This window comes from Phoenix dactylifera, chromosome 18, assembly GCF_051530095.1.
Source record: "Phoenix dactylifera cultivar Ajwa chromosome 18, Ajwa_hap1_PhDact_Kaust_v1.1, whole genome shotgun sequence".
Lineage (NCBI taxonomy): Eukaryota > Viridiplantae > Streptophyta > Magnoliopsida > Arecales > Arecaceae > Phoenix > Phoenix dactylifera.
This window is the reverse complement of record NC_143207.1, coordinates 9,238,808-9,310,896: the sequence shown is the minus strand read 5'-3', so window position 1 is coordinate 9,310,896 and position 72,089 is coordinate 9,238,808. Positions and strand designations below refer to the sequence as shown.

The window sequence follows — 72,089 nt, the reverse complement described above, 5'->3', positions numbered from 1 at the left end:
CGGGGAGAACCTCCTTGTTGATCCCAGATGAAACGGCTAGTTGGCGGAAGTCGCGAAGGGCGCGCCTCCCGTTCCTTCGGTAGGGGTCTCTCAACCATGCGCCGGAGAGGAGGCCCACGATCCATGGCAACCTGTACAGCTCCGGCTTGGCAGGCTCCATCGCACCTGCACCTATATTTATAGCCAAACTGCGGCCCCCCGGTCGTTCCGATGCGGGTGGCTCCAATAAATGCGGGCGCATTGAATCCGGAGCCGATCCGGCTCTCGAGGCGTATCTTTCCGCGATTTCCTAAGCGTTATTCTCCTTAATCGCATTCTTTGTGCAGGACACTCCGGGTGGCCTGTACCCCTAGGTCCACATATCTCCGCTCGCGCCCAGGCCGCATCCGCCTCGAAGAACGCGCGTATCGCGGCCGCTTAACTGACACTCCTCGCAAGCAGCAACTGGCGATCCGATTTCCCAGGTAACCCCTCAATTAGCATTTAATGCCCATCTGGTGTTCCCCAGGCGACGCTTGGAGAGGAGGAGAAACACGATCGCAGCTGGCCACGGAGAAATTCCGTCGGGCGGCAAGCAACAGGCGCACGACCAGCGAGCGGAATTTCCCGAGGCTCGGCCCTCGGATGCCAGGCTAACCCGATTATCATCCCGGGAGCAGACTAGCCTGAAGCCCCGACCGGTCGCCTCGGCTTGCGCCAGCCTTGGCCGACCAACGAGCGGAATTTCCCGAGGCTCGGCCCTCGGATGCCAGGCTAACCCGATGATCATCCCGGGAGCAGACTAGCCTGAAGCCCCGACCGGTCGCCTCGGCTTGCGCCAGCCTTGGCCGACCAACGAGCGGAATTTCCTGAGGCTCGGCCCTCGGATGCCAGGCTAACCCGATGATCATCCCGGGAGCAGACTAGCCTGAAGCCCCGACCGGTCGCCTCGGCTTGCGCCAGCCTTGGCCGACCAACGAGCGGAATTTCCTGAGGCCTGACAACCCTCAGATGCCAGGCTAACCCGATGATCATCCCGGGAGCAGACTAGCCTGAAGCCCCGACCGGTCGCCTCGGCTTGCGCCAGCCTTGGCCGACCAACGAGCGGAATTTCCTGAGGCCTGACAACCCTCAGATGCCAGGCTAACCCGATGATCATCCCGGGAGCAGACTAGCCTGAAGCCCCGACCGGTCGCCTCGGCTTACGCCAGCCTTGGCCGACCAACGAGCGGAATTTCCCGAGGCTCGGCCCTCGGATGCCAGGCTAACCCGATGATCATCCCGAGAGCAGACTAGCCTGAAGCCCCGACCGGTCGCCTCGGCTTGCGCCAGCCTTGGCCGACCAACGAGCGGAATTTCCTGAGGCCTGACAACCCTCAGATGCCAGGCTAACCCGATGATCATCCCGGGAGCAGACTAGCCTGAAGCCCCGACCGGTCGTCTCGGCTTGCGCCAGCCTTGGCCGACCAACGAGCGGAATTTCCCGAGGCTCGGCCCTCGGATGCCAGGCTAACCCGATGATCATCCCGGGAGCAGACTAGCCTGAAGCCCCGACCGGTCGCCTCGGCTTGCGCCAGCCTTGGCCGACCAACGAGTGGAATCTCCCGAGGCTCGGCCCTCGGATGCCAGGCTAACCCGATGATCATCCCGGGAGCAGACTAGCCTGAAGCCCCGACCGGTCGCCTCGGCTTGCGCCAGCCTTGGCCGACCAACGAGCGGAATCTCCCGAGGCTCGGCCCTCGGATGCCAGGCTAACCCGATGATCATCCCGGGAGCAGACTAGCCTGAAGCCCCGACCGGTCGCCTCGGCTTGCGCCAGCCTTGGCCGACCAACGAGCGGAATCTTCCGAGGTTTGGCCCTCGGATGCCAGGCTAACCCGATGATCATCCCGGGAGCAAACTAGCCTGAAGCCCCGACCGGTCGCCTCGGCTTGCGCCAGCCTTGGCCGACCAACGAGCGGAATTTCCTGAGGCCTAACCCTCGGATGCCTGGCTTAGTGCCGGAAGAATTTTCTGAGGCCTAACCCTCGGATGCCCGGCTTAGCGCCGGAAGAAGTTCCTGAGGCCTAACCCTCGGATGCCTGGCTTAGCGCCGGAAGAAGTTCCTGAGGCCTAACCCTCGGATGCCTGGCCTAGCGCCGGAAGAAGTTCCTGAGGCCTAACCCTCGGATGCCCGGCCTAGCGCCGGAAGAAGTTCCTGAGGCCTAACCCTCGGATGCCTGGCCTAGCGCCGGAAGAAGTTCCTGAGGCCTAACCCTCGGATGCCTGGCTTAGCGCCGGAAGAAGTTCCTGAGGCCTAACCCTCGGATGCCTGGCTTAGCGCCGGAAGAATTTCCTGAGGCCTAACCCTCGGATGCCTGGCTTAGTGCCGGAAGAATTTCCTGAGGCCTAACCCTCGGATGCCCGGCTTAGCGCCGGAAGAAGTTCCTGAGGCCTAACCCTCGGATGCCTGGCTTAGCGCCGGAAGAATTCCCTGGGGCCTAACCCTCAGATACCTGGCCTAGCGCCAGAAGAATTTCAAGAGTCGGGAGTCAGCGAGACGCTACCAAGAGTTAAAAAGAAGAAGGACGAAAGTGAAATGAAGAAACTCTATTTGCATTAACTTTCATTGTTTCAGGGCCGAGACCCATACAACTTGGCAAAACGCCAACACACAAAGAAAAGAACAAAAATACAGAAGGTCAGCTTGGAGGAACCCCCGGGTCGGGAACGCCGGGCACGTCCGCAGGGGGTAGGGAGGCGGTTGGAGAATCAGCAGGCAATGGCGCCGGAGAGGAGTCTAGAAGAGAGATCCCACTCAGGTCAATTTCGGGGTACTTAGCCGACACCCTTGTCAGGCCTTCCTCGAAGCCTAAGATAAAGGAGTCGGACTCCGCGTCCGACATGTCACGGACGAACTCGTCAGACTGACGATAGGCCTGTACCGCCTCCGACATATCACGGGTGAACTCGGCGGACTGACGATAAGCCTGTACCGCCTGACGCCCGATTTCCGCACTCTTCTCGGCCAGCGCCGCCTCTGTCCGCTCCATAATCTGAGCTTTCGCCTCCAAGACCTTCGCCACAATCCGGTCGTCCGCCTCGGAGGAGATCCTCAGCAGATCAGCCTGAGCCTCCTTGTGCTTCGCCTCGGCAGCAATGCGAGCAGCCTCAGCCTCCTCCAGGCGCGAATGAAGCTCCTGGTCGCTCGCGCGGGACTTCTCCAAGGCCGACTCCAATTCGCCCAGCTTGGCTTCAAGAGACCGGGTTCAGTTGCGGGCGTTGTCGGCTGACCGCTGGGCCTTCTCCCACCTCTCCCGGTAATCGGCAGCCTTCCGGGACTGCTTCTCGGCCCGCTCCTCTGCCTTCTTGATCTCGCCCTCGAGACCCGAGGCAACCTTGAGTTGCTCCTGAGCCTCCAACAGTTGCTTCTCGAGGGTGACGAAGCCGAGTGCCCGCTCTTCGGCCACCTGGAGCCTCATCTCGAGGTCCCTGATCGTCCTCCCCGCCGCAGCCTGACCTCCCTCCTCTACTGCCTTCAGTCGGCTCTCGGCCCTCGTCAGAAGCCTCGCCTGTTCCTCGTAGCACTCCTCCAGGCGGATCATGTACTGGGCGAGCTAAGAGATAGGAAAAACGAGGGCGTCAGGCGGGGATCAACAGAGCCTATAAATGATGAAAGCGACCAAAAGAACACTCACCGACATGAGACAGACGCAGCTGGCAGCCCCAACGTCAGGGACCCTCATCTCCCGGACCTGCCTGCGGTCCTTCTCCAGCAGCACCGTCTCGATGAGGTTTCGGGCGCCGGCGAAAGTGAAGGCCGACCCCGACTTCTTCCCGGAGTCGGACGGTGGTTCTGCAGCCTTACCCTTACCCATCGCTTGGGGAAGAGTCATGCTGACCATGCTCGGGGTGGGGACCGCCCCTGGAATTGACAGGGTCCCGCTCGGCCGAGGCCTCGGCGCGTCCCTCCTCGTATCATGCGGAGCCGACCGAGTCGAAGGCTGGGCTGGGGACCGATCACGTCCGACCCGTCCATCTCGGGCGCGCCCGGGTGATGCCTCCGGAGAAACGGTAGTCTCGGCATCGGAGGGCTGATACAGCGTCAACTGCCGGTCCGCGCCCGCGGCGTCCCCCTGATCGGTGGGTCCGGACCCGTCTGTCGGCGTCGGAGTCGCCTGCCGGCGGGACTTCTTCGCCGGTGGGGCCCCGCTCGGAGGAGCTCGTTTCTTCCTCCGGACTGCTTCCAGTAGGGACGTCCTACCAACAGCCGTTGCCTTGTCCGACCGCATGACGTCGTCGATCTCTGCAAAAAGGACGAGGTGGTCGGAGGTTGAGAAACTGAAGGAAAGAACGAGACGAAAGAGGAGAAAAGAGCTAAAAAAGAAATGGTGGCGGGCTCACGGTCAGCGGGGACCGAGCTCAGACCTACGTTCACCAAGGTATCCTCGGAAATAAGGCGAGCCACCGGGGGGAGCCGGCCCTCGGCGACCAACCCCTTCAAGACGGCGACGCCATCGGATTCCTCCCTCGACAACCTCGATAGGCCAATCGGGGACTTCATCGGCGTCTCCCAGGTTGCCCTGATTCCCCAAGAGGGATCTGCGTCAACGAAAAAGAAGCGCCCCTTCTAGCCGTGAATGGAGGTAGGAGCCTCCTTGACGAGGCCGCACCCTCGCCGCGCCGCAAAGCACCACCACCCTTTGTCCTGGGGGTGGCCGCTCAGGCCGTAGCATTCCCAAAAGACATTCAGGGTGGCGGGAACCTCGTGCATGCGGCAGAGAACCTGAAAGGCCGTCAGGGCGCGCCATGAGTTCGGCACCAGTTGCGTCGGCGCCACTCTTAAACCCCGAAGCACCTGAACGACTAAGTCCGAGGGGGGAAAGCGGAACCCGGCCTGAAGAATGCCCTCATTGATGGCAACCTTCCCTGGAGGAGGATGGGACATCCTCTCCTCAGGCCCCGGGAGCGTAACATTGCAGGCCTCGGGAAGGTGGTATCGAGCCACGAACCTATCTAGGTCTTCGGCGACCAGCTCCGACTTAATGCGGTCTGCTCTCACTTCGCCCATCCCTAATGGCCAGTGAATCTACGGTCAGGACGGGGTCAAGAAGGGGGAAAGGACCGGAACGACTGGAGTACACTAATACAAAAGGAGAAAGTATGGAGAGCCTTAAATTGAAGAATGGGGCAACTCACCGGAAGAGAAGGAAGAACGGCTCCGAGAGCGTCAAAGGAGGAGCAAGCGAACAGTCCGACGGCAATGACGGCAGCGCAAAGGAGAAACTCGAAGATGTCTGTAAAGAGAAAGGCGGACGGAGGAGGGCCCCCGATTAAATAGGCGGAAAGGTGGGTGACGCCTCGGTGACGCCAGAGGACGCCTGGCTGCCGAAGGGTCGCTCGCGCCCCAAAGGCGAATCGACGCCATTAAGGAAGGATGTCCGCCGAAATCCTCAAACTGCCAGGTCAGCAACAACCGCCATACGCCATAAAGAAGGCGGGGAGCTCGAAGCGCGCGTGCCTCTCCGAGGGATGGCGGCAATCTCGAAGCATCACTCCCTTCACCCGTTCCCCTTCTGGTTCCAGGCTCGGAAGTGGGGGGCTACTGTTACGGGGGAACTTAGCCACTATGCCCCACGTGACCGGCACGCGCGCCCAGGAAGACTACGGCAGCCCCTTGATCCAGCAATCCGACCCCGAGTCGGACATCTTCGTCTCCGCAGCCCGACCCCGAGTCGGCTTCCCCTTGATCCAGCAATCCGACCCCGAGTCGGACATCTTCGGCTCCGCAGCCCGACCCCGAGTCGGCAGCCCCTTGATCCAGCAATCCGACCCCGAGTCGGACATCTTCGTCTCCGCAGCCCGACCCCGAGTCGGACATCTCTCGACAACGACAGGCTATTCCCCAGAGGCACGCCGCGGCCCTCTGCTCCACTACACCCAGCAACGGTCGTATCCGGCGCTGCTCCACGATCCCCTGTAACAGCCGTACAAAGCGGAGCTCCACTACGCCCTGTCATGGCCGTACCCAGCGCTGCCCCACGACGCCCTATAACGGCCATGTCAGTGGCAGCTCCATCGTGCTACACGATGACCAACCCCCCAAAAGGACCCCCCAGCCTGGTATATATGCGGCTGGGGGGAGAAGGGGGGGTAAGCAAGAACTTCCAGAGCATTCTCTTACTTGCTACTATTATCTCTCCTTCTCCTCCAATCTCCTCTGACTTGATCGTCGGAGGGCCCCCACTACCCCAGTGGTGGTGCGAGGCTTGCTTGCAGGTTTCCCGGTGGAAGGTGGAGCGCAATCAACACCAACCAAGGCAACTCAAACGGAACCCCGTTCACACCGCTGTGCCAATCGTCCTCGGTTTGGACCACCAGCAACAGAAACAATGTAGAAAAGATTGGGGAAAGTAGAATTTAGGTCTCGTTTTTTTTATTGATGATTAAAAAATCTTGGTATATCGCCTCTATTTACAATAATGAGATCCATTCTTGCACAATTCTAATCAGATTTCTCTCTTAATTTGAAAGAATAGACATAATTAGTATAAATAAACATGAAAAAGCTAACATTTTATGGAAGATAGACTTCGACTTTTGCTTCAACTTTGCTGTCTATCGTTGCACTTAATTCTTCTTAGATTGAAATTTTTTTTTCAAATTTCTTTTTATTTTGACTAGCCCATTTCGGAACCCAAATGTTGGAATTTGGGTCTGATTGCCAGTTGCACAACTCTCTTTAGGGGGTAGCACCATGTTATAAATCTCGAAAAGTTATTTGATTTTATAAAAAAAAAACGTTCATCTGAATCAGATATTGTTTGACCAAGTTATGGCCTCCAAAAGTTTGGTGCATGATTTGGCTTTGCGATGTGGAGGATCTTGCTTCTAACTTTGTCCAACCCTACCTATAGTGGCTAAAGTGGTCCATATCAAGTTTGGTGATTCTTCTAAATCATAGCTCTTCTGATTTAGGGGACTATCATCTACTAAATTAGAATTGTAGGTGGAAAAAATGTCTATTTTCTTGCCTCATGAATGAACCACTTGGCTTTGCTCGAGGATGAATTCTGGCATTGCTCTTCATTGCCCTTGGATCTCAGTGAACTGTTTGCCCTACTCCCATATCTAGACTCTATAGTAGGGCCACTTTTAGCCATACTTTCTCATTGATGATAACGACAATGACTTCTCCTCAATCTCAATCTTAGTCAAACCAAGAGGCGAGAGTTTGGCCTCTCATGAGTGATATCGGCTTTTTCTGATGATACTCTGTTTCACCTGAATATTTAAGTGGAAGAGTTCCTCTACCTTTGGCTCCACCTCAGTTGCTATCTCAAATTTTCTTGCCATTAAACTTAATTTCAAAATTTTTTTGCTCAAGGTCAGGCAGCTTCTTAACCTCTACCATATTAAGGACTGCCTTTCCTTTCTTCTTAGGATCCTCTCCCTTTGACTTCTTTCTCTTTAGCTTTAATTTGGAGTGAAGCTTCTAACACTTCTCCATAGTGTGTCCATGAATGTTACAGTGGCCGCAATAATTTTTATAAGCCGTGTTGGCTTGCTTCTTGCTCTACTCCTTCTAGATTTCTATATCTTTCTTAAGCTTATTGCCCTTATTGCTTTCCCTATGATGGTTCTTCTCCTCAATCTGTATGGCCTATGCGCTAGCTTCACCGATATCTTCAATTTTGAAGAGATTTAGCTCCTTTCAGATGCTTTTATAGAGACCTCTGACATATTGCATGAAGACCGCATGATCATTGATGGAGGTCCTGAGTCAAATAGCTTGCTTGTGGAACTCAATGACATAGTCTTGGATACATTGATCATGCTTCTCTCGCACATACTACCACTTGATCCACTAATAATTTTTGTAGTCGATTAGATAGAATTGCTCCCTGATTATTTCTTTGAATTTGCTTTATGTCAAGTTAGAGATGTTTGTTGTTCCTCGTATATGAATTCCACCAAATAAGGGCATGGGTGGAAAGCTTGAGGCAGCAAAATCTATCTTTTGGACACTAAATATCTATAAATATTGCAGTAGGTCTTTAATTAGTCTCGCTAGCTATCCAGCTTCTCTGCATCGATAACTCCATCATATATAGAGATCTTGATTTGAGCTTTCATTTTGAAGCATTGAATAGGAGAATTCTAAGTGCCTATAGGTTGCTGATCCTTTTCGCTAGAGGGTAGATTCTCATCTCTAGATGTGGAAGATAATTTTGGTACAAGAGTTGTTGTTGCTTGTACTAAAGACATCACCAATAAAGACACAATCTTAGTGAGTTAGGCAATCTTTTTCTCTAGTTGTATCAGACACCTCTTCAGTTCATTATTCATCAAGAAAGAATTAACAGTCATACTCGCCATTGTCCTACAATATACTTAATGCACCAATAAACCTTCCCCTATCTACTTGTACTGCTCACATGCTTAGACCATATACTAAGGCCCCCATAGATGTAAAGGACCAAAGCTTTGATACTAATTTGATCCGATCAGGAAGAAGGAAGAATTTCTCAACCCGCACAACTAGAATCTCTCCAATATTATTGAATAAAAGAAAAGATTGGTGAAAGCAGGGTTTAAGACTCATTTTATTTTATTAATGAATGAAAAACTGATGTACATTTAGGGGTGGCAAAATATGACCCGACCCGCCAACCCGACCCGTGTTCGACCCGCCATAAACAGGTTTGGATTTGGCCTAAACAGGTACGGATCGTAAATAGGTCGACCCGTTTAACCTGTTTATTAATTGAATCGGATACGGATTTTAGATGTCTGACCCGTTTAAACCGTTTAACCCGTTTAACTGTTGGGAGGTTAAACAGGTCTAAACAGGTTAAACGGATCTAAACAGGTCGAGTTGGGCAGGTTAAATAGGTTGGGTTGGGCAGGTTAAACAGGTCTAAACAGGTTAAATGGGTCAGGTTGGGCAAACAGGTTAAATAGGTCGGGTCGGGTTGGATAAACAGGTTACTTGTTTATTAAATAGGTTAAATGGGTCGGGTCGGGTTACCTATTTAATAAACAGGTTAGGTTCAGGTTGTAATTTCTGACCTGTTTAATAAACAAGTCGGGTTCAGGTTTATGATTTTCTGATCCGACCTGTATGTGACCCGACCCATTTATGACCCGATCTGATTGCCACCCCTATGTACATTAGCCTCTATTTATAATAATGGGATCCATCCTTGCACAATTCGAGTTAGATTTTTTTTTCTAGTTTGAATATGACTATCTTTCCAAAAATAAATATGACTAACAAAAATAAATATGAATAGCTAAATTCTATAAGAGGTAGTTCTTGACTCCTATATTAACTTAGTTTACCACCACTCCGTCTAATTTTTACTAGATTTAGAGATATGCTTGGTCAAAGTCTTTCTTGAAAAAAAAATGGTTTGATCGATCCATTTCAAAGCCTAAATGATGAAATTTAAATCCGATCACTACCCGCACATCATCTATTAAGAGGTGGCGCCATATTGTAAATCTTAAAAGTTATCCATTTAAAAAAAATGATTATTTCAATCGGGCATCATATGATCAAGTTGCGGCCTCCAAAAATTTGGAATGTGATATGGCTTTTCAATATGGTGGATCTCGCTCTTAGATCCTCTCCAGTCTATCTGTAGTGTCCAAAGTGGTCCGCATCGAGTTTGATAATTCTTCTAGATCAACCTCCCCTCTCCTCTATTACCTATGGAGGCTGAGATGATGGTGTACTTGCTGAATCCCATCACAAAAGCAATGGTCAATCTTGAGCTCGGGAGGACAACCCTATTTCAAGATAGGGCTCCCCATTTCTTTTCCTGTTTTGGAGATCGACACTGATAAGTCATTCTTCTTTGGTTACCTATCCTCCCTATTACAGCTAGTGCCTCCATCTTCCACATAGGACCTGATCATCTGCTAAGGGGCTGAGACCTTTTTCATTGCAATCCTATTTTACGGTGGAATCCCTATTTTGGCCACCATGTTCCACCCTTGTCTCCTTCCTTTCTCCTGATGTCTCCATCCCTATCGCTGCCTCCATAGCTGGTGGTCTCCCTCTCCTTCTCCCTTAGGTGCACGAGAGGCTCGTGAGATGGTTCTTCTACCTACAATGTGGGCGGACCACTGATCCTAAGATGGAGGACCCGACCTCACCACCCTCTCCATTTCTTTACTCAAGACTCTCTCCTTCCCCCGATGCTACCTGCACCGCTCGATCCCTTGTGATGACCCCCTATCGAATAATCCTCATCTAACCTCAATAGATTAGGCCATTAATGGCCTAGGCTATGTTGTCCTTGCTTAGAGCATACCCCTACTCTTGATATGGTTGGTCGCCACTTAGATTTGAATAGATTTGAGACTCTAGAAACCATCTTGTGGCTACTCTTGTCTCTTCTCCTTTTTTTTCATATCTTATTTCCTCCCTAATATAGTGATAATAATTTTGTAGGGATGCAATCATCATACAAAAAGCAATCTAATGTGGATCCTACACTCGAACCCTCGAACTTTGGTAAAATTTTGATTTTCTCCTTCAATTAATTTTCGTTAAATTAATTTGAATAAGGGAAGGTTAAGGTAATTGTATAGGCTAGGTTAATTTCATTAAATGGTTTGATACTTTAATTATATTAATTATTGTTATCAAATTTATTAGAAAATTGTTAGGGCGCCTTCGATTGGTAGGTGTATTATTGGATTTGTTGTCGGCTTATGTGAGAATTTCCTTGTATGTCCACTTGCTAATTATAATTATCATGCATGAACATATTCTGCATAATTATTTTTGGTATATGTATTGTAGAGAGATCAATTGTTTTGATAAATTATGATATGATTGTGTTTTGACAATAAAAAGTACAACTGATTAAGATGAATTAAAAACTAGCATGATCTAGTAATTAATAAAAAAGGGTATTTGACTAGCCACTATGTGAGTGGTCATCGCAACGAGGAATGTGACACTATGGATATATAGTCTTACCATAGGTAGAAATATGGTACTATGGTTTACTGATTATGGGTTGGAGTATGGTCGTGGCTAGTCTAAAATATATTATAAGACAATTAAAATTCTGGTTTTACAAACCTTGCTAACTGGATGCTAGCAAGATGTTATTTGAAACACTATTGAGATAAGTTGCTATTGATGGCAAATGATATATTGAGCCTAGTGATTGATAGATCCATATTTTGAATATTAATTCGTTTTGGAGTGTGCATGCCATGACAACTATATTATCCTAGATGTGATTTTAACTGTTATATTCATGATTATGTACTATTTCATTTTATATATTGATGTGCGCATGTAGTGATTTTTTACCGAGTTAGTTAGCTTATGCTAGTCTCTTGATTTTCTTTTTAGAGTCTCAAAATACTTAGCACTTGGCTAAAGTTAGGCCCACTAGTGAGAGATGGAAAAAGAAATAAATATTTTTGATATCACTAGATGTGCAAAATAAATCTATATTTGGATTGCTCATATTATTTAATAATATTGGAGCTATTATATTCTGGCAATCATAATTATTCATTCAACAAGTGTTGCATATTCCCTAAAGCTATGCTCTATAAAATGTATCATATATATATATCAACCCAAGTGGTTGGTTTAGGGCATGATATTTTATGGCTAATATAGTTTTCTGTAGCAGTGATCACACCTCACATATATAATAATCATTGTTTATATGATGTTACCTGCAATTGTATAATGGTGGGGAGAGAGAGGGAGAGAGAGAGAGAGAGAGAGAGAGAGAGAGTCACATGACATTGTTAGGTTAAGATGCCATCTTGTGAAACTCGGCACAAACTGAAGGGTCCATGCAAAATATATGGTCCCCCTTCTCTCTGTGGCTCGGAATGGGACGTGGAGAGGCATGAAAGGGCCCCTCCAAAAGCTTTTAAAAGCTCACAGCAAATATAGAAACCTTAGCCTGCCTGCATGGTGGTGGGGTGGGCATGACCATATCCAGTCCTCCTTTGTTTCTTTGGGACCACCTCCTTTAAATTATTCTGTCTTCTTTCTACCATGCCAACACCAAATGGCAAAAGACTACCAAAAGCTACGCTCCTTCCATTCCTCCCTCCTCCCTCCTCCCTCCCCCCTCCCTTCTATATATTTCTCCTCTCTTCACCCCCAAACCCCCTCTCAAAGCCTCTGCCTAATAAACAATATTAATTGCTTCCCTTCCATACGCCTCTCCTCTCCTCTCCTCTCCTTCTCCATACTAAGACCCTTTCTTTGAGTGCATGGCTTCTTTTGGTGCACCACAAGTTGCTGAAGCTGCCAGCATGATCTGATCCCTTCTCTATCCTCGGCTTCTTGATTTCCCGGAGGAAGCCCATCAGATCATCTGGCAGTTTCATCTACTGATGGGAGCATGAAGAAACCCTAACCCTGATGCCCACCTGCTCACTAGGATTTCATGAAGAACCCTAGGGGGATAAACTTAAAGGTTTGGTGGCTTTGATTGTTTTAAGCTTTTGGTTTCCCATAATCTCTAGTTTTTTCCCTCTTAATCTTGTCTTAGTTGATATTTGTTGTGAAATTTTGTTGTCTGCTACGAGGAAGACTAGGAAAATCTTATGAAACGAATATGGTTTCAGTGTTTTGGTGTGGAGGGCACGGCTTTGGGCTTGGGGAATGGAGCTACACGACCTTCTATGTAAGTTTTTGTTTTATCATCCTTTTGAGCTTTCTTTCGGCTATCTTTGTCATATTTATTAGCTTCTCGATTGTATTTCAAATTTGGAGACTGTTAATTTGAAGACAGGCTTGAACTCCACCTCAAGTAGCAAATTGTAACCTTATGTACAATATGGCATATAATTACCTTGTACTAGGAGGGGAGAATCCTCTCTCTTCTCTTCTGTTGTTGCTACTCTATCTGTTGGTTATGGACAAATGCCTTCATACATGAGCAAAGGATGAGAATTACATGCATACATGGGTACGGATGTCCTCGTGATGAGGTCCGATGTGTTTGTGGCAATACCCATATTTCATATATGGGTGAAGTCTCACTTGTAGAACAATCTCTCTCTCTCTCTCTCTCTCTCTCTCTCTCTCTCTCTCTCTCAACAAATCTTAATGGTTTTCAAAGCAGAATATGGGTTATAGTTGCTAAAACCTTTTTATATTTTTTGTTTGCATCATCCATATTAGGGATAAAGCAGAGAAAATAATTTTTAGTGCATGACAACATAATACTGTTATTCTCTCTCTCCCTCTTCTCTCTCTCTGCCACCCCCCTCCTCTCCTTTCTCTCTTTCCCCCTTCCCTGTATGCAATGCTTTTTGTATGCCACCATTAATTAAATGAAATTATCAACTCCTCTTGCTTTATTAAGCTACACATTTCTCCCTTATTCCTTCCCTTTCCTTTAAACTTTATGAACTAGTTTCTTCTTTCTCATTATCTGTAACTTGCTGCAGTTGTCATTAGTAGCCTGTCCCTCGCTACCTTTCCTTCCTTCCTTCCGTTCTCCCTTATCCCTCCCTTCACTTCACATTAGCATACCTAAATTTGGATTTCTCCCTTCTTAGTTACTCACTGAAGAGCCTTCATCATTATTGGAATTCCTCATGCGTGTTTGTCTGACTGACCCTCTAACAACTTTTTCCCCTTTCATTTCTTCTTTCTGGTTCCTTGCATTGCTTTGGTTGCTTTTGTATGCTTAGAATCAGACATTTGCCTAAAATTCCACATATCTTTTTGGTTTTGTAGGTACCAACACAACCGTAAATCCTCACCCACCTTGGCTCCTCTTTAGTCCTGCTCGTGGTTGAAGGACACATGAGGAACTGTCATATCACTCTAAATGTTTGTTTCCATGAAGTTTAGAGTTGATCTCATGAAGTCCCCAAGCCCAAGCCCTCTTCACTGACCTTAACATGAAATTGGCATACTTCCCTCATGTAGTCTTCTAAAGTTGCTCCTTATGAGGACACTTGTTCTCTACCAAGCCCTTGTGTGGTGGGGTTGACATGGGCAGCTAGGTTCATACGAGGAAAGTAAAAAGGAGACATGAGAGAAAGGGGATATGAGAGTTTTTATAATTTTGGGAGGGAATCTGCCTTGAAGCATGGTTTCTATTGATGGAATGATGGGAACTAGAGATGCTGGGATTTGTTATCGCTATAACCATTATATATGATGCCTTTGCATAAGCTTGCAAATATTGGATAAAAACATAAGAGAGCTGAATTTACTCAGGAAATTTTCATTTCCTAGGAAAAATAGGGGTGGTTTGCTTCTCTGTGTCTTGGATTGTCCCTGGACCCTGATAGCAGATACAAATGGTAGGATCTAATCTTATCAGAAAATAAGACTATACCCCTTGATAAATTGTTAGAACTTAGGTTTTTTTCTTTTTACACAACATTTCTATAGTTATGGATGACATTGTTCTACCTCCAAATTGCATCCTCCCTCTCAATTTGTTCTTTTCATATCATGGTATGTAAATTAGCTTGAAAAGCAAGATCCTTTTGTGAGAAAATGTGAATTCTAATCGCCTGCAATCACATTTAACTACAAATATCCAAATCTCATTATCTTACTATCAGAAGTGTTGGTCTTGTAAAGCAGATCTTGTAACTAAGCATGCCTTGGAAACATCAGATCATATATTCACAAATGCAATCACATTTAACTACAAATATCCAAATCTCATTATCTTACTATCAGAAGTGTTGGTCTTGTAAAGCAGATCTTGTAACTAAGCATGCCTTGGAAACCTCAGATCATATATTCACAAAACATATATCCAGGATCAACACTAACCTCCACATAGATTGTTTTATAGGAATTGACTAGAATAATATTATCAGTCTCATGTTAGTTTTAACCTGTAGTTCTATGTTTCTTAAGCTTATAGTCATAAGAAATTTGATTAGAAGCTTTGCTTTCTAGTCTTTTCATTATTAGCATGGCGTAGGACTAATGCAGCAAAACATAAGCAAAAATAGATTAACAGGCATATAAAATAGCATTTGTTGATGAAACATCTGTCTTGTGTTTAATGTCAAGGTTTTGTTTTTTCTTTTTTTTTTTTTCTTTTAGAGAGAGAGAGAGAGAGAGAGAGAATTTGGACCCCCCTTGAGATAAACTACGCAGGTCCAATTACTTGGAGATGTACCACAATACTCTGAAAATGGAACCTTTTGCAAGAAAGGGAGGGGTGCACCACCACTGGTGCATGTCCCAGGTCACCTGATGCCAAAAGAATTTTGATAACTGATGCAGTCTAATTTGGAGAGATGTGTTTTTTATTTAAATCTTCATGAGAAGGTGTTAACATATGAATCTTCAAAAAAAGACTTGGCAGCTAATGAAAGATCACATACTTTAATGATTTTGATCAAGAAAGAGAATTTCCTCTAAAAGGTCAAGAAGTAGACCACAGCCTTTTTATAATCAAAAAATGAGGACATATCATCGCCATTGACTAGTTGTCTTTTTATTATGAATTATGCAAACAAATAAATACCTGCATGCAATTTCACTAGTTTTCCTTCGAGAATTTGGATAGATGAAACCGTAGATAAATAAGGGAGTTTAACATGGCGGAACCCAGGTCTCTTGTATCAACATAGGAGACTATCAACTCAACTAGTTGGCACCCTCAAATACTAACGAGCGTAGGCATGAGAGGGAAAAAGAGGTCAGAGATATGTACCATTTTATTATGAATGTCGCAATATACTTGAATAAATAAGACATTATTAATTTTTTTTTGGCCTAATATGTACCATAGTTGAATATGATAATTAAACTCATAAATTCACAACAGACACTTGAACCAACCAAAAATTTATGGAAAAGCAAAAACTCTGAAACTGAGCAATGATTAATGCAAATTTTCTTAATAATATCTATTATGGTTCCTTAGCTTATATAAACTTTCGTATTAAAATTATTCAAGGATTTACATTTAAAACCATGATTTACCAAAATAAGTCTGATGTTTGATGCCTACTACATTGTAGAATTGGGTCAGTAAGGGCATGCCAGTGTTAATTGGCATGGTTTTGCATGTCAAGTTATTATATTTTATGAAGGAGTCTGTAGGTATCACATTGATGTTCTGATAAGAACATCATACAAAACTAAATGGATGTCCCAGCTACTGGTATACAATGATTTATGGACATTGGATCAAATTTGTGAGAAGACCTATATATTTGATTAAAAAGGATTTGGGAACAAAGTAGGGCGCATTGTTCAGTCTTGCTGAGGACTCTGGGTGTTCACCTACAATAGTTGTTTGCTTGTTTGGCCATAGGTACTATACAGTATCTAGTTGAGCTATCTTGTAATATGCAATTGGTTCAAAATTAAAAGAAAAAGGGGGAGATAAAGATGAAGATTATATGATAAAAAGCTATTATAAGTAATTGAGGTTTGATCTAATTTCTAGAGTATCAATAAGAATTGAGCTGCATTTGATTTCGATATCACTGGAAACATATCTATATCACTTACTAGAAAAATTGCAAGAAAATTTTCTTGGTGATTAATTTCTCAGCTCCCAAGTTAACTATTTATTTTGATCCATACTAGAAACCCTAAATTATATAAATTAAGCATATGCACCATATTTTTCTTGTCTTTTTATTTTTGATCTTTCCTTCCCTCCACATGGTGGGTGCGTAAGTATTGAGAGGAGAGAACCAATATCAGCTCTTATTGGTTTATTTTTATTTACTAAATCTCTACATTTTTTCAGAGTTTGTAATTTCTTCCGTGGCTTTGAATGCAAGAGTTTTGCCTTCTCAACTTCGTTAATTATATAGTTGTTGGTTTTTTTTGGAAGATCCATCATTTGGATAGACTTTTTGTCATTTGAAGAACCATAAGGCTCAATCGCTTGCCAATTATTCAAAAAAAATCGCAATGGAAAATTTAGTAAAAGGCATCTTCGCAAACAAATGCTTATATAAAATAAGTTGCTTGCATCTCATTTACATGAACCATGCCATCGTTGCTATGATTGCAAGCTGGGCCTATATTTCAGGGAAGTTGTGATTGTAGCCAATCACCACATGATTAAGGTTTCCATAAGTTAAAAAAGCAAACACATAGCTGTAGCTTTAGCGCGCACTTTACAACACAAACAAGACAAAGAAGCTAAGTGCGAACAGAAGGTAAAGGAAGCAGGTAACTTGATTTTGATCTGTTCTAGCCATAACCAAATTTGATCTTGCACTATCTAGTGACGTCAAAGTATTTTAGAATTAAACATCACATTCTGATGCAAACTAGCAAGTATGATTCCCCTCCAATGCTCAACCATTAGGACATTCTCAACAATTTTACTTTCAATGTTTTTTCTTTTTATTTTAGATTTTAAGAAATTCACTCTTCTTTTCTAAAACTTGCTCTTCTTGGAATCATTTGTCTTTAAACTATTTTTGTTAGACAGAGAGCAATAAGAATGCACCTTTAAAAGAGGATGATGAATTTATTTCTTCACTCAACCTTAAATTACAATATTTTCAAGTAAATGTTAAATACCTCAGTCTAGTTATAATTATCCCGTTATGCTTATGCTTATGCTTACCCAGGAAGTTTCCCTTTAATTTATTTAGCATCCAGTATGTCTGGGTTGGAAAGAAAAACTTCTTAAAGTTGAGAGGATTTAGTGCATATTTGTGTATATAACTGCCTTTGACAGTCTACTTCTACTAACAACCACCTTTTCAAGGGATGTAAATTTTTTGCTCTTGCTGTAAGGTCCTTCAGAAGCAATTAATTGAGGCTATATGAGTCATGTGCCCAAATACTGACATTTAGATGGAAGAAAGTAAACATAAATCTCTCCAGCTGCTTGGCTTCACCATGGTTTAGAGAGTTAGGGAGTCGGGGAAGGGCTACTCTTCAATGTATTTAATTTCCTATGGACCTTTTCTTTAGCCGGAGAGAGGCAAAAAGACTTGTTTCTAGTTTGCGACTTCGGTGAGTGTGTGGATTAAGCTTGATATGCACTTAGAGCTACATTCATTGAAAGAAATTCAATGGAAAAAGAATCCAGCAAGCAACCATGCAGTCACAAATTAATGAGTCTGTGGGCTTGTAAGACATATATAGGGGCTCCTGATATCACCACAAGAACCACCAAAAACAAGATCCCTACAAGTAAATAAACAAATAAATAAATTCCCACACATGGAAAAGACCAGTGTACTTTCTTGTCAATTAAAGGATTTTAAGGTTTGCAGATTTGATATTAACAGCATTGTTGCATGCGAAAATAAAAGCTTTGTTTGATATGATAAGAGCAGAAAGTTGGATTGCTGCAAGTTCAGGAAAATGTGCTTAAAGTGATTCTAGTAAAGAATGCAATGGATACCTATCAATGAAATAAGTACCTTGCTTTTTCTAGGCTAGAATGAGTCATGAATTTTTTTTTATTTTCATTTACTTCCACTTGGGAAAAGAAAAGATCATCTAGCAAAAAGATGGGGAAAATAAAAGAAGAAAATATACTTTTTTGAAACTGCATAATACATCAAAATGGTGTTTGAAAGATGAAGTACGGTTTCTATTGACCAGGGTTATTGTTCGATGCACATTGAGTGCAAAATATGAGATACTAGCTAGGTCTATCATGAAAATGATCACTATCATTTCTTTGAAAGTTTCACTATTGTTTGTGTGCATAGACTTGGAGAGTTCTATCCTATTACCTATATATTATGTAGTCTTTGTGAAATGAATCCAAGCAATTCCATGGAGTGCCTAGTCGCGTGGACCAAAAAAATTCTCAGCACACCTAAGCAAGAATGGAAAACCAGCTTCCTGAAGGGTTGCAGGTGCTTATGGATATCACCCCATAACCCTGAGGCTGCGGTATAGCCATCCTAACCTTATGGACAACCAAATATTCTTGCATAATATATAGCTTTACAGTTAAAAATAAAAAATTTTGTTTCAAAAGTCAATAAAAAAATTTATTAAATTAACTAAACAAACAAATACAAAAGAGACATACTTAAAGAGCTTGTTTTTAAGCGAAACTTGAATGTTTATTTGGAGATGGCAAGTTAACACCAATTGGAAACCCACAGGTTTTTAAGATTTTCAACACCCATGTTTTCCAAAGCGACACTTCGTTCCACTTCTTTAGAGACGCCCTAATTTTGAATATCTCAATAAAGACCTCCCTAGGACCTGGGAACCAAGAGGAGCTGTTGAGATCGCTTCCAGAATAGCAACAATATAACCTATGCAGGAAAGTTATCATAACCCCTGAAAATATTCAACTTCTGCCAACTTTCTGAAGGTAGCTCACACATGAGAACTTAAAACCGAATGCGGCACAGTATCACGATAAGAGTCATGGGGTATGCATTGGTGTTCGAAGAAGATCTTAACTGCTTTCTACTTTCATTCTAAATTATTGCTACCAAAATTTCATACACCTCTGAATTCAGAAAGAGAAAGTGTACAAGAAACTACACATGAACTAAGGCCTTTCACTGATTCAAAATGGAATAAACAACTTGATACACCATCATTGGAGTGCCACTTGGAGCAATCATTTCTATGAGACTGTCTTTCCTCCGCTATACATGAACTAGATCCTACCATGTCGTAAAGTTTTAACAGTAGAACATCACCCTCTTCACATTTTCCTTGAGTGCTGGCAGCGGCCTGACTGCAGACTCTCCAGCTGCCCAGGTGGCCCGTACACCATTGCTTGCTGTATCATTCTCTTGGGAATGAGGCTCCACATAGAATCGAGCTCGGAAGGCTGCTAAGTGTGCATAGTATGCCGGAGGAACTACACAGTTAAATGCAAAGAAAAAGAACCATATTCAGTGCAAAAACTGTGTGACACCAAGAAGCCTTGAGCAGGATAACAGAAAAATGAATTTTAGTGAGATGATTATAGGTTTCTTGCAAATCAAACTGGTGCATGAAATGATGGATTTGACATCATAATGTAGTATTCCTGCTGTTAAAGTCCTGATGTTTGTTAAAGCAATGAAGACCACCGAGTCCAATTATACTAAAATTAGAATCAAGTAAGATACTTGAGGTAATTTCTCAGAATAAAAAGAACCACGTATTATAGAACATATTTTACACAGCTTCTAAAATGCTGTTCATTATGTTTCAGGGGAAACAGGGACTAAATAGTCAGGTTTGAGATGTGAACCTTTGTTATTTTGAAGTAAATCCTTGCTGAAAAAACTTAAAAGTAAGTACGGTGGGAAGATTGACATACCAACAGAGACTGATCGTGTGCACCTTGCATATCTTGAGAATTGTGACGCACCGAAATAGATGTTCAACATATTAAACACAAAAAACCAAGGTAAATTGTTTAAAGAAAGGTAAAAAGAAAAGATAATTTATACTTACGTGTAACATAGATTGTTTGTTAGAGACTGCAATCCATCTGCTGTAAAATTGTTTTCATCCCATAGAACATGGTAATGAGCTGGCCTACTCGTTCCCTGCCCCAATAGCAATAGTATATACTAACAGGTTTAACAAAGTTTTGCTTTGAGAATGGATGCATGCCTATGTGTCCGAATATATTGCTCAAAGTACATCTTCATGCATATCTGCATGTTATGGGATGCATAGAGACATAATTACCAGCATTTAATCATGAATGTTATTGCAATATAAGGCCCTTGAGTGTCTCTGACAAAGTTAAAATATTGCTCCATATGACACTGTCATAAAAATATTTCTACTGTATGTTGTATGTAGTCAAGCATTAAGAGCAGGATAAGTTTTATGGATCTTGGGTATATGTTTCTACTAGACTGTAAGGCACAATATGTTAGTTAATCCATCATTCATCCTTGCACTTGAGACCTTTGAAAATTCTCAATGTTAACTTTGACATTTTGCATAAAGTCAAATATTCGATGCTCATAATAGCATAGACTCTTATTAATTCAAACTTTGCATCCTTGTCAGCTGCAACAAATCCAACATGTATGCTGTTATAGTCTTGCATGTTTTGAATTTCCTGTAGTCCAGGATTACCTCTGATTACATAATGATGTGGTTCCATGCCACAAGAGGGCTCAAATTAGGAAAATTCTTGGTCCCCATGGATTAGCTATCTCGATGCCTACTGCAGCAACATTATGATCATTAGAGTTAACAAAGATGACCATATAACTCTAGAAAGCCTTAAATGAGCCTGTCAATAGTTCAGGTTAGTGTTTTCTTAGTAACCAGTTGAAAAAGATCTGACTTCCATGCTAGTACTATACAATATAGTAACTCCTAAAGGAGGTTATGAAAATAGCCTAAAATCTATGTAGAGGTCCCTATATGTTCCAAAAAAGAACGCGCTACGCCCGGCCCCCTTTTTCAGTAGATGAGATTAGGATGAAGACAATGATCCGCCGATGGATGACTCAATGGTTGAAAGTAGTCTCTTGGAAGAATTTCAATCCTTCTTCCTTCTTTTGACTAAAAATATGAAAATGATCTGTTTATGTAAAAAGATATTCATAAGAACTGGAGATAAGGGGCTTCCCCGCTGTATTCCTTTTTCAATGAATGCAATTCTGTCATCTATTTGACATGAGGGCTACAGGACTTGGTCTTGGAGCAAGAAAAGCCTTACCTTTCCCCTTCTTGCCCACTTCAATCCAACCTTCCCCTTCAGCCCTAGAACTCGGTCCTACCACAGGGGCTGCCTTGTCAAGCCTAGGAGAGGTGGGACTAGGGTTACGGGCACAAGAGGCGGTGGAATGCCCGGAATCCAATGAACCGATGGTTAACTGTCTTTTTTTAGTGGTTGCCATACAGAGAGAAGTTCGCGCTTTCTCCTTAGAAGGAAGGTCCTCAAGAGGCATTAGTCTGCTATGGAAGAAATTACTGCCTACACCGCATGCACCACATGGCCGTGGAGGCAGCTAATAACAGCCGTTGGTTCATGTGGGCCCCATTTATCAAGCACACATCTCGGTGCACCACCACAGGAATCAGCAGCTGTGATTGGCTGCATGCATGGCCATGCTGGTACATGCAGTGTATTGTAGAAGAACAGCTTTTTGTGGAGTACTTATCTACGGATATGATCATGTATGATTTTAAGTTCTTGAGAATGACTAAATGCAACAAAGACTCCAGATACTTGTTGTGTCCTTAATGTAGTGAATTTGGAGTTTGTTAGAAGCTCTAAATCCTCTGTTGCACTCAAAAAGAAACTGCACTTCACCATTGCAATAACATAGGAAAAGCCTATAAATTGAAATAAGAGCTTCAGATCTAATTGTTAGCTAAGTACAAATTCAAATTTTTTTATCTAGTTGATTGATGTACATTAATTATACTTAATCAGAAATCAAGAATGAATTTGTGGATCAATTGCCCATCAAGTACTTCGATAATTTCATGATAACCTTTCGACTTGATGACAACTTTCTGCAAACTGATGATGGGCCCATGGAAAAGGAAAAAATAAAGGCAAATTGGTTCTGAACATGAAAGTTAGTACGGCCCAATGATATCATCTTGAACAACAGGACTCAACCATCAAAAAAAAAAAAAAGCCTAAGTTAGCTCTATCGATTGAACCTTTTTGCTAGTTGGTATCTCCTTATAAATTTGTTGCAACTTGCAAAGCAGTACAAATCTTTTTTGAGAAAACAAAACAGTAAAAATCTGGAACCTCTGGATTGAAACCTCTTTCTGCATGGGAGAAGTGCATAAAAGCAATCTATACATAGTTATATCACCACTTGTTTTTGATGGAAAATTATGTGAAATTCAATGAAATAAATTCACAGAACAAAACTCTTGATTTGGTAGTGGATTGCTCATTACTTATGTGCTGGTTTGTTTCTTAAACTAAACATTCACTGTTTAAGTTTAACGAGTTTGGTCTCAAGTTGAATGTTTAAAGATAAAAAGTGTTTAACAATTTGAATTGAAACAATATCTCTTTACTCTTTAACACCTTATGAAAAGTAAACCCCATTACTCAGGAAAGTAAAAGCTATCTTGTAATAGGATTATAAATGTATTAAACCAAGAGAAAACCTCAAAGGAAATATCAAAAGATTTTTTTTCAAAAAAAATGAAGACAACTGAAAGAATATCATACGGCATAATCTTTCAGAGAAGTAGGTCAATGAAGCACCTTAGAGAGTCCTAAGAGGATACTATGAGAATATTGCTTCTTCCTCTTCTAATCACCCTTTTTCTTTTTGATATGCCGGCGTCTCACGACATTCAGGTGTGAGTACGCCACAAAGAATCAGAATACAAAAACGGTAATGGAGATGTAGAGTATCGATCCCCGTACCTCTCGCATGCTAAGCGAGCGCTCTTCATTGGCTCCAATCGCAACCAATACCTCTCTCCTTATACCTCTCTCCTCAAAGAATGCTTTGTCTAACTGCATATTAGACACAAATTTTCTACAAAATAGCTACAATAGACAATTTCAATCTGTGTTCGGCAAAAGGCTCCTTGATCTACATATCTAGCTACTTCTTGGAATGCTCACCATGTCAGCATTAATTTATTTGAACCAGCTCAAGGATCACCTTTTGAAAATACATTACTGTCCTGTTCCACTTTTTGGATAATTGATATCAAGGATCACTTTTTCGAAATACATTACTTAATGAATCCTGTTCCACTTTTTGGATAATTGATATCATTTATGTACAGCAGAATGGTCGTTTTACAATGTTTCAGGGTTATATATCTGGTTATGATACAATCCATGCAGAACTCCAAACTTTCAACCTTTTTATGGTTTTTTTCCTTTTTTCTTCTTTTTTGCAAAGAGTCCCACATTCAACCAATAAATTGACTAATCTTAGCCAACCAAATCAGACTTGAAACTTGTTTATAAATTTAAAAAGTCAATGATACATCCTCAAAACAATGCAAAACTTTTTTGCATAAGTTACTAGTGGCCCATAGAATCCATTTTCCTAGAGTTGCTTCCCTGTCCAATTTTACTTTTAATAATACTGATGTTAAATTCATGAATTTATTTAATTAAACTTCATTTAGACTTGTTGGCCTAAAGATGGGATGTAATTTACTCTCTTCTCCTTGAAAGGAAATTTTAGATCCCTATTTATGATTAGGTTGTACTCCAAGAAACATGGTTGAAGAATGTCTTTTGAGAAGAAAATCATACGCTGGACATGAGAAACTCTTCCACCTAGCATCTCCCAAGCCATGATTCAAGAAGAACAAGAGATAATAATTTGATGAACCACTCAAATCTATAGTGCTGTTGAACAAAACAGATCCTCAGTGATAATCATAGAGACAAGTATTTTGAATGCTTTTTTCTTGCATAATGTTGTTTTCCTAAACAATAAAGAATGGTCCTTAAAGGAGCACTACAGAATCGTGTATTAGTCAGATGTAGCTTCCATTTGGTAATTTTGAAGGTTGGCATGTGTTTCTGTAAGTCATGATCTCAGATGAGGTATTACATTTTAATTCTACACCAGTTTAACTGAATCAATTCCCTCAATCAAACTTAATGTGTTGGCAGCTCAGCATTGGTGATATGTCACCTAATGTATCATCATACCTAATAGAAAAACAGTTTAGACAACTTACGGCCTACAAAGTTGGATCCAGACCATGTGATTATTATGTGCATTAGTTTTTATTGTTTACCTTCTATACTGAGTCTAAGTATTCAATAGAATTTGATTTCATTTTAACTGTAGTGTATACCTTGTTCTCAATCCTACGGCATAGGTTCTGCTAATCAAAGACTAAACTTATGACTGGTGTTTCAAATAATAATAAAATCACCTGAATTCCAGCATGGCTACATAAATAGAAGTCGAATTCTGTTGGATGACAGATTTTTGAATCAACCACAGTGCCTGAAAAAACCAAAAAAGGATATACATCAAAAAAATCTCAAAACAAATCTACCTTAAAGTCCACATAGCTTAAAATCAAGAATGGACCTGGTAAAATATTTCCACTCTTGTCAGTGCTAGCTCGATCCTTGTGATTGTTGGCAAAGAGTCTCGTGTGATGCCTCTTTTGGACCACAACAAAAGTCACTGGTGGTTGATAATTTGGTTCGAGAGAGGCACAGGCCTGCATATACAGTATGCATGATCTTATTTAGGTTATAAACTTTCGACCCAAATATATTTATATTTCTGACCAATAAAGAAAAGATATGAAAACTTTCACTGACCTTCCGGATTGCATCTAGTTCATAGAGCAGAACTTGGTAAAATTGCCCTTCACTCACACCATCCCTGCGAACAAAATTATGTGACTATGTTAATTAATTGTTTAAACATTAATCTTATAGTTGTTGAATATATGTACATACAATGCATTGTCATGCATTTTGTGCCAAATGTGAGGGACTATGGCCTGTGTATATTTGGCGAATCGGCCCTATGGATTCAAGTAATTATTCCTTCAGAGTTGGGAAGTGTCTTACCTGGCTAGTTGCAATACCTTAGGTGACTTGTTGTAAAAAATTGCCATGCCTATTTCTGAGTTAAGTGCAGTCACCCCATCAATTTTTAACAAGCGATACAGTAGATGCCTAGGCTTGCAGCCTGTTGACAAAATCAGGCATCCTGATTGCCACTGGTTGCTGCAAAGTTCATAATAATCACAAAACCTTATGGTTCCCCCTATGATAATTGAAACATTATCTTCTTATCCAGTTAAGAGTCCCCTATTCTTACCCAATAAATATTATCCTCTTTTTATTTTTTTGTCATTACATTGGTGCTCTGCCCCAGCACCAATGTCTACAGGGTCATTTTATCCTAATTAAAAATTCCCCCTCCCATAGGCAACTTAGGGCCAGTCATGAGCAAACCAAGCCATTTTGAAGCCACATACAATTTAATTTATTCAAGTGGAATTGGATACAACTCTTTGTATCATATCATCTGGACAACCACAAGGATTTTTCTCCTCCCCTTTCTCATCTCCTTCATTGAGTCTTCAAAATTGTTTGATTCTTTGGGATGTTAATTCAGGCTTCTTTTTTTGTTGAAATAACTTCCCCTTTCATCTTTCCTCTATCTTTTATTGATTGATGAGATATACTCTGTTTAGCATATTTTGAATTTCAAACACAGTTGATTCTTGGTCAATATATGCTCAATATAATACATGTTGCAGAAAGAGTTTATTTGATATTTACCTAATTTTCCATACAATCCTGTGAACTAGGTGCCATTTTTGGACACCCTTGATCTGTTATACTTGTTAGCCAGTTATCCAACAAAAGGCTAGATTTTCAAGAGCAAACTTAGCACACGATGCACATCTCACTGAGCAGCAGTTAATACAGGCACATTTGCTTTTCATAAAGATTGACATTGCAAAACAATTTCAGTATCTAACAAACTCTTAATCTATGACCCATCATGATCACAAGAAAGAGAGTGGGAGGATCTTAAGTTATATGGATAGTCTATATGCAAGTATATATAACTTTATACTTATAGTGTCTAGATGCATTAAGAATCAGATCATGTATTAAATAATTGTTCTATATTTGATGAGTTAGGCATTTACTCAGAAGCTTAATAGACTATCACACCATGGTAGATTTGTTGAGCCCGTGAAAATTGGTCAAGTTTCAATTATACACAAAGAAGTTTTTTCGCATTTATTTCTTTAAGGTTCTCAGAAGCAACGCTTCGAGTACTGACCTGTATCAAGAAGTAGGGGCAATACTGTACTAATCAGTGCAGTACAGAAGCTCAATACCATGGTATGCTGAACCGGCCCGTACCGGCCAGTACGGGCCAGTATGAACCGGTCCGGCCAGCTACCGGTACGCCGGAGCCGTGGAAACCGGTATAGGCCGGTTCTGTGCCGGAGACGAAGAAGACGAAGAGAACGAGAGAGAGCACGGGGAAGAGAGGGAGAGAGACCACCTGTGACCGTCATCGGAGAGCCGCGGAGGGGCGGCGGAGCCTGGTGGGAGACGGGGGAACCCGCAGGGGCGCGGCGGAGGCCGAGGCACGGCCGCGTCCCCTGTTTCAAACCCACCGGCCTCCGCCTCCCCTCACAGGTGGTGTCCCTCCCTCTCTTCCCTGCGCTCTCTCTCGTTCTCTTCTTCTTCTCCGGCTCCGGCGGGGAAGAGCTTTCCGGTTCGTACCGCCCGATTTCGGTACGAACCGGAACCGTACCGGTTTGGTAGGCAACTGGTATGCCTACCGGACCCGGTACGGCGGGCCTTGCTCAGTACACTCTCGTATTGACGCATAGTATAGGTGCTATGCTGATTCGAGTAGTGTACCGTGTGATGTATCATATTGTACCAGTAAGGTGTAACATGGGCCTGATATCGAGACTTAGGACCTTGCCTAGAAGGGTAAGAACTAACTTCAAAATATTATACGAGATATTTTCAATTGAATTCCATCGTATATTGATGACAAGGCTACATATAAGTAAAGAAGTACTTTATCATTAGAAATCAAGTCTTCATTAAACCTCAGAAGATGGGAAACAGATAAACAGTTTTCAATCATATGCAGTTTGTATTTAGAAGTTGGATCATACAGGTTTATTTGTCAATATGGTCACTAACATTTAAATGTACGCATGCTAAAAAGTATATGGAAACCTGTAAAATATGATCCTCAGTGGCTTTTGCCCAGTAGCCTTCCTGAAGGAAATTAAGAGATCCCTGCAGCATATTAAAAGAAAGCATATAAGAAAGAAAATTTCTGTTGGAATTTTAGCATAAAGAGAGGAAAGTCCTGAATCAGTAATCCTCAAGAAAAGAATAAAACTTCATCAGGTGATGACGGAATGGTGGTGAGAACTATGGAACAGAAACCAGCAAAGCTGGTACCAATTGAATCATTGTACTGAAAATTAAATCACCTCTCAGTAAAGATACTTCCAGAAGATCACATAAATATGGTGTACTTAAAACTGAATCTATATAACCCTGTCTTGCATAAGTTAGCCTACATACCGAATCATGCCTCCACTCACTGTGCCCCGGACAGGATCATGCCATGTCTTATATAAGTCTTGTATAAGTTCCTGCCTGTGAGCCTGAGCACAAACCAGGCCAGCGTACTTCGTAATTTCAGGCCAATCTTGAGAAGCTACTACCTACAACAAGGAAATGACCCATTGATGTTTGAGATACTCGAAAAAATGTTATGGAAGCCAGCTAGCAATTCATAAATTTATCAGTACAGCAGCAATTGAAGGGCTGGAGTCTTCTCCATTTTCTGGGTGAGTCACATCTGCTCCAAATATTATAGTTGGTATATCGCTGACTAATGGTATTCTCCAACTCACTGCATCCATAAGAACGGTATTTCTTCCTCCCATCTGCAATACATCATACATTTGTCATGTAACCCTGTTTTTCTAAAAGTTGGCCATTTCAAAGAACCTGAACAAAAGAAAAGTCTAATCATCATTAGTTTTCATACTTTTATATAAGTTGCTTAACTTTCCAGGATTCATCTTTCTTGGTTTCAGATGGTTAGCATCACCCATGGAAAAGCACTCAAAGTTAGAGGCTAATGCATACCTCTATCAGTATGATAGCCAATAAATCAGTGCATATGCCCTTTGGAACATGGTATGATCATGTATGTGAGTTTTTTCAGCCAATATAAGACCAAGAAAGAACAGTATCAACCAAAGTTTCAGATAACAGTGCATATACATGATAAATTTCCTTAAACATGTACTTTCATAAAGAATAAGACTGTGTCTTTCATAAAAAGATATATTATGATATCAGTAGATAGATACACTGACAATATACATTGAACAGCTGGTGACATAAATAGGACAACAAATTCATCAGCGAACATGTATCTTGGTAGCAATGATCTGCTAAAATGACCCAATACCTCATCTTTCAAGAACTTGTAAGAATGCATATATAACATCTGTGAACAAGTAAATATACTTGTATATCTATTATGGTGTTTTAAATTAGGATGTCTCTTTTTTACCTTCACATTGATTTTCAGGGAGACATTGGCGAGATACTGTTTGCTTATCTTGAACACATGCTTTGTGAGACAGCATTGTGATATTAACCCCAAATCTGTCTCACATATCCGCTTGAGATCCCCTGGAAATGTAAGATGATCACCATTGACTTAAAATGTAAATTTACAAAGTGGGATCAAGTAAAGGGCATGAAGAGTGTACCATACAAAGAGCCATTGTTGTCAGGCAAAATAGCTATTAGTAATTCCAATTCCTTCCCTTTGAGTCTGCTTGATGCATGATAGACATGCTTCAGAGCCTTCTCAACATGTTCAGGCCTGGCTGAATATATTGGAATTGCAGGTTCAGGATTGAATTCCTGCAAATGATGATGATGATGATGATGATGATGATAACAATTATAAGAAAACTGTCATTTCTAATACAAGTAGATTGAGATTACCATGCCTGAGACTTGACACATCTGAGCCAGTTCATTGCAAAAACTGCGTGCTACACTCTCTTGGACAATACGAGAAAAGTTAATGCACGCCCACCGAGTTACCTTGCTTCCATTTATCATTTTCTATAAGGCAACCAAATTGAAACCCAGAACTAAAAGAATCAGATAATAGTTCAGCATGACATGCCATATACTGGAAAATTGAACTAAGAGATGAAGCATCAAGTATCTGTCGAGGTGCAAAAACTTGGTTGTGAATTTTTTTTTTTCAAATGGAGAAAATAAATAGGTAAAAATGAAGTACCTTGTTCATCATATTCCACTGACCAACTTGAGGCAAGCAATTTTTTTCCTTCCCAGTGTCATGATATTTCAACTAAGAAAAGATTGCACAAAAGCAGTAAGAGAAAGTAAAAAAAAAAGCAACACAAGGTTGTAAAATAATAATCATGTTCCACTACCCAAGGTGCAGGAAGAACTCTAGCCTCAACAGATGCGAGCTTCTCACTGATTTTGATTCCAAACTCCTTTGCATACAGATCTTGATTATAGGCGTTATGTTGAACTGTCTGCAAGTGACATAAGTATATAAGGCACAATGGTACTTCATGCACAGCAAGAAAAGAAGCAATTAGTTCATAACCTTGATGAAAATAAGTTTTAAAATATCAGCAGATGATTCATAAAATATCCAGGAATTTGTTCGGGACATGTGGTCACCAGAGCACCTGCAAAATGTCATTCTCCTTATCCTTTGGCCTTTGGCATGTAACTTTCAGCAGCGCAGTGATTTGTTTTTCGTTCAGCCTTTTGGTATACCTTTGTCCTCCCAAAATCTTACAAGCCTATAAAGTTGGATGCCAGAAAATGACTTTTTCAATATGGCCAACATAAGTTAAGGGTACCTACTGAGTCAATCTGACATCAGAATATAAGCTTTTCACCTCCATCGGCAAATAGTTAGCCTTTTTCTGATTTCCCACTTGAAGGCAAGGAAGATGAGTATATTGGATGGTGAATTCATACATCTCTTGGAAGTAATCAACAACTGACTTCATGCATTGGTCATCAACTGGAAACCTACAAAGTCAATCCATAATAAAGAATTGAACCACCGCAATAACATTTAATCTGAGCAGATTGACATCAAGATCCCTCAAACATTGCTGAAAGCAAACACGTTACAATCGATAGGAGTTGAGAAGATAGTACATTCAAGCTACGTTGAGTAATCTGGTCTTGGATCTTACATGAGTTCCCTAGTAGGTTGTGATGTTAGCCCAGATATCCGGTACTTCCGTCGCACATGTCCTCGGTGTGTTACTTCAACTTTGACTCCTCGAAGTGCTTTCTTAATCTGGCAAACATAAGGACGGTTAACTGACATGCAGAATGGAAATTATACCTACCTAACATTGTATAGACAAAGTGATACCTTAACATGATCAGAATCAGAAAATGGCCTTGATAATGCATTCTTTCCCAGAAGCTGAGCGACAAACTCAATTACAGGCAGAGGCTCGATAAATGCCGCTGAAGACATGTCTGAAGAATAAAAATGGAACAAATATATGAAAAGAGTGACAGAGCTTCCAAAGCCTCCATTCTAATGCATGGATTAATGTACCAATATCATTTAATCATACAGGAACTAAATTTTAGTCAATCATACCAATATTTAGGGACAACCCCATCTGTGTAGGCCTTATACTCTGATAAAACCCACGCCATGACTCCAAACCATCACCAAGCCTTTGTGGCGTCTTAATCTCAGGAGAAAAGAAAGATCTTCCAACAGGATAGTACCTAATATACAGACATTGTAGGTTGTATGAAGAGCTTAACTACTCATTAGATTTGAAGAAGTAGAAAAACCACATTAAAACGTTGTTAGGATGGATACCTTTTACTCGAAAGTTCTCTCAAAACAATGTCCAGAACTTGAAGAGCTTCCTGTGGAGCGTCGGCACATTTGCCTGCCAAAAATTGGCCCAGGTGGTGCAAATTTGCTCTTGCAACAAACTTAATTGCCACTTTATATTCTCTCTCCCTTCTGCTTCAATTTAATAACGTGAGAAAGAAATCATTGCAGAAGAAGGGAATAACTACTACTGTGCTATGAGGAAAGTCCTCAACACTTAGATGGAAAAACACATATATAAAGAACTCCTAGCAAAGGAATAAAGAAAAGAACAAAATGCCAACAAAATCCAAAAGAAACCACAGATTATTTAGCAACACATCCGTCAAAAGACAAAGTAAAAGAGAATATGGGAAATAAATGGTACACAAAAATTAAATCAAGTCCTTACTTGGGGCCATTAATTCCATCTTCTTCATCAACAAGCTTGATGTTGAACTCCCTGTAAGAGAAAGGGAGCTCTCCAGCTGTATACAGACTCTTCCTGCCATCATAGGCAGGCAACCTCATCCCAAGATCAGATTCCCTATACAGTTTCACCAGTTCTGTTATGATATTTCTGTTCACATTCTTTGATGCCACCTCTGGTGTTATGGTCACCTGAAATAAACCAAATGCATAACAAAAAATGTTACTGTTTTCCCTAAAACAAGGACAGCAACAAGTGTGGAGGACAGACTAATATGTCCATATGTCCTTCCTTTTTTTTTTTGAGAAAAGATGAGCAAGCCAACTAATATATCCATTTCTGATCTTTAAATGCTAAGATAAATACATAAAAGTAATATCTCAAAAGAAATTATTAACCAAAGTTATAAATTCACTAATAATTTCAGCACTTGTAATGCTAGCATTACAGAAATTCAAAACATTATAAGCAGGAAGAGCTAGAAAATATAAATTTTCCTTACATCATAATGGATTAAATCCTTGTCTGGTAGCTCAGCGAAAAAATGGTTAGCTTTTACTATACATCTAGTCCCTGCTTGACCAAGCCCAGGCCTTGGAGGAAACCTCAGAGATTTACTTGAGGAAGGAAAACCCATCTCTCTGCCACCCAGATGACTTGCATTCTCCGAACACCCACTCGGAAGCTGGTGCGTGGTTGGCGGCTTCAAGCCGGAGAAGGTGTTACATTGCCCGGCCTTCTGCACCCCACGACCTCGTCTTCTTCTACTATTTTTGGCAGGAGATGGGTTGTCGCTCGGCAGTTTTGCATTCTGGGTTGGTTCCTGAGGTGGTGGGCTTTTGCCATTCTGCAAGGTTTTAAGAACCTTAGGAACAGGGTTCATGGGGGTGTTAGCTTGGGCCTTGATCACAAGGTGTTGTTCTGAGCTCTCCTTCATCTGTCTTATAGGCATGGCCGCAGAAGAACTTGGGAGGAAAAAATACTGCTTTCTTCACCAACTTGAGTACTAATCCCTCTTTCTCAAAAATTTCCTGGTACTCTGTACTGAAAACCAGAAGAAAGAAGAGAAGAATACATCTCAGCAAGACCAGTGAAATCCCAAAGGAAGAAAGACTCTAAAAATTATTATGAAAAGAATATGGAGCCCAGAGGCTTGAAGCAAGGAATAAAAACATCATCTTTTTGCCACAACGCACCGTTCATAAGCAAAACCAAATTGTGAAATTCAAAAACACATTAATTTTGATTCAATATTTTTCTTGCAGAGGGACAAAACTCAATAGAAACATTGAATCCATCTTCATAAACCAATCAACAACAACAAGAATTCGCAAAGTAGAAAGTAGAGTTCTTTGTGAAATATTCTATGAACTAAACAATTCATGATATTAAAGCACAAGAGTTTAGCAACGCACATAAAAATGTGAAACCTCTAAACACTTTCTGGACTCAAAGATGGAATTAGATTAAAAAGTTCAAAACAAATATAAAAGGCACTAGCAAATCTTTCGTGGGCAGGACATAACCCACATGCATTGAGTAAATGAAAGGAAAGTATTGACAAATCTACTTCTCAAAAAACTCAAATGAAACAGACTTTTCACTAGGAAAATACTCACCTGAACTAAAGCACAACCATAAAATTTGAAAGGGGAAATTTTTTGAAGACCTCAACTTTGAAGTCGGAAACAGGACAGAAGGATTAGAGCATAAACCCAACCTCATTTTGAACTCATGAACACAGAACTACATTACCAAACTCATAACAATAAAATCTCAAACTTCAAATAGAAGAAATTTTACAAGTAGACCAATTAATTACCCAAATTCAAAATAAAATGTCAAGCTCATTCTAGAACACAGAAAATCTTTAAAAAATCCATGACATGAAGAGGAAAGCAAGAAAGAGACAAGAGAAGGATTAGAGCTCAAAACCCAATAATAGAAGTGAAAAGATCCCATGATGCAGTCCCAAAAAGCCAAGCTTCCAAGAAGCATCAACTCACCAGCTCAAATAAATTTGCAGCAAAGAAACAAATGCAAGCAGCTCAGAAGAAGAGCTTCCCTCCCCAGCCAAAAACAAACAAGTAAAAACAAAGCCAACCTCATAGCACAAAAAAGGAAACAGGGCCACAGCCCAAGCACCCACAATCCTGACTCACCAACTCGGTGCTAATAGAATCCTAGGGGCCTCTCCTCCTCCTCCTCCTTCCCCACCAGCACCAGCACAGCCCAACCTTCCCTTTAATCACACCAAAGCTCAGAAAGTGCTCTTTTTAAAGTAGGCTTGAAAGGGATGTGGTGAGAAAGAGAGTGGAGAAAGCTAAAAAAAAGAGGAGTGCAGATGTTTGCAGAAAGAGAGGGTGGTGAAACCCCATACACGCATGCATTTGCTTTTGGTGGCTTACACTTCTTTTATCACGTGGAAAAGGCTATTGGCTGGAGGCTGGGGAAAAAAATGACTTCTTTTATTATTATTTCTTTTAAGTGGCCACCAAAGATATGGGCACTGTGCGGACTTGTGATGGGGTACTCTGCACTGACCACACCCCCCTCCAGAATACAATATCCCAAATCCATTATGGTGCAGAGAGAGAGAGAGAAAGAGATGGATGCCAAAATGGACCACAAAGTAATAAATGAAATCATCCACAGAAGAAGAATAATTCGAAACTCCAGTCATTTGGAGGCAGAGATCTCAAAGCTCCCCCTCGTCTCTCTCTTTCTTCCCCTCTCCAAATCTAAGGACACTATCTATATCACTATATGCCTAGGGTGAGCCTGCAAAGGACATTTCAAGGAGGGATGTAGGTGGACTGGTGGAGTGGAGTGTGAGTGCTAGGATCCTAGTAATTTTAGACCCAACCTGTCAACTTGAGTTGGTACGTCCCTCTATTAATCCACCCAACCCACTAGATATACTCTGCATATCGTATCAGGGTTCAGGTAGTGGACGTAAGTTAGCATATACTATTCGTCGACAAATCGGTTTGGATATGCATCAAGCCCATTGGTAAAGGATGACCCAACTTTTTACCCAAAAAAAAAAAGGATGACCTAACTAGTCAGCTTGATCAGACCCACTGTTGACTTGGCTGACATGGCTCGAGGATTGGGATTGCATCTTTTGTGCACAAAAAGGATCCGGATTACCCACCACATCAGTCTCGAAGCACTTGGAACTCTGTATCATTTGTGTGTATAGATCTCGAAAGCCAGTTGATGATCCAACAGTGGATTCATGCAAATGAAGGTGAATCCTTCTTTCGTGCAAAAGATACAACCCCATCCAAGATTTGTGGAATCATTCCAAACCGTCCGGTTCAAGGCGTCCCAGGCCATACCAGCGGTGAACCAGGACAGTTCTAGCATTGAAACCAAGACGTCGTCGCCAGAGGAAGAGAAGAGGAAGGAAAAAAAAAGGCGGGGAGCGGAGGAGGGAGGGAGAAGGAGAGAAAGGAAGAAAGAGACCAGCTGGGGCCGACTGGCAGAAGCCGAAGAGCCTCCACACGGAGGAGGCGGATGAGAGATGTAGAGACGGGGCTCCACCTCCGATCTCCTGTTTCGTTCGAAATAGGGGTCTGGAAGAGGCCCCTTTTATTTTTGTATTTTTTAAATGAAGTTAGCGCCTCCTCTGGAGGAGGCTCTCTAACTTCCACCGGTCAGTCTCTCTCCTTTCTCTCCCTCTCCCTCCCTCCATGCTCTCTCTCTCTTCCTCTCTTATTCTCTCTCTTCCGTCTCTTCTACTATGTCGGTATAGGTCCGGCACGGCACGGCGCGAGCTCTTACCGACTCATCCCGTTAGGCAACTAGTATATTATCTTGTACCGGTTCTGTCGATGTTGACCCCATCTCTTCATGATAGGAGTGTCACCATCTTAGTTTGCATATGGAACCTCTACCAAGAAGCATTTGCCCACGATTGTGGTGCCAACTACCAGATCTGCGGCCAAATTATGTATTAACTTGATTTTATATTTGAGTTTTCCTAGACGTGATAGCGCCCCTAGGTATAGTTTAACGTTGTGCTTGATTTTGGGAAAAAAATGTGAAATATAGTTAGTTATTCTTTCTAAAATAGTTATCCTATATATATTTTTAATTATATAGGGTAACCAGTCAAGCCAAATAGAGAGAAGAGATGGGGACAAAAGAAAAAAGAAAGTAGGGAAGATCACCACCAAGATGGGGTTTCAACAAGGGGGATATGGAATTGATAAGCGGTACATGTAAAACGACGCATGCTATCACGTCTCTTGAACCAAATAGACACAGTGTGCATCCAATACCTCCACCCAAATGCATGCTTTAAGGAATGAGATGTCAAACACTAGACTCGAAACTGGTTGGCGCTACGACTTGGATCTTGTATTTGACTTATGCTCGAGCATAATACACTTGTACTTTTTAATATGGTATAACTTGAGGTCATCTTTTGTTTGAGATTCAGAAAAATATAACAGAGATAGTTATTTCTGCTGGAATAAGTATGTTTAATTGGAATAACTATATTCCTGCCTTTTTAAACACGTACCAAGGTCCAAACGGAACAGGCCTTACAGCTTGACGACGAGTAGGGGCTAAACAATTGTTTACAAGCTAAAGACAGAGAGGATCAGATCTTTTGGCAGGTTTTGATCACTGTCCGTCTGATGCGCTGGAATAATCATGAGGGTTGAGCCAGATAAGACCATCACATCGATGAACTTTTTGACCACAGAGGAGCTAATGATTGAGAGGGAGACTCCTGTAATCTTCTACTTTGGATGGCCATGTCACTTGGAACTTTGTGAGTTGTGTGGCTGAAGAATGGGAATGATGATCTTATGTTTTGAACTCTATCCAGAATCGAATCATGACACGCACTGGGACACTGAATAAGAGATCTCTACAGTGCGGTGAGCTTAGAGATCTAATTATTTGGGATTCCAAAAGCTTGCACTGATGCTACCACTTGGGAAATTGGTGCAATAAAAGATCATGTACCTAGGAGAATATTTAACGTTATGAATTGATGTGGTCAGGACCCAAGTGCACTGCCAAAAGCAGTGCCATGTCATCTCATAGACACGTGTAAATATAGATGTTATTTCCCATAACACAAAAATGGGTAAATGTTCCACTCTATGGACATCATTTGGGATAGCTTATCCTCTGATCTTGCTCAATTTCGAGATATTTTGTATTCTAAATTTTTTTAATATATTTACTCTAGAATGATTTAATCCAGCTGTTTCATCGTCTAGTTGAAATGAAGAAGAATGGAAAAAGAAAAGAACAAAATGTATGAGTAAACGATCCGTACCTTTGCAAAGGAACTTGATAAATATGCTCGCCGGAAAACCTAGATTTTCACGGAAGTTATAGACATATCTTTGATGTATTCACTGACTTGGATATCAATGTTTGCATCCTCCATTCTCTTACAAAAGACAGGATTGTTTGCTATATGGATCGTTGTTTTAGTTCTTAATACATCTTTTCGAAATTTGAAACACATCATAGGTGGCCTTTGTTAGGTTCTTCATGTGCCAGAATAATGGAAACATGCATGTATAGAGAGAGAGAGAGAGAGAGAGAGAGCTCTTTGTTTTGCTCTTGCAAACCTGAAGGTCAACACAAGAAAGGCTAATTAGAGTCCCAATGCCCTCAGGAAAAGAACAAAAATATGAGTAAAGGATCCCTGCCTTTGCAAAGGAACTTGATAAATATGCTCGCTAGAAAACCTAGATTTTTACGAAAGTTACAGACATATCTTTGATGTATTCACTGACTTGGATATCAATTTTTGCATCCTCCATTCTCTTACAAAAGACAGGATTGTGTGCTATATGGATCACTGTTTAGTTCTTAATACATATTTTCGAAATTTGAAACACATCATAGGTGGCCTTTGTTAGGTTCTTCATGTGCATGAATAATGGAAACATGCATGTAGAGAGAAAGAGAGAGAGCTCTTTGTTTTGCTCTTGCAAACCTGAAGGTCAACACAAGAAAGGCCAATTACAGTCCCAATGCCCTCAGGAAAAGAGATCAGTTCGTGGGCCATGGATTTGGACTGATAACTCTCCCGTGCCCATGCTCAGTGAACCTTTCAAGTATGGGAAGCTCAACGTAAAAAGGAAAGGTTCTCGGATAGGGATCTTAGAGCACTCTTTTCTAAGCCTCATCTTGACCAACACATCCTTTGATTGACCACCTTTTCCTTACACAAGAGTATGGCCAAAGTTCTTTTCTTGCACATATATATGTTTGTTAATATGTACACTGTACCTGGATTCCCCTTCACTTATCTGTGCATATATGAGACAACACCTATAGAAAAAGAGTAGAAAACAAATGCTACTTGGGAGTGTGATATGGATAGATAAATAGGAAATTAGGATGACATGCCTGTTTGAAGGGAGCAAGCTGTGGAAGGTGATTTTTCTATTTGATATGTGCATGGGACAAATCATAAAATGTTAGAGACCACAATATCTTATCAAGGTGATACAGGGAAGGGAATGTTGGGAGAAGCAAGGTCTTAGAAAGGTGGCATGGCCATGTTTGAGAATGGAAGGCTTGTCTCTCATTTTTATATTATCATTGTTCTTGTTTTATCCATTAATCTTGTCTGTTTCCTATTGGAAGAAACATAAATTATCTGAAATATTAACATACAAGAAACAACCTAGTTTGCTTTGCTATTTTAGGGAGAAGCACATTAAACCTGGGTATTGATCTTGTTGTCTTCATAATACTCGTGTCTTACATAAAGACAATATTTCGATAAAAACACCTTGGTTTTCTTCGTCAAGATTCAATAGAGCAAGCATCTATTCACCATGTTCATCCCCATCTATGTCATGCATTTCCACCAAGCTTCCAGATTAGCTCCCAGATTAACCCTCCACTAAAATGTGCGTAAGGTCTTGTTTCATTCTTAGCTATAAATGACACTTTTTTTTCACCTTCATATGAAATCACTTTTAGTAGCAGACTATTCTGTAATGACTCTTGAAACACCTTGTATCATTCTTTAATGCTTTGTGATAATAATTTCTTTGTAAATAAGCAAGTTATGTTTTTATAAAGTAAATTTGATTGAGTATAACACAATTAGCCTATACTCTATGTAAGCAGAAGGCTAGAGATGGAGATTGGTGTTCTTGTAAAAGTAATGTTGGTCCATGGGGTTGGAGACTAATTAAGTCGTACATGGTAGTTGAAGGACAAGAATACTTGAATGGCTCTAAATGAAGCATATCATCTCATTTGATGGCCAATGCTTACTTCAAAAATCAACTAAATATAAGGCGTGCCATTGAATGTCGGATAAATTGTCAATTATAATGATTGAACTCCAAATGTACATTGTACATCAAAAGGGGAAAAAAAAAACAACGTAACGTTCATCATGTAGACCGTTTTATTATCTTTAGAAAATCCAAATGGGATTACAATACTTGAATGGTTCTAAATCATTAGCAATACATAAGTCCATGGGGATGAAGACTAATTAATTAAGTCATTCATGGTACTTAGAGGACAATAATACGTACTTAAATGATTTAAATCAAGTGCATCAGATCATTTGATGGATAATGTTTTCTTCGAAAGTCAACTAGCTATAAGGCATTGCGTTGAAGGCCATCGAATAAATTCTTAAATCCAATAATTAAACCCCTAATACACATTGTACATCAGAAAGAGAAAAAAAAATCACCATAATGCACATCATATTCATCAGTTAAGAATAAGATAAATAGTTTTATTACCTTTAGAAAATCCAGATGGCAAAATAATACTTAAATGGTTCTCAATGAAACGAATCATAACATTTGCTGGCCAACACTTAATTAAGAAGTCAACTAGCTATAAGGTATATCATTGAAGGTCATAGGATAAGTTCTCAATCAGAAATGCACATCATATTCATCAATCAGAATACATAGGTTTATTGCCTTTAGAAAATCCAAACATTCTCATATAAAATCAATCATTTATACTAAATCATGATTTTTCAAAATAAGTCTTAGAAAAGTGAATCCTCTTGTTGGTGGCTACCCAGAGAGGATAGGGACCATCCATTTTTTTCCTTAGATCTAGCCTTTTTTTGGACTGATTTTATGACCAATTTTGGTTGTCCCTGGTAAATTCACTGCCTCACCAACCGAGATATCCAACCTAATCATACTTTCTTTTGCTTAGATCTAGCTTTTCATTTTCATTTTGGGACCAATTTTGGCTGTCTACGGTAATAGGATGGTAGATCTACTACTTCACCAGACTAGTTAACTCCAATCTAGTCATCCTTAGCTTAGTGTTGGATTGATCCATAATCCCCATGCTTGCTATGCTCGCTGATGTCCTCATATTTCTAGGAAAATGGTTTTTCTTTGGCACTAGTAGGTGGTGATATAGCTTAGAGAAGCATTGAGTTGCTGAAATTATTGAGTGAATTAAAAAGGAAAAAAGTGTCTCAAGTTACTCGTATTAATATCTAGTACTTGGAAACATATCACACATATACACTTCTAGCTCCAAAGGTCTTATTATTGATAAACACATTAGATTTATTCAAACATCATCAAATTATCAAGAACAAATCTGACTTCAACTTGAACATATTCGATGGAGTCCACCCTATCCATGAGATATCCTTCATGCACGTGGAATTTGCTAACTTGAGAAAGGAAAGAAAGAAAAGTGGGAGAAATGACGAAAGTCTTGCAACCTCAAGCTCAAGTTGTTTGGATAATAAATATTGTTTTGAAATGTCATTTCTCAAATCATAGAAAACCACACAATTGCTCGATCTATTCATTGCCTTGTGTTTTCCAAACTATGCTTCCTTCCATTCTCTCTTCAAACCCTTCCCCTTGTGTGAAAATGTTACACAAATAGGATGCTCTAGCATTCAAGACAGAACCTTATAATTTTTCCCATGTATGTGTCATACGCTCATCCAGTTGGGGTTTGTACCATGGTTCTTTCATTCTTAGGCCAACTATAAATGAGAACATGAGATTGGTGGCTCCACTAGATTTAGCAAAAATTTGGTCCAATGTTTAAGGAAGATGAACGGAATGTCTAAGTGTACATCTTTATGCATTGGATGTTAATGATTATTTAGAATTTTAAGTCAAAGAGCATATTAGTGAAATTATTTTAAGTGCCCAAGGCTATAATGCTATGTCTTGACTCTAAATTCTTAATTTTGACATGATTAAATATTGCATAAGATTATAATTTTACGAACTGATTATTAGTTGGGACTTGCTTCTTTTAGTGTCTATGGTAGCATAGAGGGTATAAACAAATTCTAAGTGCACAAAAGGTATCCTAAAGTTTATATAAGCTGCTTGCTGAGAAGTTCAAATCATAAGTTTGTTTTGTAGAGTAGTCCTCAAAATCTTTTTCATATTTATATATTAATCCCTATCTTTCTATATTTATAATTTAATCTCTAAAACCTTCCAACTTATTGCTTCTATCTCTCTCAGATTAAATTAACTAGAGCCTAAAAGAATATTTTACTTATATTTTTTAATGGTGTTAATTTCATATTTTCTAGATATCTTGCTCCCAGCACTCACATTTTCTATTAGCCAATCTCTTGACCTATGTCCCACCACCATTGGTCCCATAGCAGCTAGGTCCCAAGCAAGAGGAGGGTGAAGTAGAGAAGAGAGAAAAGTGAACAAGAATAGGCTAAGTCCCAAGCCTCATCCACTATTACGTCAATGGCATTTTGGTCCACATATAATCCTAGTTAAGTCTAACCAAGATTTTATTAATTAAAATTAGCGGAAGGACCAATTTGTATCAATAAGGAATTTTATAGATATTTTTATGTAAATATAAAAAAAATAAAAGAATCAATATACAAATATTATAGGTTTCAGGAAATAATCTATAAAAATTCAAATTATAAATAAAATGTATTAAATTTAAAAGTTATTTGTGAGGATTTTTCTTTTTCTAAACAAACCCTAAACTTTGATATTTTCCAAAACCACCCCAATGCCATAATGAATGAAACTAGTAGGTGATTTCGCAGATACTTCATGATATTTCTTTAGTAATAAATGACAAGTAAGAAATAGCCATGCCATGAAGGAGAAGTTTAGGTCTTCTTGTTGGATTTATTGACATTTTACATACTTATTTATTAGGAATTTTGTTCTTGATCCTTAGTGTAGATATCTATTTTTCAATCCCTAGTTTATAAGTAAAACAGGCTAAATTGTGTGTAGAGGACTCAGCATAAAGGTACTTGTGTTAGGCTAAATGAAAGACGACAGTCAAAATAAAAGGATGGGGTTTTTAATTTCCCTATTATGAAATTATACTATCAAACTTATTGTTTGAAATAATAGGACAAAAATCAAAACTCCATTAAATTGAGATAAAGGTGTTTTTTATGACTTTATTTCCCATTAGTTAATCTTCAGATCAGTAGTGTGTTCAACCCAATGAAATAAAGCTCGTTATTTTTCTAGTTATGTAAGGAATGGGAGTTGGATGGTCAAATAGACTGAAATAAAAAAAGATTCGAAAATAAAGTAAAAGGAAACAAAAAATTAAAAAGAAAAACTATTTCATTTATTTTAAATTATTGGTGAGTAATATCCTTCCATTTAATGAATTTTGGCTTATTGGATTACAATTGTGATAGAAAATAATTGTCACATTTTGATATTTAAAATAAAAAAATTTCTATCCTATCTTTTTTTTTCTCTAGGATGGTTGGTTTTTACTTAGGTGATATCTAGATACCTAAAGGTCCCACATACTTGTAGTTAGGTTTACATGGGATGGACTAATAAATCTAGTATTTGGTTCATAGAGATTAGAATCGCAACAACCTACCTTTTATTATTTGTTTAAATGTAATTGGAAGCTATAACTAAAGTTTACTTGTTTGTTTATATAACTAGGAACATCCAATCATCCTTGAAATGGAGTGTTAAGACTACACCAAAATGTTGTATAAAACTACCAAGGGCTATAACAATTCGGTCCAATAAACTTTTATACTCTAAACTACATTCTAATGGAAAAAATTAAATTCAAGAGAATATATTGCATATGAACCATTTTGATATAAAATTTATATTTTAATTTATTTCCAACTAGTTTTCAACAATTTCTAATGAAAACTAGAATAATACATGCATCATACAAAATATGAATTAGTTGTTTTGCAAGTAGAAAGTAATTAATAGAACTACCTCTAATTATATAGAAATAAATTTCTTTTCTTCTAATCCTTCAAATGCTCATGGTGCCATTATATCCATCCAAATCAGTAAAACTTACCAAGGACATAGAGGCAACATGTCAAGTTAATATACGTTAAAGAAGAAATTCATCGAACAAGCAGCTAGAATATATGTGAAAAGTAACATATATAGAAGCTCTTAAGTTCCAATCTTTGATGCTTTAGATCAATTCTAGAAGCTTATATCATTGAGGATCCTTAATAACTTAGGCTCTCTATGTCTCCATGCTTGATCCTTTGTAGATCAATCATATTGGTACAAAAGGGTGTTTAAATATATAAGATAATGAGAAATCATAAAGTAAATAGGTTGCAGATTGGTGAAAAGTGAAGGTAAGGTTTTGATGCAAATTGGGGTTAGGGTTCACGACTTTGAGATAGAGTTACAAGATCTAGAGTCGATTTAGCAAAGCCTTGAGGATGACGGCCATGGAGAAGCTCCAAAATACTATGGCTATGTTCGGAAAGAGCAATGGGTATGTGGTTAAAGTTTAGATACAAATTGAGTCTAAAGTTTGGGCTTTTAATCCTAGAGCTAATGATCAAGGCATGGGGATGCCGATCGGGCACATAGAGGATAGGAAGGAAGAGAGGGGTCTCAACTGGGGCTATAGGATAGGAGGGATGAACAAGAGGATAAGAGGAGAAGGACAATAAGAAAGGGTTGGGGGTGGGGGAGATAACAATTGAAGGAAGCTAGGGTTTGGATCTATGCATGAGAGAAGAGTAAACGTGTAGAATCCAATAGAAATAATGGTAAAAAAGAGAGGTGCCTAATGTACGAGACTATCACTATTGCAGGTTTGGGATGGGGCAGATGTATGCAGCTTTATCCTATAATGTGGTAAAGTTGTCTCCATATTTCAAACCTGTGATGCCGAGGTCATGATGCAGCTTTACAATTATGCGAAAGTTAACCCTCTAAAAAGTGATGCTAATGCATTAACAATACCCAACCGATGTGCTGGATTGAAGTATAAGGGCACCTCACTTGCTATATTATCCTGCAACTAATTTTCCTATAAGATAAGATGATGTAACTAAGGCCCAAATACAACTTCAAATACACAAGAAAATATAAAATACAAGTATCCAAACATCATAAAATAACCATCTTTTGCAACTGGTGTTCACTTGCACCTTGTTGCAAGTATTCAAACAACATCTTAACTAAGCAAAAAAAAACTAAGAAATGAATGGTGCAGCTCTCATCTCTTATGACATTGGATTTCAAAAGTAGTGGAGCAGTCAAAGAAACCTAGATCTGATCCTTTTTATTTGGGTCTTCTTCTAAAGAATAAGTGTCAATATTCCACATAATCATATCTTTGTCACCTCATCCTAAGAATTCTAGAGATAGAGGGGTCTTGGGTTTTTCCATTTGCAATTTTTGACTTAGCTAATTTCATTGATGCATATTATAAAAATCAAGTATTTATGCCCATTCTTTTATGAGTTGGGTGTGTGACTTGTGTCTTTTTCAAGCATTTGTATCATGGTCAATTAGTGAGTTGGGTTGGGCAGAGTTAATGTGGATAGTGTTGGCGAGTCTAATAGTTGTTTGATGAAGATAGGCCAATCAAAAATAATTGTTGGGCCATTTGATCATAGAGATTAAGAAACAAGGTCTACAAAGAAACGATTTAAGTCCTGTAGAGTTTAGAATAATAATGGCCTAACTTGAATTCCTTTAATAACAAATTTAGTATTGGTTAATAATTTAAAAATTCTCATTAAATACATAGTTTTCAGTTTGCAACATGCTTTGATAAATTGGGTCTAATTTTGCCAATTTTATTCAGCTAAGTTGACATGTTCACTAGTTTTCAAATATTTGTTTGAATTTGATCCATGTTTATCGACAATTAAGATGGAGGTCTAGTCATAAAGGTAGATAAAATGTTTTGTTAAAGCATTTTCCAAGGTTGCTAGCATCTTGGGATTGGTTTAGGCCAAGGCGATTATTACTTTAAATTTTTATAATAGGCATGAACCAATGCGACTAAATATAGGTGCTTGCTATATTACCAATCCAATTATGCATTGCATTCCAATTGATTAAAACAATTTGAACAAACAAGGCATTCTATGTTGTTATTCCAATGTTACTAAACTATCATGAATTTGGTTTTAGACTTGGCCTAGTTAGGAAAACAAATTAGATATTGGAACACAAAACATACCTGGAATCTTTGATTTCAGTGACTTTCACCCATCTAATTGGGGCTTCTTATGGGATTTATCATATTGCTCTTGATAGGAACCGAATTATTTTGAAGGAAAAGATAAAGAAAGAAGAAAATAGAGGAAAATCAAAGATACTTGATCTTTTTGAGGGGATTGGTAGCTCCAGAAGTTTTTTGATTAATTTTATTAAATTGATCTATTGTTTAGATGGCCTCTAGTGACTACACATTTGTAAATTTATAAATACTTGTCCTACAATAATAAGAAAAAGCAAAATAGAAATTATAAGTTTGCCAATCTTTAATAAACTTGGACTCCTTGTAAACTAAATTCTTTGGTCTAGGAGAATCACTAAACTTGATGTGGATCACTTTAGCTACTATGGATAAAGCTGGATAGGTCCAAGAGCGACATCCTATACGTCGAAAGATAAATTACAAGCCAAACTTTTGAAGGCCATAACTTGGTCATATAATGCTTGATTGGGATAATTTTTTTTTTTTCAAATCAAATAAAATTTTAGAGCTTTATGATGTGATATTGCCTCTTAAAGGATGTTGTGTAGCTAGTGATCAAGCTCAAATTATTTTTTTTTAATAAAAAAGATATTGACTAAGCGTATCTTTCAATTCGTTAAGAAATAGGTGGAGAAACTGAAGGCAATATTGATATAGAAGTCAAGATATATCTCCTATGAGATTTTAGCTTTTTCGAATTTATTTTTACTAGTCAGGTCTATTTTTGGGAAGCTAGTTCTATTCGAACTAGGAGAAGAACCCAACTTGAATTGTGCAAGAGTGGACCTCACTATTATAAATAGAACCTACGTACATCAATTTTTTAATAATCAATAAAAGAAAAGAGGACCTAAACTCTACTTTTGCTATTTTTTTCATCTTTTTCTAAATTTACTTTGAGAGATTTGAGTTGAGTGGGTTGAGAAAATTCTTTCTTCTCTCGAATCACTCATATAAATCAAATCAAACTTAAGAAACTAAATTAAGCATCCTATCATTCCCTCCCCTCTTTAGATATTTTTCCTTTTTTTTATAAAAAAGAAAATCATGCATTCTTTTTTTTTGGTGATTCATGTGCATTATTTTTTTTGGAAAATTGAAGTTCTACTAGTTTGGATAAATGTTTAGTTTATATTTTGAATATAATAATATTACATAGAATGTCATGGATAATTCCAACTCAAGGTGATATTAAACATCGTATGGAGGTATTATATAGAACATTGTCAAAATATAAAGACATACTAGTATCGACTTTTTTCACATGTTATCATAAGTATAATCAGGATAATAAAGATCAAATAAGTCATTGAACATTGCTACATCTTAGTTTCTTAATCATTATCACAAATAAGCCATAGATCATCATATTTTTTAATTGGATCATTTATAAAGGGTTCATCTTCAAAATGCACTTATTAACAATAGTAAATGGCTAAGAATTAATTACATGAACTTTTTTGTAATAACCGAATATAGTATACACTATTTATACTTGTGTATATGTTACATATTTTGCCTCTCCTATAGTAATTTGTTTTCATTCTAATCACAATCAACCAGACGTATGCTTCTTAACTACTTTGTTTTCCTCCATCTTTCTTTTAGAGTCCTTAGCTGAACGATCACATCAATTTCAGTTAATTAGCAGATAATTTATTATTAGTATCTAATTCATCACTCGCAACCTTACTTGTACAAAAATATTAGCTTTTGGAAACCAAGATCTACTAGTCTATTTGGCTATGAGGCTAACCAAAAATGACTCACAAGAGCATCTCATAATGGTAATGTGCTTGATGATTGGTGATTGCTATAACTAATATATTAAGTGAAGCAATATAACACATATACATACACATTTATACATACATACATATATATACGTACACATATTATAAGGTTACATTATATTGCAGCAATGAAAAAAGATCAACTCTCTAACCATACATTTAAATTCATAATGTATAGAAATATAAATATCATGCTAACTTTTACCCTCTGTGTCATGGCAATAATCAATTACAAACCAGCTTAAAAAAAAACAAAAGTTAGTGCATTGTCCACATCTCATCCGTAGAAACCATGCCAATAGTGGACGGAATAAAGAGCAACAGAGACAAGCACACCAATGATCACAGGTATTCTTTTTCATCTTTTTTCTTGGCTAATCCTGCTGGGGCTTGCTCACACACCCTTCTTAGGCCATAGTTTCTGAGTCATGCTCCATTCTCTCCTGAATAAGTGGTAATAGGCTCCACCCCAATCAATCATCAGTGCATATGGCACTTGTTTATGTAGTTCCTCATCTTTAGATTGACCTATATTTGTTAAATAGTTAGGTATTCAAGATACAGTCTAAACAAGTTGATAATTGATACAACATTGAATTGATTTTTGACTTGGTTTGAGTAATCATGCGAATCGACTACACTCCTTTTTGGCTCGATTTAAAATTAAGCTTGAATTAGACTCAATCAAATAGTAAAAGAATCAAAATTGGTTTCGAAAACCGGGCTTGAGACCAATTTGAAATTGAGCGTGATTAGGCCTAGTTTCGGTCGAGCTCTGTTTAATATCACATGGTATTTGAAAAAAGGTAGAGATTAAAGCTGGACTCAATCTGCCACAACACTTTTAGTGGGCTGGGCCTGGAGTAAACAAGACTGGGCTTTTGGTTGTCACAGTACTAGGCCATGGTTTAAACTAAAGTCTAACTCATTTTGAATATCAAGTGCAGACAGAGCAAGATATAGAGTTGTACAAATTTTAAATGCACAGAAAACTGGCATGATACATTGCATGCTATATATCTAAACCATAAATTGGGCTTGAACAGATGAAATAAGTGGCACCAATAGGCTGTCTTGGGTTTGAATCTGGCTTGATGATGATCCAAACAAGATATAACTTGAATTAGCATTTGATTGAGGAACTTGACCTTTGTTTCACTTATTTTACAAATGTGTCTCAATTTGCAAGTCTATCTTGGAATATATGTGGGTCATTATTAAGTTAGTTTATGCCGGGTTTGAATGTTTGATTGCCAATAGTCGCAGTGGTGTGCATTCATAACCTTCCATCGACTCACAAATTGTGTTGAATTCGAGCGCATGACGGGCCGGATCGCTCAATCACATTGCAATTGCACTTGTTCATGTTTCTGAACATTGGTTTAGTTGCTTTACAAATAATGCCCATTATGTCACCAATGATACAAAGTGCTTCAAAAGATTGGGCAAAAAAACAAATGCCATCACTCTAGCAGCTTGGTGCTAGGGCAATTCACCTAGGAGTGATAGGTATCATTTTTTTATGAACTCTTGCTAGGTACAAGAGTCAGCATGGAAAAAGCTACAATGGACCCCTTCATGGATTTAAGGTCTTCAATTTTTTCCTTGAGGAGAGAGCAATAAGGAACCACAGCAGGCATGCACCATCTAATTAAAGTGGAGGGAGAAGGAACAATAAATATAAAATGTTTCAGTGGGCGAATAATAACTAGCATTTGACATGGAAGCATGACTCCTTCCACCATTAGTGGTCGGGTAGGCAATAATGAGGCCAATATAACCAAGAAAGATAATCGCAGAAATATGAGTGAATACAAACATATACTAACCAAGTCTTGTTCATTACTCACTGGATATTACTCACAAATATGTCTAAATCATTAAACAGATATTCATCAATATAATTTTTAAAAGGGTATATAGATGAAGAAATGAACCATCTTTGTAGTGTTAAGACTAACACACATTGTTAACCCATTGTATATTAGCTTAAGATTTTAGGCTCAATTATTGCTCAACATGGCATCAAAACACAAGTTCATGTACTTATTTAATTTGTTATTCTAATTCATATTTGTCACGCTGACTTCATGTCCTGACTCAGGCATTTCTCCATATGCAACATTCAGTTCATTGAAATAATTGAGTATACGAAAAACCAGAAATTGAACAATGAAGTTTCTGAGAATTGGTTTTGATTGCTAACTCATTCATTCACTGTGACTTGAGAAGTTAATTGTCCAAGGAATAAACCTTTATTAGATTGGCAGTGGCCTTCTAACTTCAAGTGATGATGTAGCAATCTAGGACCTAATACAAAATGGCTAGCCGAAAGATTCTTTAGTTCTGTATAAGTACCTAAATTTTTTTCGGCAAATAACTAATATGGACTAAATACACGCCTGCATATATTCTCACATACTCTTCCGTTTAAGTTCTGAAATTTTCGTCATGCTAAGGATCCAAATATATTCAAATCGAATCAGCAGCATTATGATCGGTCCATGATCATTCTTATAAGTCCATCCCCAAAAACTTAGTAAAAAGATAATGAATTGGTATCCTTGCCCTGCCATGACCTCTTAAACATAGCTGATATGGGACTAAATACTCGCATAGAATTCTCAGTGATGATAACCGGCAATACTCCTCCTTTTGTTAGGTCTGTTTGGAGTCGTTATATGGTCGTGCATGTGACTATTTTATATGTACAAATAAATCTTATTTGGACATGGCCTTAGTTATTTATTTTTGACCTTCCTTGACTGTAACAGGGATATATAATAAAGTCGTATCTCCAAATTATCCATAACACTCAATCGTTAACAGTCTTGAAGCCGCCGCCGCCGCCGCCTCTGAATTCAAAAGAGAGAAGCATCAAGGAAGCGTTCATTGAGGCCACGTGATAGACTCCATCACTCCAACCTAAACTTTTTATTTTTTTGGAAAACAAAATCCCAAGCACAAGAACTCGAAGCCAATTTGTTAATCGTCCCCATCCCCGGGCCAGCTGCCAGCACTAAGGATATACCCACAAAACGGGACCAGATTCATCATCTAACCATGAATAAATTTGAACACATCCGTAAATGCGTCCCCATACCTCCCTCTCACATTGCTATAAGTACCTTCACACTCCCTTGTAATCATTAACTCCAACTATCCCTCCCAAATTCCCAAACTGCACCTCCCCCTCTCTTCCCAAAATACCCCCCAAGCGCTCAAGAAGATACAAAAAGAGGGAAGAAAGTGAGCCAAAAAAGTTCCAATTTTTTTCCTCCATTAATGGCGTCCATGGTGACCTTCCTCGCTAAAACCCCAATACCAACCACCCCATTCCCCAATACCCTCAAATCAGATCCCTTCCCTCGCTCCCGACTCTCTTTCCCCCTCTTCGCCGCCCCCCGGCGGGCGGCGAGGGCCATCCGGAGCCGCCGAATTGCGTGCGGCCTCATCGAGCCCGACGAGGGGCAGCTGGTGAACCTGGTGGTGCCTGCGGGTCCGGCGAGGGAGGGCCGGCGGAGGGAGGCGGCGGCGCTTCCCAAGGTCAGGCTCTCGCGGGTCGATCTCGAGTGGGTTCATGTGCTCAGCGAGGGGTGGGCGAGCCCCCTCCAAGGGTTCATGAGGGAATCCGAGTTCCTCCAAGCACTTCATTTCAACTCGCTCCGCCTCCCTGACGGGTCGGTCGTCAACATGTCGATCCCCATCGTGCTCGCTATCGACGACGCCCAGAAGAAGGCCATCGGGAACCAGCGCAAGGTCGCTCTCGTTGATGCCAACAACAAGCTGGTCGCCATCTTAAGCGAGTAAGAGATTTTTGTTGCCTTTTTTCTTCGTAAAATTCTCTCCTTTTTGTTGTTTTCTAGTGCCAGTGTTCTAACTAATCTGTATGGCCTTTCTTATGTTCATAAATAGCTTATACAGTGCAAAATTATGTTTTTAGCTATGAGAATAGCTGAATAGTGGGCTTACTGCCGTTTTATTTTTTATGCTTATGGATGGTTTTCATGATTTCTACTGCTTAAGTGATGACTAGTTTTTTCTTTATTTATTCAACTCATTGATGTTAAGATGTTGATAGGATTTTGTTGTTGTTGTTGTTGTAAAATTGAGCTTCCTTCTTGCTTTAGTTACTTCAGCTTCTCTGGTAACTGTAATGGTTGATGTTTCGGATTGATTCAGTAATAACGCTTATAATTGGTTTCCAATGTACGCAAGGGCTTTGTTGGGATTCTTATTGCTGGGAAATCCACAGATGTCGGTGGGACATTTCTGTTTCATGTTTGGTAGTACTTAAGTTTGGCTGATATGCTATAGCTTGCATTGATTGTTGTGGTTTATGATCATAGTGTAGACTTCTGGTTTCTGTGTAGCTTATTTTGGTGATTTCATTCTTGAATAATATCTTTAATGTATTCATTGCTATTAAAAAAAATGTTGACATTAGTAGAATGCGATTATAATGTTGAGAAAAAATATTCACTTGTCAATGTGGATTTTGGAAACCTATGTTTTAACACGTAATTGGAAAGTTGTCTTTGACAAACTAATTGGTATGTGGTCAATCATGACTTAAGGGTCATGAATTGCACCAATTCAAATAATAACTGAATGATGCATAGGAGTCATGTATATCAAGTTAACATTGAAGTATGGGTTGTATTTAATAAAATGTTCTACGTCAAATGTTTCATTTTGTTGTGATTTGAAATTAATCAATCTTTGATCTAGGAGAATCATCAGACTCGATATGTGCCAGTTGGCCACTAGAAGTATCCAGAAGGGTTACTAGACTCGATATGGATCACTTTGGCTACGACGAATATCCCAAGGGATCACCAAAATCAATGTGGAATACTTTGGTTACTACGAGTATTTAGAAGGATCATTAGACTTGATGTGGACTACTTTGGCCATTATGAATATTTAGGATGATCATCAGACTCGATGCGGATCATATTGGCCACTACGACTATCGGAAGGAATCACCAAACTCGATGTAGAATACTTTGGCTACTACGAGCAGGGCTGGATAAAATCTAGGAGCGAAATCCGCCACATTAGAAAGCCAAATCACGAGCCAAACTTTTGGAGGTCAACTTGGTCATATAATGCCCGATTGAGATAATATTTTTTTTAAAAAAATTGGGCAGCTTTTTATGATCTATAACTTTTGGCCAACCCCCAAAGTTGAATCGGTATGAAATTCTATTATTTAGGCTCCAAAAAAGGCTGATCAAACCGATAGTTTTCTTTTCGGATAAGATTTTAATCGGGCATAGATTTCTATCCGAGAAGAATTAGGCAGAGCGACAGAAGGCAGAGTTGATGTAGAAGTCGAGATCTATCTCTTTAAAAATTTTAAATTTTTTTTAGAATATTTTTAAATTTTAGCTTTTTCTAAAATATTTCTACTAGTCATATTTATTTTAGGGTACCTAGTCCTATTTGAATAGAAAAAGAATCGAACCCAAATTTTGAAAGGGGAACCTAGCTAGTATTATAAATAGGGGCTATGTATCTTAGTTTAGGAGGTGTGGAGAATCAATGAAAGAAAAAGAGACTTAAGTCCTACTTTCAAGATTCCTTCCATCTTCAATTTTTTTTTGAGAGATCCGAGTTAAGTGGGTAGAAGAAATTCTTTCTTCTTTCCGATCGAATCAAGTGGTATTAGAGTCATGCTCTTACTTGGTGGAATTCCAATTTGATCTGATCAGATCAAGTTGGTATTTAGAGCTTTGGTCCTCTACATCTATGGGAGTTTTAGCGTATGATCCAAATGCACGAACGGTACAAGCAATCAGAAGAAGGACGATCTGTGCTTGAAGTACATTGAAGGATAACGATGAGTATGACTATTAGTTCTACTTCAATAGATGGTGAGACGATCGAACGCCTCACACAATTAGAGGAGAAGATAGCCCAACTCATCAAGATCGTGTCTCGATTGGCAATGCATTCAACACAAGCACCAACTCTGTCTCCGAGCAAAACTTAGTGGTTCAACTATGAGACAGGAAAGCAGGCGTTTCTCCATCTTCAGTTTTGATTTAGCAGGAGCTAAATCTCCTAAACAAGGAAAGTTTTGATATAGGAGCATCACCAAACTCAATATGGACCACTTCAACCACTACGCGTATCTAGGAGAATCATCAAACTTGATATGGATCACTTTGGCCACTACGGATCCAAGAGGATCACCAAACTCGATGTGGAACACTTTAGCTACTACGAGTATTCAGGAGAATTACTAGATTTGATGTGGAGTACTTTGGCCACTACAGATATCTAGAATAATCACCAAACTCGATGTGGATTACTTTGGCTATTACGAAAATTGAAGGAGATAACCAAGCTCGATGTGAAACATTTTGGTCACTACGAACAGGAATGGATAGGATCCAAAAGCTAGATCTGCCAGCTAAGTTACAAGCCAAATTTCCGAAGGTTATAACTTGGTCATACAATGCTCGATTGAGATGATCTTTGTTCTTGAAATTGAGTAGCTTTTCAAGATCTACAACTTTTGGCCAACCCCCTGGGTGGAATCAAATTGAAATTCCATCGTTTAGGCCCTGAAACAGGCTAGTCAAACTAATTCTTTTTTTTTGGGTAAGACTTTGATCGGGCATAGCTTTTTATCCGAGAAGAATCAAGCGGAGCAATAGAAGGAAGAGTTGATGTAGAAGTTGAGGTCTACCTCTTCAAGAATTTTAGCTTTTTTTAAAATTTTTTCTATTAATTATATTTATTTTAAGATACCTAGTCCTATTCGAACTAGGAAAGGAATCCAACCCAAATTATGAAAAGGGGAGAACCTCGCTACAATTATAAATAGGAGCTATGTACCTCAGTTTAGGAGATGTGGAGAGTTAATGAAAGAAAATGGGTCATAAACCTTACTTTCAAGATTCCTTCCATCCTCTTCTAATTTTTTTTTGAGAGATCTGAGTTGACGGGTTGAACGAATTCTTCCTTCTCCCCGATCGGATCAATCTTGTATTATGCATATCTAAGTTTGAAGCATCGACAAGTTGTATATTATGAGAAATCCTTGTTAATGTTTGATATGCTTATCTTGTAACATGTTTGAAGATATCAGTTCAAATTCATCTTGGATTGTGGGTTCATTTGGTTTAAATATCTAGTGTTCATTTTTACCTAGTTTGTTTCAAATATAATTCTTCAATCATTGACTTCGTAAACTTGATAAACTGATATCTGTACTACCATTTTATCATCTTAATGAAATTAGGGTGGGCATCTCAACCCTTCTTTTTCTCAAAAAAAAAAAGAAGTAAACTTAGTAAACTTAATTAAGCCAAGATATAGTGACTTTAAGATTATGAAAGCTTCACCAACACTGGTCTGTTTTATTTACTCAGTGGCAGCTAATTTTAAAGTCTTCCCTTTCTCTGCTACTTCATCTTTCCTTTTGTCATGTCCTTTTCTTTCCCATACTGGTTAGTCCTTATATCTAACTTGTTGTTTTCAATCGATGACATGATTCTAGATATCTGATAGGACCCTAATGGTGGTTTCCTATAATTCATTAAAGATTTAGGTCATACATGAGTCTAACTTGGCTTTATTTGTCAAACATGTAAGCATGACATGCTTCGTTCCCTTTGTAGCCTGGAGTATATGTTTTATTATCGGTTTGCCTGGTTTCTTGCTGTAATTTCCCCCCAAGACATCCAGGGTTCCAATTACTTTTGTTTTAGACATTTGTTTCTATGCCTTTTCATTGGGAATGGTCATGGAACTTTTCTTTCTAGAGCAACGGTTGTGAATGTATGAGTTTCGTGCTAGGCATGAGTCCAGAAAAAAAAAGATGAAAAAGAGGATACTTGGTCTGCGTGTCTCCCCCATTCTGCAGCATTGACATTATCGCAATGAAAAGCAGATCCTTCCAGAAAAACTACCTGTTACATTGATAAACTATAACAATTGCCAAGATTTCAGACAGTGTATCAGGCTGCACGAGGCTCTTGCTATTGTGGGGTCTGTGGTCGGTTGGATGTATGCAGCCTTACCCTCATGAGTAGAGAGGCTGGTTCTGTGCTTCAAACCCTTGATACTCAGGTCATAATGGAGCAACCTTACTGTTGCGCCAAGGCTCACCCTCTTAGTTGAAATAACATCATAATTTTCTATAATATCTTCATGTTTGCAGGTGTGTGAAATGTGTTAAGATTTAACTAATGTTTTTCGTTAATCTCATTATAAATTTTTAGCTTATGTTTATAGCTATTTTCGTTTTCAGCATTGAGATCTATAAGCATAACAAAGAAGAACGAATTGCAAGAACTTGGGGAACAACTGCTGAAGGCTTGCCATATATTAAGGAAGCTATTAAAAATGCTGGAAACTGGCTAATTGGAGGAGATTTGGAAGTTATAGAGCCAATCAAGTACAATGATGGTCTTGATCAGTATCGGCTGTCACCTGTAGAACTTCGTGAAGAATTTTTGAGACGCAATGCTGATGCAGTGTTTGCTTTCCAGCTTCGTAATCCTGTACATAATGGGCATGCTTTGCTCATGACAGACACACGTAAACGTCTTCTAGAAATGGGCTACAGAAACCCAATTCTGTTGCTTCATCCTCTGGGGGGCTTCACCAAAGCAGATGATGTACCACTTAGTTGGAGAATGAAGCAACATGAAAAGGTTCTTACTCATTATATTATCAGATACTTATCTCTTGTAGTAATAGCAATTTATAGCGTTAAGCTCTTATTATTCATCTCATTGCTGCATCAAAATTGACATTTATTTGGTTGACCGAATTTTGTTAACCCAATAACATGTAATTGAAATTCTGAGTAATCCTTTTCTTCCTTCCTTTGTTTTTTTTTTTTAAAGCCTGCATGTTCATCTGGATGCTTTTGGTTAGTTCGTGAGAACTAAAAATTGTTTTTCTTTCCCCTGGTTTATTACAGGTCCTTGAGGAGGGTGTTCTTGACCCAGAGACAACAGTAGTTGCAATCTTTCCCTCTCCCATGCATTATGCTGGTCCGACTGAGGTGCAGTGGCATGCAAAGTCTCGGATAAATGCTGGTGCAAACTTCTACATTGTGGGCAGAGACCCAGCCGGTATGAAGCACCCAAAAGAAGACAGGGACCTCTATGATGCTGATCATGGAAAGAAAGTTCTGAGTATGGCTCCAGGACTTGAGAAGCTGAACATTCTTCCATTCAAGGTATGCTGACTGACACGTTAAGATTTTTCCAGTCTAAGACTTGCAATTCAGACATCCAAGACAGTTTGCATGTGCATTCTATGTAATGTTTTGCTTTATGTGTATGCGTAGAATTGGATGCAGGAAATGGTGACATACCTCGATGGTTTTATGCAATCTTTTTCAATTGGATCAGTATCCAATTTCGACTCTCTTTCTCAAAGTTGGGGGTGGGGTGGGTGGGGCGAGATAGATAGATAGAGAGAGAGAGACTTGTAGAAGTTTGAATAGTAGTACATATTAACATTATTGGAGTCTTGATTTCCTCAAGTTTACAAATAAATTTGCAAATAGTCCTATTTGATTCTCAAGTCTAATGGAATTTCTAAGCTGACAAGTTTCTCAACATTCTCTTAGATTGTTTTCTTTTCCTATTAAGTTATTTAGGTGGAATCGTTTGAGCCAATGGCCACAACTTTGCTGCTATCCCATTATAACATTTGTTTTGTCATAAGAATGATGGATGCAATCTGATATTTTCATCATTTATCTGCTTAAAATAATATTTTTAAATTGAATTCTGTTAGTTCAAATAATAATATTTTAGTCTGTATTGACATAATCAAATTACACTTTTATCTTATCATTATTATCCATTACTTCCCATTATATAGGCTAATAACAACCATTATAATGGCAACTATTTTATTGTCCAAAAGAAATCCCATCCAAGTCTGGGGTCGATCATGGTCATTATTTACATTTTAATGGTACCTAAGGTTTTCAAGAAGAGCTCGATTATTAGGGAACGTCGGCATTTTTGAAATCTTGCTAGGTATATTACCAAATTACCATTTTCTGCTTATCTGTCAGTAGTGATCATGACCTCAGCATTTTTTTGCCCATTGTAACATTATAACATCAAATATTTCATGTATTGGGGCTTGGCGTGGTTGGTTATTGTTTTCGGATGACTTCAGGTTGCTGCGTACGACGTAAAGAAGCAGAAAATGGATTTCTTCGATCCATACAGGCCTCAAGATTTTGTATTCATTTCTGGCACAAAGGTAACTCTTACCGTTTACATGTGATAAATGACTGTTCAAATGATACTAAAATGATTCGGTTGGGTCATACAGATGCGAGATCTTGCACAGAACAGAAAGGATCCACCGGATGGCTTCATGTGTCCCGGTGGATGGAAAGTACTGGTTGAATACTATGAAACACTGCTGGAAACTGTATCAAATGGAGCTGTGGCACACTTTCCTGGAGCGCGGAAACTAGGCGCCTTTAAACAACAATGAACTCCACGAGATCGTGAACTATACTTTTAATCTGTGTGCAGCAAACCCCATGTGTGCTGTGAACGGTAAATTCAATCCATGTGCAACGAACTCCACAAACATTGCTTTTATATTTAGTTGGATTGGTCAGATTGTGGATAAAAACAAAATCATCTGTGAAATTTGTGAAGAGTATATGCTTTTAATTGCTTGCCTCTAATATCATGTTTTCTATTATCGTAAGAAAGAAGCAGTTAAAAATGTGTCACAATGACTAAGAGAAGTGGCAGAGTTTATATTTTTAGAGGGTTAAAACTGTTCATGATCTTTAGTTCGAAAAAGGCGGCAATTGTTGTCGCAGGATTTAGCCGGAAATAGGTTCTTACAATTTGTTGCATGCTCTAGGTTTATCAGAACCTGGTTCTGATTGTTGCACCAGTCAACAAGAACATAAATTACAGGAAGATTGGGATTTCTAAATTAGGTACCATAGAAAGAAATCTACATGGATCAACTTCGAGGATTTGTACTCAGAAAGATAGGAGCATTATGGGATAAGGCTAATGACAACCATGTTTTGGTTTAGTAGAAAGAAGGGAGTTGATTCTCTGTGATTATGACATGCCCATTATAGGTACACACCATTATAATGCCAATGGCAGTAAAAGAGTTGCGGCTTCAAGTTCAGCAACAAGGAGAAACTAAAATTCCTGCTGACTAATGCAGTGAGAACTAAAGATGTAATTATCCCGATATCACTGTCGAGAAGGCCCTCATACATTTTGATTGCTTCATCTGTAATGGAATCAAACTTATGAGGCAATAACAGCACGTTGAAGCCAAATAATGACAAACTAGTGAAATAATTAAAATACTCAAGAATAACTGAAAGGTCTTAGTTATGTTGTGAAATCTACCAGGCCAGACATTCCCTAAGCAGCTAGAACTGTAACTAAGCTCACTAGTAGATGCCAGGAAACATGTCAATCCTCACACTGGGAACGATTCTTTTGGTCTTAAGAATAATGATGTGTGTGGCCACCAATGTCTGAAAAAAATATTGCAGGAATTACCTATTTTAAACTCTTGGAATAACACCTCAGATTGGAATACTTTGGAAAGCTATCAATAGAGTTTCTTAGGTATATGAAGATACCATGAATTAGGATTGTCACTACTGAGTGTATACCACCATGCCCACAGAACGACACTTCAACTCTTGTCCATTCAAGAGAGGAACAATATTTTAATTAGAGAGTGCAGATTCCAGTTCTACAAAAATCTTCATTTATGCACATTGTGTTCTTGCTGTAAGCCATTACCTGAAACAAATAAAGGTTTGTCGAATAATTTGTGATTTTGCAAAATAACTGTGTTTCAATTCAGTGTACTTCTTCCAATAAGATTGTCATTACTTTGAAAACCGACAACTTTCAATCCCCCATATAACATTTATTTCTTTCTTGTTCTAACCATCAGGAAACTTCTTGGTTGGGTTGGTAACCCACATATTGAACCCAAAATGTTTAAATATGCCAGAGTCGATTTCTTGGCAAGGTTTCAATTTTGGACCAAACCCGCTCCATCAGTCTTTAATTTTGTATTTGATTCTGATTATATTCAAGTAGTAGGACAAACAAATCTCTTTGCGACCCTACTGATGACCAATTACCCTGCCTTCATGGTCCACAAGCATGCACAAACTTTTCTTTACCTTTGAAAGAAGAATACGTGAGAAAGAAAATATTGTAGAGAATTTTTTTCTAATAACCTCATGAGGGACTCATCATATATATTTATAGTTGAGAATACAAGAGATTACAAATAGAATGGTACAAAGATAGAAAAAAATAATAAATGGATCCCTAGGATCAATCTTAAATTTAAGTCATTCAAAATTTAAAATTCAAAATTTGAAATTCAATAATTAAAATTTCTGAAATCATGGATTTTTGATATGAGGCTTGATATGGGGCTAAGATAAAGATACTGCCAATATCCCAACACAAGCTAAGGTGGGCACCACTGAGAGTTTGGAATGCAATTGTTGAAACGCGTTGGAAGGCAAGTCCTTTAGTGAATATATCAGCAAGTTAGTTGTTGGAAGAGATGAATTGGACATGAAGTTAAAGCCAAGCTACTCGCTGTCAAACAAAATAAAATTTAATTTCAATATGCTTGGCCCAAGTATGAAACGCAGGATTGACAGTAAGATATATAACAGATAAATTAAAATACCAAATTATAGAGGCTTGAGAAAGTGAGATACCCAATTCATGTAGTAAAGATTGAATCTAAATTAATTCAGCAGTAGCATTAGCAAGCCTCTTGTATTCAGATTCGGTACTTGAATGTGCCACAGTGTATTACTTTTTAGAACTCTAGGATATGAGATTACGACCAAGAAAAATATTGAAGCCACTTACAGAATGCCGATCATTAGGATCACTGGCCCAATTGGCATCGGAACAGGTATGAAGAGAAGAGGATGGGCCTTTGGTTAAATAAATACCATAGTCGATAGTATGCTTCAAGTAGCGAAGAATACGCTTGACTGCAAGCTAGTGCATGGAAGTAGGCCTATTCATGATGGACATACTTGGTTGACTGCAAAGGCAATATTAGGACATGTAAGAGTAAGGTATTGAAGCACCCCCACCACACTCTAATATTGAATCGGATCAGAAGTGACAAACCATCTGAATAAAAAGGTTGGGACCCATTAGATAGAGGTGTCAAGATAGGCTTAGACTATCTATCATTTAGGAAGCAAATCGAAAATATGACACTATAGTAGTGTATCTGATATAGTCAGTGGTGCATATTCTTTTACTATTTTCAGAAAAAGGGTGAATGCTATGGCTCCTTCATATTCTCATCAATCTGGTTCAATTAAAATAGAGGATTTTTGTAGGTTCTTGAACCAAAATGAAGCAATCACAAGCAGACTCTCAATGCCAACAGGAATGGGGATGATCCAGCACTACTCTAGTGGAGCTGACCAATACTAACAAGATTCAAATCCTCCTAATAAAGTTGGTGGTTTTAACTGTTTGCTGTGATAATTAAAACAAAGTTTCATTAGCATTCTTCAATGTTTAGTTCTCTATGAATCATTGCAGAAAAATTGTATAAGTAGTTCCCAACCTGAATAGAGGAGCATTAGAACGCTATATATAACTTCAGATAGAAATGAAGATACTTATTCAACCATTGACATATCTGTCAAGTGATTTGTTACTATCAAGCACCCACAATGAAAATATTACTTGGTTCTTGTAAGCAAATTATCCTTGTAAAAACTTGAACTTCTTTTTATTGTAATAAAATCTAGTGCATGATAAATTAACTTCTTTCTTATTTCCTAAGTTGCATGCATTGCACTTGCTTGAATAAGATGTAAACAGAGCTATTTGTTTTTTCAATTAATAAAAGATTTTGTTCAAGTCTTACCAAAAAAGAGAGATCTTGTTCGAGCATATTTTTCAAATGATTGAATTAGAGGCATCATCAAAAAGTCTTTGTCAAATCAGTCATGTATCACCCATAATGAGTCTTATGTCCTTTATATTATAAAGAGAAACTGTTTTACTTGGCCAAAATAAAAAAATGAGTCGAGGCACAAAAGCAACGTAAGTAGCATCTGTTTTTTGACTCCAAAAAATTAAACATCAAATCTTATTCCGGACATCATCTAGTATGGAGTCAACACAAAATGAACTTGGAAAATAGAAGTAATGATAAATTTGATGAAGGTCGCTAAGTAAGATATAAAGCTAAGTTAACAAAAATGATTAGTGCTTAGTCATCAGTTGAAACATCAATTGGAGATATGACTTAAATCATATGGGCAAGAAAACCAAGCCTGGACATAACTATGAAACTAATGAATGCATAAATATGAAAACTCAGCATCTAAAACTTAATCTCCAATACTTTTTTTGGTATGTCATCTTGACTCATTTTTGGCAGTAAAGCAAGTTTCCTCGGGGAATGTGTTGGAGAAATTAGACTGTCATACAATGAAAATGAGTTAAATCAATTCCACAATATGCCGCAGAAAGGGAAAAGATGAATGCTAAGCTATAAAGCACCATGAGAATTCTGTTGAAGATAAACACCATAAGAAACTGATCAAGAAAGGTGTATCCTTGATGAAGGACAGTGGAGAAATGAGGCTAGGTGTTGCTACTTGATAATGAACTCAAATTTTATTGATTCAAGTGATTGATATGAAGTTACAAAGATAAAAAAGTTATAGGCAAATTTTTCTACAAATTTAGACTAGACTCACACATTAATTAATGACACAACTTTCTAAGACACAAGAACCAAGTTTCTAGAACATATTCAAAGTAAGAAATAAATTCTTTCCAACCAACGAAGTTCATGAACCAGAAAGTTCATGAACCACATAAGCCAAAGAGACAAATATTAACCACAGAAGCTAAAGAGACAAACATGTGTCTAGCTTACAAATTCTAGGAGCCCCCCATAAGCTAGACAACCGTCGTACCCAATTTCTTTTTCAAATGCTTGAATATATCCACTTTCAAAGCTTTTGTGAAGATATCAGTAACTTGTTCTTGTGTCTTGCAATGCTTCACATACACGTCACCATTCTTCACCAAGTCACAAATGAAATAATACTTGATTCTTGTATGCTTAGTCTTGCCATTAAAAACTGAACTTTTGGTGAGAGAAATAGCTGATTTCTTGCCACAAAATAATCTGATACCTTCTTGTTGTGAATGCTTGAGCTCCTCTAAAATTCATCTTAGCCAAAATGCTTGACAAGATGTAAAAGATAAAGAGATGTACTCTACTTCAGCTGTAGAAAGTGTCACCACTAATTGCTTCTTTGAAGCCCATGAAATAGCACCTGAACCAATGTTAAAAATATATCCGAAAGTGCCCCTGCTATCATCAACACTTCCTCCCAATCGCTATCACAATAGCCAACCAACCATGCATCTTCAACAATTGCATAGTGAATGCCTTCGTCAATGGTTCCACTTACATATCTTAGAACTCTTTTTCCATCTGCCCAATGATTTCTTGTTGGTGCTTCTATGAACCTACTAAACATGCTCATCGAATACATAATGTCTGGCCTTGTAGCTGTCAAGTACAAAAGACTACCAACAAGTCTTCTATAAAGTGTTGCATTAACACTTTCTCACCATTAGATTTGCTTAGCTTCAAGCCTACTTCCATAGGTGTGTTCAATGGAGTAGCATCCTTCATTCTAAATCTCTTCAACAAATCTCTTGCATACTTCTTTTGAGAAATGAAAATTCCTCTTTCACTTTGCTTAACCTCAATGCCAAGAAAGAAATGTAGGAGACCCATATCGGTCATCTCGAACTCATGTTTCATAGCTTCTTTGCATTCTTCACACATACATAATTTATTGCCCGTAAAGATTAAATCATCAACATAAAGCCAAACAATTAAAATCTCACCTTGCTTACCTTCTTTAGTGTAGAGAGTATGCTTAAATGGATATTTCTTAAATTCTTTCTTCATAAAATATCCATTAATGAGGCTGTACTAAGCTCTAGGAGCTTGCTTCAAATCATAAAGTGCTTTTCTTAATCTACACACCTTCTTTTCTTCACCCTTCTTCACATATCTGAGTGGCTGGTTCATGTACACTTCTTCAAGGTAGTCATTTAAAAATGCTGATTTCACATCCATTTGAAAAAAATTTCATTTCCGTTGAGCTGAAAGTGCTAGCACCATTCGAATAGTTTCAAGCCGGGCAACCAGTGCAAACACTTCTTAAAAATCAATACCGTACTTTTGCTTGTAGCCTTTCACCACCAAACGAGCTTTGTGCTTGTCAATTTCTCCCTATGAGTTCAACTTGGTCTTATAAACCTACTTCACATCAATTTCCTTCTTGCCATTAGGAAGTTCTACAAGCTCCCAAGTTTTGTTTCTTCGAATTGCATCCATCTCTTGGTCCATAGCATCCTGCTACTTCTCTTTTCTATTAGCTTCTTCAAAGCTAATTGGATCCGCATCCGCAAATAATGCAAAATCTCCAATATCTTTATCTTCAAGAATGTTTCTAGTAGCTTCATAAATATCCCGTATGCTTCTTGTCCTTCTAGGAGGGGTACTAGAACTTGATGAAGATGAAGAAGAAGATGAAGATGAAACTGGAGATTGAGGTAGAGTGTACACTTCTTCATTTTCTTGCTCAATGCTTTCTTCTTCCATATCAACTTGGACAGATTTGCCTTTCTCTCCATCTTGATTGAAGACCCAAAACTTTTCTTCATCGAACTTCACATCCCTACTTACAATAAGCTTTTTTGTGATGGGATTATATAGCTTGTAAGCTTTAGAATTTCCAAATCAAGATATAAGCTCTATGATTTTACATTGAGATCAATTCCTCCTTAACAAAAAAAACCATCAAAACATTTCCAAATCACCGAGTTAATATTGTTGATGAGCTATAACATAATTCAAACCACCACACTTTCTCGTAATTTATGAAATAACTTACGAACAAAATAACAATCTGCACTGTAATTTGAAAAGATCCAAAATTTTAAATTCGAAGTAAAACAAAAGAAACACTCTTAAATTTCATCCTCAAATATATTTTCTTTCTATATAACAGTTTCATATATCATAAATAATGATATATATGTGGGATCACTAATTTTGATATAAAATAATGATATATGACTAAAGCACTAATTTTAATGTGGCATAGTCATCTATTCAATAGACCTTTAAAGGGCTCATTTACCTAAGCGATTTGACAACCTTGCAACACTATAATCAACCCATGGGATCCTGTTACAATGATGACTAATTGGTCACTTCCTACTTAATTAAAATCTAAACATGTTGAGCTTAAATTTGCTTATCAATATCAAGTAAGCACAAGAAGAAAAGGCAAATTTTGAAACTAACTAGAAGAGGAGACTTGGCTAGCTTCAACACCAAATTAACAACAATATTGCTGGAAAGTTTTGAATTGAAAGCAATATATGACCTATAATGGGTATCCAATAATTGAAGGGTAAGTCACACGAGCATCTGAATGAGATACTAACTTGAAATACGAACAACTCCAACCAGTAACTACTGATAAATGTAGAAAATCAAACACATGCAAGTCGAGAATAATAATTATCAAACTACAACTAATCATTCAAATTTTTTGAATCCACAAATGCAACACATGATGGAACAAACTGAAAAAAGATATTCTGATCATAAGGAGCAAGAAAGAACCACAGCCTGGTGGAAAGCTCAAACTTACTATGATCTTAGAAATCAAGAAAGCATTTTTCAGAAATATGTACAATATTAGTTAAGGTTAACTTCTATAGAAAACAATTAGAACCCTAACAACATCAATTATACTTCTTCATGAAGACACTAACTACTTGAACTAACACAGAACATATTACGTCTATTACTTATCTATCATTTAGGAAGCAAACCGAAAATATGACACTACAGTATTATATCTGATCTAGTCAGTGGTGCATATTCTATTACTATTTTCAGGAAAAGGGTGAATGCTATGTTTCCTTCATATTCTCATTGATCTGGTTCAATTAAAATAGAGGATTTTTGTAGGTTCTTGAACCAAGATGAAGCAATCATAGGCAGAGTATCTCTCAATACCAACAGGAATGGGGATGATCTAGCACTACTCTGGTGGAGCTGACCAATAGTCAACAAGATTCAAATCCTCCTAATGAAGTTGGTGGTTTTAACTGTTTGCTGTGATAATTAAAATAGAGTTTCATTAGCATTCTTCAATGTTTAGTCTCTATGAATCATTGCAGAAAAATAGTATAAGTAGTTCCCAACCTGAATAGAGGACTAAAAAAGTTGGGACCTATTAGATAGAGGTGTCAAGACAGGCTTAGAACTTGATTTTGAGAAAAAGATCAGAAATATACTTTGATTGGGTCAGATGAAGTCCAGAAGTAGTAGTCTTAGCCTCAATGCCCAAAAAATAGTAAAGATGGCCTATATCCTTCATGGCGAATTCAGTTTGTAAAGAAGCAATAAGGTCATCCAATAGAATAGTAAGAGTGCCAATAAGAATAATATCATCAACATAAATTAGAAGAACTGCCACATATTATTTGGTACGCTTGATAAAAAGTGAGACATCAACCTTAGATGCATAAAAGCCAAGAATATGTAAGTGAGAGCTCAACCACTTAAACCAAGCATGTCTCGTCTGTTTAAGACTATAAAGAGAACTTTGTAGCTTGCAAATATAAGTGGGATGGTCCGGGTCAGTGTACCTAGAAGATTGTTTTATATAAATATCCTCGATAAGATGTCCATAGAGGAATGAATTTTTGACATCCAATTGCTGAATAGGCCAAACTTCAAAATCTGCAAGAGAAAGAATAGTACAAATTGTAATAGGCTTGATAACTAGACTGAACGTCTCATCATAATCAACACCCTCTTATTGATTGAAGCTTTTAGCAACCAGGCAGGCTTTATAGTGCTTGATGGAGCCATTAGTTAGCTTTTTGATTTTGAACACCCATTTGCAGTCAATAACATGTTGTGAAGGAGAGGATGGAACTAAAAGCCAATTACTGTTAGAGAGCAAGGCATTGTACTAAAGCGACATGGCTTGAGCGTGCCATCCTTGGAGCGTGTGACCAGATGATGAAAGAGTTATTTTAGGACTTAGGATCCTAATGTTTGTAAGATGTAAAGTCATTCAATGATCTTAAGCAAGCTTCTTGTATTGGTTCGAGAAGTTTGCTCAAGCTCATCACCAAGTAGGATTTTGCCAATCATATATTGATTACTCCCTCTTTACCTCTAATAAGGGTGGTATTACACAACAATTCTTGTTTATATAAATAACATCATGTTACAGGGAATAATGCCTTTACCATTGCTTCTTTGAGGCTTTTTTGCATTCTTGATTTCACATCAAGAATTTTTGCTTGCTCATAGAAAATACACTCTCGACAGTCTTTCTGAGACTGGGTTTTCTAGATAAAAATTAGAAACATTTCCCATTAAGCAGCACCACCATCTTGATGATGACATTGGATGGTTACTATTTGATCTCAGCCCATATTGTTGACTTGTTGGATGATGGATCTATTTCACAATCACTCAACTAGACATCACCTATATAATCCATATCTTTAGTCAATTTATGCACCAACCTCTTACTACATATCTTGATGCTTCTCATTGGGTCTTGCAATACTTGAAATATTCACCATCTCAAGGGATCTTACTACCTTCACATCCCAATTTACAACTTTCTGCATATACAAATTTGATTGGCTAGTTGTCCCATGACTAGGCATTCAACAACTAGTTATATTACTTTTCTTAGCAGCAGTCTTATCTCATGGCGAATGAAGAAATAAATCATGGTCTCTCACTCTTCTACCAAAAGAGTACCATGGCATGGCTAATATCGCATATGAACTTGTATGGCTATGATACTTGATATTGGATCTTGGTATTGTTTACCCATAGTTGATGCAACTCCATTGAGACAACAAACAAGCTTACAAATCATAGCCAACTTTGTGTTTCATGACAAGACTAAACACATCGAGTTGAATACCATGTTAGTTGAGAGAAAATTTACAATAGCACCACTTCCTTTGTTCTATCTTAGCATTAGCTTGTAGATATCTTCACCAAGGCACTTGGAAAATCTCAATTTTACATGATATTATGCAAGCTAGGTGTTTCTTAATCTAGGAGGATAATCAAAATTAATGTGGACGACATTGACCACTATAATCAGGGTCGAACAACATCCAAGAGTGAGATCCGTTATATCAAGAAGTCGAATCGCATACCGAACTTCTAGAAACCATAAATTGGCTGCATGATACCTGATGGAGATGATCTTTCTTTTTAAATTGATAACTTTCTAGGTCCTACGCTATATCATCGCTAGTGATTAGCCCAAATTCCATCGCTTGGGCTTCGAAACGATCTGGTCAAACTCAATTTTTTTTTCAAAAAAGACTTTGATTGGGCATATCTTCCAATCTAGGAAGAACTAAGGAGCAACAGAAGGCAATTAAGGTCGATGTAGGAGTCAAGATCTATTTATTATAGAATTTTAGCTTTTTCGAATTCATTTGCATTAGTCATATGTATATTGGAAAATCTAGTCCTGTTTGAACTTGGAGAGGAATCGAACCCAAATTATTCAAAGGAGAACCCGCCTATCGCAAATAGAGTCTATGTATCTTAGTTGAGGGGTCATCAATGAAAGAAAATAGGACCTACACCCTGCTTTTACCAAACCTTTTGCTTCTTACTAGATGTTTTTAAGAGATCGAGTTGAGTGGGTTGAGGAAACTCTTCCTTCTGCTCGATCAAATTTAGTTGATAACATAGCTTCGGTCCTCTATATTTGTGAAGGCTATAGTTCATAGTCCAAATATATGAGTCATATAAGAAGATGGGATAAGGGCTATAGGTGCTTGAAGTACATCGAAGGACAATAGTGAGTATGGTTGCTAGTTCTATCTTGATAGATGATGAGATAAAAAAAATGTTTCACATAATTAGAGGAGAAGATTCTTTAACTCTCCGAGATTATATCTTGAGTGGTAATTCTTTCAAACACAAGTATCACAAACTTCTATAGGAAAGTTGCCTCCCACATTTAGACATGAGGATCTACCATCTAACGAGAAGGATAAGCAACATACAGGCACTTAGAATCCATCTCTTTAGCCTTTAAAAGTTGAAGCTCGAATTAATATCCCTGTATATGATGGAGTTACCAATGCAGAGAAATGGAATAACTGGCTAGACCAATTAAAAGCCTACTTCACGATCTATGGATATATTAGTGTTCAAAAGATAGCTTTTACCTACCTCAAGCTTTGCAGCCATATCTTTACCTGGTGGAATTTGTATATGAGGAGCAACAACTTCTATAATCTGATGTGAAATAAATTCAAGGGCCTAATCAGGAAGCAGTTCTACCCAATCGGTTATGAGAAGGATTGGTGGATTAAGTGCCAATACCTATGATAGAAGTATGATCAATTTATTCAGGATACATCACTAAGTTCTACAAGCAAGCTATTTCACTCGGAATTTCTATCGTTGATCCTGCAATCTGCATGAAATATATTAGAGGTCTCTATGAAAACATCCGAAAGAAATTGAAGCTTTTCAAAGTTGAAGACATTAACAAAGCTAGTATGAAAGCCATAGAGAATGAGGAAAAGAATTAACCTAGGAAAGTTAAGAAGGAAGATAAGCTTAAGAAAAGGGGTGGAAAACCAAGCCAGGAATAGGAGCAGAGCAAAAAGCAGGTGAACATGACTCAAAAAAATTATTGTGATCATTGCAAGGTTACTGGATACACCTAGGAGAAGTGTTGGAAGCTCCACCTTAAGTTGTAGCCAAAGTAGATGAAGTTAAAGGATGAGGATCCTAAGAAGAAAGGAAAGATGGTCCTAAATATGACTGAGATTGGAGAGCTGCCTCAGCTTTAGCATGCAAACTCAAAATTGAGTTTGATGATGAGGGAACCTAAGATAGCAATTAAGGTAGACCTAAAAGTATGAAAAGAACTCTTGCACTTGAAAATCTAGGTGAAGCAAAGTATCATTAGAGTTATTGTACATCCTAAAAGCCAAAAGAACCTCATATTTGAAAGACTAGTTTAGAAGCTAATGTTGCATACTAATGCTCATCTATGTCCCTATCCTCTTAAAAAATATTCAGAAAAAATGTCGAGTAGAAGGTCACTAAACATAAATTTTTCTATTGTAGCTCTGGTTATATCCTATCCCAATCCATCTTCCACGAGCATTGGTGTGATGGTGGTAAAAGTTCTTGAAAGTCAAAGTATCTAGACCCACACTACTCTCATATTCGCCCTTCGATTACCTCTTTTCTTTGCTTTAACATCAGTGTCACACCCACACACCTATCCACCTATACAGACATTGACTTATCAAATAAGCTTTCTGGCACACCTATCCCTAAGCAGTGAGGAAAGTCTTATACCAAACAAATTTTACGGTACATCTAGTAGGACAACCATATAGTTGCCATCATACTGCTACAAAATGAGATTAATGAAGCAATAGCAAGTAAAGTGGCTACCAGATTGAGGCCACTTAAGAAGCACTACATGATATCTTCATTTTTGGTGCTTGATAGATCGAAAGATTTATTTTTATTATTGAGAATTGATATTATAAGCCACAACAAGTTTTGGTGTACACTATGGTGAAATTAACTGATCCTATCTTTATAGAAGATAAATCGACCCATCGATTATTACATCATGGAAACATCAAGATATGCAAGAAAGCTGACTATTAAGTTCTGGCCTGCCAGAAGGTATATACCGAAACTTATCTTGTGGAGCTCTTGATCAAACCGAACAGGCAATCAACGATGCTTAAATAAATATTAGGCTAATATTCGAGCGTGAGATGGGCTTCGGCTATCTTGGTCTACAAAAGGCTGCTGAGAAAAATATTGGTAGAATCACACTGAGACGAGGCTTGTCATTGGAACTAATCATCCTCTTGGGGCGATGAATGGGGGTCACTAGTTCAAATTGCCTACATTGTAGCTTATTCCTACATCGAGGGATGGAGGGAAACCATCGTAGTGGATACCACCACCTCCTTGACATCAATGTCTATGCAAGTCAAATCTATGTATTGAGGAGCAACCTATTCAATCGTATCTACCATATCCATGTGCCAAGGTGCAGACATGATGATGGATTTTATCTTCACCAGATTCTCTATAGTTTCTATCTACTTCTCCAGATTGAGTCTTGCCCTTACCAGATCCTCCATGATCTTCAAATCGACTAAGTTAAATATTATCCAAGTTCAAAATTAGGTTGTTAGATGTGGTGTCAAATACATCCTATCACCCTCCTAATCATTGACTGACGAAATGTGTGTTGTATTGTTTACACCATATCCAGACTGATGATGATCTAAAGGCTGATACATTAAGAGAGGTGCAAACCAAAATACTAAGAGTGCAGACCGATACACTAAGAGCACAAGACCAAGTAATTAATGTATTGACCGAAGGGGGTGAGAGCTATTGGCCTAAGGCGAGATTGTTAGTGGAGAAGTTTAAGGATGGTGGTCCAATACTTATGATTTGGGAGGGGTAGGCGTATTATCCAAAAAGTGAGAAGAGTGGTAGTGCTACTTACCATGCATAGCAATAGTAGGCTGTGGCACACAATGGCTAGAAAACTTGTCAAAATCAAACAGTGGCACCTATCTTCTTACTATCCATGATGTGAGAGGTGAGGTAGCACTACTTATCATGACAATAGTGAGGCATGTGGCATATAATAATAATGACAAGTGTCTAATATGAGTAGTGACACCCATCTTACCAGTTACAATGAACTATTTATAAATATCATATTGTAATATTAAAAATATTCAACATCCAACATATTGATGAATTATATTTTATCTTAGCTTAGATTTATTTTATCCTACACTTTACTTTTCAGTAGGACTCTACCTTAGGAGCAGCGTTCACTTAGATTTTCTCTACTATAGCCCAGGCTATATCTATGCCAATCCATCTTCCTCCAATATGGTATACCGATGGCAAAAGTTCTTAAAGATTAAGGCATATAAACCTATGCTGCTTTTGTATCCTCCCTTTGTTTATCTTCTTTCTGCTTGTTCTAATGCCAGTGGTATACCCATGTGCCTATCCACTCATCCTATCATTGACTTGTTAAACAAGTTTTCTAGCATGCCCATTCCTAGGCGATAAAGAAAGACTTGTGCCAAACAATCCATAATTGATCAACCTTTGATTAAGGCAACTTGAACTGATCCTCAATAGAGTCAAAAATGGTCAAAGCGTATTAGCAAGTACCTTTGAGATGACTTTAATACAATTGTAGATAAAGCTAATAGTTCGAAAATCGGAAGGAGAGCTAGCTACCTTTTTTTTAGGGATAAGGGTTAGAAGAGCAACGTTGAGGAGCAAAATATTTAAATTTTCCATATAAAGCTAGTGGAATAAAGCCATGATATCATTACTGAGAAGATCCCAGAAACGGTAATAAAAGTACAAAGAAAATGCATCCAGACTGAGGCTTATGTCACCCTTAAAGCTGAAAATTACCTCTTTAATTTCATCATAAGAGAAGGGTGTAGCAAGAACATCGAGATTCTGGAAAAGAGGAGTTTAGAGTTATGCCCAATTAAGCTCATATAGGAGCCATGTTAGGAATATTAAGAATCTTATTGAAGAAAGAAAGAAGGATTCCGCAATACCTTCGGTATCGCTAAAGACTGCCCATTCCATTTGCTGTTAGGCAGTCAAATTTCTGATCATATTTGGCTATTTTATGTAACAAGGCAGTATTGTTTTCCCCTTCTTTTAACCACTTGACCTTGGAATGCTGCTTCCAGTAGATTTGTTTATTTTTGTAAATCTGAAGCAGCTCCTTTTTGTAAGCCAAGTGACAATCTTTTTGCAGGGTTGTCAAGGGACCCAATTACTCTTAACGATCTAACGACAAAATTTTATTGAGTAGATCAGATTTGATTTCTCGTGTCGATTGGCACTCCAAAATTTTAGATCAGCCCCAGTTCTCCTCAACTTCATCACAATAGTGGCAGCTGCAT

The 72,089-nt window shown here is 38.8% G+C and overlaps 2 protein-coding genes and 1 long non-coding RNA gene across 8 annotated transcripts; 2 read left to right on the top strand and 1 right to left on the bottom strand.

Moving 5' to 3' along the window:
- Nucleotides 1-12,291: 12,291 nt before the first annotated feature.
- Nucleotides 12,292-13,841, top strand: LOC113463335 (uncharacterized). The gene is made up of 3 exons (XR_003387432.3): nucleotides 12,292-12,431; nucleotides 12,583-12,641; nucleotides 13,703-13,841. It is a non-coding gene; the product is annotated as an uncharacterized LOC113463335 (long non-coding RNA).
- Nucleotides 13,842-19,339: 5,498 nt separating this feature from the next.
- On the bottom strand, nucleotides 19,340-34,087 carry LOC103698685 (protein argonaute 10). Of its 6 annotated transcripts, none has more exons than XM_039131913.2 (23): nucleotides 33,862-34,087; nucleotides 32,202-32,743; nucleotides 31,682-31,890; nucleotides 31,273-31,422; nucleotides 31,042-31,175; nucleotides 30,805-30,914; nucleotides 30,620-30,726; nucleotides 30,314-30,449; nucleotides 30,098-30,214; nucleotides 29,831-29,938; nucleotides 29,674-29,745; nucleotides 29,370-29,492; nucleotides 29,129-29,285; nucleotides 28,927-29,048; nucleotides 28,151-28,288; nucleotides 27,921-28,063; nucleotides 27,564-27,626; nucleotides 25,152-25,215; nucleotides 24,913-25,048; nucleotides 24,752-24,825; nucleotides 20,348-20,442; nucleotides 20,211-20,242; nucleotides 19,340-19,763 (listed from the first exon to the last, which is right to left on the bottom strand). In XM_039131913.2, the coding sequence occupies exons 2-23, from the start codon at nucleotides 32,649-32,651 to the stop codon at nucleotides 19,582-19,584; spliced, it is 2,922 nt and encodes a 973-aa protein (XP_038987841.1). In that variant the 5' UTR covers nucleotides 32,652-32,743; nucleotides 33,862-34,087; the 3' UTR covers nucleotides 19,340-19,581. The 6 variants fall into 6 exon arrangements, with proteins under 6 accessions (XP_038987841.1, XP_038987840.1, XP_038987839.1 ...); XM_039131912.2 differs by having other exon boundaries at nucleotides 33,706-33,917; XM_039131911.2 differs by lacking the exon at nucleotides 33,862-34,087 and adding an exon at nucleotides 33,635-33,848.
- A 15,686-nt stretch (nucleotides 34,088-49,773) lies between these two features.
- LOC103716358 (ATP sulfurylase 1, chloroplastic) lies at nucleotides 49,774-57,641 on the top strand. Its single transcript, XM_008804321.5, has 5 exons — nucleotides 49,774-50,771; nucleotides 55,232-55,637; nucleotides 55,910-56,170; nucleotides 57,130-57,216; nucleotides 57,289-57,641. Exons 1-5 carry the CDS (start codon nucleotides 50,251-50,253, stop codon nucleotides 57,454-57,456), a joined length of 1,443 nt encoding a protein of 480 aa, XP_008802543.4. The 5' UTR covers nucleotides 49,774-50,250; the 3' UTR covers nucleotides 57,457-57,641.
- Nucleotides 57,642-72,089: the final 14,448 nt, after the last annotated feature.

Excerpts from the sequence above, each read along its gene's own strand:
- LOC103716358 (XM_008804321.5), top strand. The coding sequence starts at position 50,251 with ATGGCGTCCATGGTGACCTTCCTCGCTAAAACCCCAATACCAACCACC. Across the intron at positions 50,772-55,231 it reads CTGGTCGCCATCTTAAGCGA|CATTGAGATCTATAAGCATA; the intron begins GTAAGAGATTTT and ends TTTCGTTTTCAG. Across the intron at positions 57,217-57,288 it reads TATTCATTTCTGGCACAAAG|ATGCGAGATCTTGCACAGAA; the intron begins GTAACTCTTACC and ends TGGGTCATACAG.
- LOC103698685 (XM_088714477.1), bottom strand. The coding sequence starts at position 32,651 with ATGCCTATAAGACAGATGAAGGAGAGCTCAGAACAACACCTTGTGATC. Across the intron at positions 31,891-32,201 it reads AGGATTTAATCCATTATGAT|GTGACCATAACACCAGAGGT; the intron begins GTAAGGAAAATT and ends GGTTTATTTCAG. Across the intron at positions 20,443-24,751 it reads GTAGCCATGCTGGAATTCAG|GGAACGAGTAGGCCAGCTCA; the intron begins GTGATTTTATTA and ends CTATTGGGGCAG.